The sequence below is a fragment of the Adiantum capillus-veneris genome, chromosome 7 (assembly GCF_014529385.1).
Source record: "Adiantum capillus-veneris isolate H3 chromosome 7, ASM1452938v2, whole genome shotgun sequence".
NCBI lineage: Eukaryota > Viridiplantae > Streptophyta > Polypodiopsida > Polypodiales > Pteridaceae > Adiantum > Adiantum capillus-veneris.
In genome coordinates this window covers 129,784,838-129,856,926 of record NC_140937.1, presented here as the reverse complement: position 1 = coordinate 129,856,926, position 72,089 = coordinate 129,784,838, and the positions used below count along the sequence as shown (strand labels likewise).

Here is a 72,089-nt window from a genome sequence, read left to right as displayed (position 1 = left end):
AATAGTTTTAGGGGGGTTTTCAGAAAATGAAATTTGAGTTTTGAAAAATTTGAAAATTTTCAAATTTTTGGGATTTTTTCAGAACCGGACCAAAAAGGAGAGAAGTTGGAGGTTCCATATGGCTCCCCCCCCCCCCACCCACAAATTTGTGCACAATCACACACTAATGCAAGCATTAGTGTGTGCATGCATTAGTTAGTTTTTACACACTATTTTGTGCACAAATTACACACTAATGCCACACTAGTTAGTTTTTACACACTAATGCTTGCACAAATTACACACTAATGCCCGTATTAGTGTGTGCATGCATTATACACACACTAATGCTTCACTAATTCCGCACTAGTTAGTGTCTACACACTAATTTGTGTCCAAGCACTAATGCCGCACTAGTTAGTTTCTACACACTAATTTGTATCCAAGCACACACTAATGCAAGCATTAGTGTGTGCATGCATTATACACACACTAATGCTTGCATCAGTGTGTGATTGTGCACAAATTAATGTGTTTTCACACACTATTTTGTGCACAATGCATGCATTATACACACACACACACACACACTAATGCAAGCATTAGTGTGTGCATGCATTAGTGTGTTTCCACACACTAATTTGTGCCCAAGCACACACTAACGCTTGCCAAGCACACACTAATGCAAGCGTTAGTGTGTGCATATCTCTCTAGCACACACTAATGCTTGCATTAGTGTGTGCTTGTGCACTAATTAGTGTGTTTTCACACACTATTTTAGGCACAATGCATGCATTATACACACACACACACACACACACTGATTCTTGCATTAGTGTGTGCATGCATTAGTGTGTTTCCACACACTAATTTGTGCCCAAGCACACACTAATGCAAGCGTTAGTGTGTGCATACCTCGCTAGCATGCATTAATGCTTGCATTAGTGTGTGCTTGTGCACTAATTAGTGTGTTTTCACACACTATTTTAGGCACAATGCATGCATTATACACACACACACACTAATGCAAGCATTAGTGTGTGCATGCATTAGTGTGTTTCCACACACTAATTTGTGCCCAAGCACACACTAATGCAAGCGTTAGTGTGTGCATACCTCTCTAGCACACACTAATGCTTGCATTAGTGTGTGCTTGTTGCACATACTAATTAGTGCACAAGCACACACTAATGCAAGCATTAGTGTGTGCTTGGGCATGCATTAGTATACCAAAACATATCTCCATTAGCATTAACATACCAAAACATACGTACCTCCATGTGGGTGTGCGATGAAGTTGATTGAGACCCCAATGGTCACCGAGAAGCCCAATGGTAATTAAGGTCCAACATACACACACTAGATTAATTTCTTTGCCACACACTAACACACACACACACAATAGATTAATTAAAAACACACACACACACACACACTCTAAATGGATGCAAAAAAAAAAGCACATAAACCATTTCTTAAATAGGAGATAAAAGGAATCCTATGTAGGGAGGAATCCTATGCAAGGAGGAATCCTATGCAATAAAGAATCTCACTTTGATTAGAATCCAATGTTAATTAGGGTCCCTTTTTTTGTGAAATTGTAGGATATGGCATCCTCTTCCACGCCCGACTATCGATCCATAGAGGAATTTCTCGCCGAGGGCCTCTCTTACGAGGACGCTTGTGATGCTTACTACTCGCAGTCATCCTCCCACCAGTCACAATCCACCTTCGGCTTTTGATGGTTCCGAGATGCAGTACACGACCCCGACCTCGAGAGGGCATACCGCGCCCAGGCAGAGTGGCTATCCTCGCAGCAGAGTCTTCGAGGGCGGTACACACCAGCACAGTTGGCTGCCTATGGGCTCTCACCGCTTGCGACACCGGGCGCCGGCACTCCGATCGTGCAGAGTGTGCCTCCCAGTGGTCCTCCCTCCACCTTACCCTCGACTTTCCCGTCACCCGCAGCTCCCTCCACCTTGCATTCGTAGCGATCCACGCCCGCACCGTCGAGTTATCCATCGCCTACACCACCCAACGGTTCGGGCTCGGGCCAACGCTCTTCGGGTGGCCAACGCTCTTCCCGTAGTGGTGGCTCACGCTCTCGTCGAGGTAGTGGCTCATGCTGCTTTGGTGGTGGAGGGGGCAGTGCTACAGATTCACCTCCTCTTACACCCCGACCTCCTCGCTCACCCCTTGGAGCTCCACATGAGGATGAGGACCGCGATGTGCCCTCCTCGGACGCTCGTGGCTACTACTATTATATACATCGAGGGGGGGAGGTGGATCTAGGTTCCTCTTTGGGGAGGACATTTCAAGGGCACCTTAACCAGCTGATCCACTCGACATACCAAGATTTCTTTAAATCTTTCAAAGATAAGGACCCAACCGACTTGACGTACATTCACACGACATTGCTCATGCGGTTTCCTAATCCGCAAGTGGAAGAGTTCTCCAGGCAGTGGCTCGAGGAATCATCAAGAATTTCTTGAAAAATAAGAATTCCAGTGTGCGGAGGGCGGAAAAGCGAACATTTGAATCTGAGGGTCACAACTATCACCCTGGAAATGTTCACGACGAGGAGTGGGAGAAAGCCCAGGGCGAGCTGGAGGACGAGAGAGCGGCAAGTGCTAGGGCGCACACTCGGCAGGTGGAGGCGAGGGCGCAACAAACACCCACGCATTATGGCTCGGGCGGAAAAGCAGCATGGAAAGATAAATTTGTGAGTGTGCATATTTTCATTTGAATTGATTTAATTTGTGGTAATAAGGTTAGGTTTGTGATATTTTTTAATTGATATACAACAAAATATTACTATGACCCATCCAAGCCAAGAGATCCAGAGATACAGAGAGAGCTACTCTGAATATCAGACATGGTGCTGGCTGTATGAAAACAACAAAATCAATCGCGAAGAATTTGAAAATGCATGTCGTACACTACAGCCTATAAGTGTGAACTTTTTTTTAAAATCATTGCATGCAGCTTTATGTATCCATTTGTATTAATTAAAGTTTTTGTTGTTTTTTTCTTTTCCAGAATCAAGGAGTTCCTCGAGAGGTCTCAGGATCCAAGTAGCTCAATCCTCCAAGTGTTTTTGGGCCCGTGCGTCTTCTTTTGGCCACAGTTGTATAGCCCCCATGTATCGCCTATTTGGGCAATTTTGTAATATCCAATATAATTAAACACTTGATTTTGGCCCAAAGTCTTCTTTTGGCCACAGTTGTATAGCCGCCATGCATCGCCTATTTGGACAATTTTGTAATAAACAGTTTCTCCAATATAATTAAACATTTGATTTTGGTCCAAAGTTTTGGTGCAATGAAATTGGAAATTGTTGTTTTTGAACAGTTTCTCCAATATAATTAAACATTTGATTTTGGTCCGAAGTTTGGTGCAATGAAATTGTTGTTTTTTTATTTATTAAATATATAGGAAAAAAAGGGCAAATGACCATTTGGATGGGTCCTTGGTAAATGACCATTTGGATGGGTCCTACCAAGGACCATCCAAATGGTCATCTGCTTTTTTAAAAAAAATACTCGCGTGTGCGGTAATGGTCGCGGTAAAACTAGCAATAAATTTGGCGGAAATAAACGAGGAAATGTAGCCGGGCCTATTACAGCATGCATTGTTGAAGGACCATTACCGCGAGGATTGACTCCAGCATTACCGCTCCCGAGATTTTTTGACTTGAACTTTTGCTTTGTTTTTGTGCGTCTATCTGAGCGGTAATGTGCTCCAAACGTCATAGTGCACTGTGGTCGCATGGAAAGCATTTCAGAACACAACAAATTGACAACAGAAGAAAAACGTTTGACAGTGGGGTAATGGTTAGTTTCATGCAAAAGAGTAGGGCCAGTGCCAGAGACATGAATGAGAGCACTAGCAACCTAGATTACTGTGGTCTGCTGGTGTCAGATATCCTGAAAGTAAGCTTCAGGCGGTTTGAGATGTTTTTGTTGGATGTGAAGTGGTTCAAGGTGATTACTTCTGGTCGCAATGCAACGGTACGTAGAGACGGAAACAAACTTGTGCAAATATATTCTACAAAGGTTTGGACAGATGCGAGCGACACATTTTCTCTCCCCGAACATTGCCAGCAAGTGGTCTTTGTACCGGACCCTCGAGAGCGACAATGGTGGTTTGTGGTTCAGGTTGCTCCAAGAAATAAACAAGTATTTGAAGGACAAGATCTCTTGGAGGAAAGTCAGTCAGACGATGTCTATACTACTGTGACATTAGATAAGATGGACGAAGGTATGGCAGAGGAAGTTGACAGATATACGAGGGATGACACAGACGAGCCAGGATTGACACTTGTAGATGAAGATGCAATGGATGAAGACAATCTTCCAGAACGAGTTGGGATAGAGTTATGTTTGCAATTAGAGATAGACGATGATACGGTGCAAGATCTTATCGATGATGCCTCACTCGTCGAGGCCTAGGCCTGTAAGTGTTTGTGTGAAGACGTTGATTTAAAATTAAGATTAAAGTTAAATTAAACAACTGTGTTCTGACGCTTTATTTTACTTTCTTTGTGCATGACTTCAGTATGGTAGACCAGTTTCCAGATCCTGCTTTTATGAGTGCAGATGCATTCATGGGCTTCGTTACACGGATGACGCCTGCTCAGATGGCAGAGGCTTCTCAGTACTGGGTAGCCAGAGGCACGGGTACTACGCCTCCGGGCTTCACACCCAAGGGTCCGACGCCTAGGGGGAGGACACCTATGGGGGGGGGGGGACGCCTATGGGTACGACACGTGCTTCTCCCATCACGGCCGCTTCGACACCTAGGGGTGGGGCAGAGGCGGGTACGTCCTCATCTCCACAGCACAGGCGCAGTCGCCGATCTCGGCGATCGTCAGGTGGAGGTGGTGGTTGCTGTGGAGGAGGGTACACAGATGCTTCGACCCCTTCTCGCTCACGACCCCCGTCCTATCCAAGCACACCTCTCAACACACCTCTTGGCACACCTCGGACACCTTGGGGGACACACGATCCTAGTGCCTCCAAGCTCTATACTGTACGGGCATATGGTTCTGTTGAGATGGATAGAGTCGGGACTGAGATGAGACAGCGGATTCGCCAGCTCGCGGAGCTACAGTTTTTGACCAGCATTCTGACGTCTTGGGGTGAGCAGGAAAAGGACAGTCACTTACATAGTGAAGACCATCCTGAGAGAGTACCAGCCTGCTCTGGGTTCTGATGTTGTTCCGAGGAGATGGATCAAGGGTGTTGCACGGGACACCATGAAACATCGGCGAGATGCAGCTCGGAAGGCTTTCAGGACCGGCTCGCTGAAGCCTTCGGGCATCCCACACGAGACGTGGCTGCAGATCAAGGAGGATGAGCGGACAACGGCTACGTGGTTCAGACAAGAGCGTGAGGCCGCGCAGATACGACAGATGACCAGGGGGACATCTCATCTTGGCAGCGGAGGCTTCGACACCTTTTGCTATGAGTTTGTGAGTTTCTAGTCCAATCTTAACTATGGCGTTTTTTAAAACGCGATAAATCATGTATTCTTATTACTTTGATTTTTGTATAAATGCAAAATCTTGCGATGCATCGAGCCCCGACACGTCAAGAGGAGTCAGATGGATATCACAGAAGTATCTATGAAGTATTGAATGATCTTGATGCTTCAGAAGAGCCTGTAGACTGGGAGGCCTTACAGTCTCGCTGATCGCTTGAGGTGAGACGTTAATATGTGTGAGTTGATTTAAATAAGTAAGTATATGTGAAGTAATATCAATACTAATTTTGTGAGTTGTCCTATGTGTAGGTTGTGCCACCCACTCAAATTTCTCCTTTTGAAAACAAAGTTTGGAAGTTTTGAACTACTAACATGTCACGATCTTGAAGGTGAAGGTAAATATTGTTACCTAAACTAGTGCTAGGTACACCCTTGTAGCAGGCATTGCATGTTGTCCTCTCTCTCTCTCTCTCTCTCACTCTCTCTCTCTCTCTCTCTCTCATTTTGTGTGTGTGTGTGTCTGTTCAAGACTCATTTGACAAATCTTTGAATCGTCTCTTGGAATTGTTTGTAGCAAGCATTGCATATTGTCCTCTCTCTCTCTCTCTCTCTCTCTCTCTCTCTCTCTCTCTCTCTCTCTCTCTCCCCCCCGCCAGGGTGATGCACACTATCATATCTAGTTGGCTCAACTCTCATTCTGTATGATGTAAGACAAAGCGTTGGGGCAACAATGATGAGTCTTATTGACATGTGTACTCTATGCCCTCAATAAATCTACAAGTTTGAGAATCACACCCCACTTGAGTACTCAAAGATTTAATCAAATTAGAGCATGCTTTCCCCGAATTTTTTGGATGATCTCTCCCTACACACATTCCTCTCCCAACGATGATGTGGACTCTCAATTGTGATGTTCATTCCACAACTCTTGAGAATCGAGTGTCAATTATCGGCCCAATACACACCCCACACAATGACATGTGTCTTTTGGTGCCAAAGGCCATATTTGAACTTTGAGGATGAAAATCAAATCTCTCTCTCTCTCTCTCTCTCTCTCTCTCTCTCTCTCTCCCCATGTTCTCATGGAGGAAAACCGGTTGAAAGTTAAAGGATTGTATCATTGCTTTGTGGACTTTAAGAAATATTTTGACATGGTTCCTTGAGAGAAACTTTGGAGATATGTGGAGAAACTCAAAGTGCTCACAGAGTATATGCATGCAATCTCTTTTATGTATGAGAAGATGATAGCCTATAGGTCGAGTGCTTATGGGAGAGAGAGTTTTAGAAATTGTCACCAACACTATTGGTGCCGCAAGGATGCCCACTTTGACCATGGGCTACTCATTGATGAATTGGCACACATGGTACTAGATTTTATGCAATAAGAAGGCATTGAAAGGCGATGATTGGAAATGTGGTGATCATGATTTTGTTTCATGTTCATATTGGAGTGTGTTTGGCCCATAGTTTGGAAGATTCATAAAAGCTTATGATCATCTCCAAAAACTTTTGCTTGCATAGTGCGTTGATTGTGAATGGCCAAAACAAAGAAAGAGAACTTCAAGTACATTGGACTTGAGGTTTCAGGCAATCATAAATGGAATGATAACTTAACGCTATGCAACACTTGGAAGCCGGAAGATAGCCTAGTATGCATTTGAGAACATGTGCAATGCGGGAGAGATTAAATGTTGGGCTCCCAAGAAATGCCTCCTTGACACCTTGGTGACATTGGTGCTTCTTTATGGAGCTAAAGGATGGGGTGAGTAGCACCTCTAAGTCTACTTGGAAAGGGTTTGAGAATGTCCAAAAGGATTTTATGACTAACTTTTGCCAAGTCAAGGGACAAACACCAATATACATGCTCTTTCTTCTTGAGTCGGGATCACTTTCCATTGAGGTTATGGGTTCTCTCTCTCTCTCTCTCTCTCTCTCACACACACACACACACACACACACACACACACACACACACACACACACACACAAGCAAAACATTCTCCTTAGTTGTGTGAAGGTGATTAATATTTAAGTCCCGAGCCTATAACACGTGGATATATAAGTGATTAAACTTTTCACTGTGCGTAGTTCACTCTCAATTTACCAATATGATCGGACTACCAAGGTTGACCCTCATCACTATATCACATGGGCATGCTCAAATGGGATCAACGGTGGAGGAGGAAAACGTGGAGCACGTCAATCATGGACCGTTAGATCTGACGTTGCCTTGAATTTACTAGTTTGTCCGAATTTGCAAATTTGCCCCGAATTTACTAATCGGCCCACATTTACAATATGACATACTCAAATCCCCTAATTTTCACAACGTACACATGAGGGCGTAGTGGTTAGTGCACATGGCTCATGGTGGGGACGGGGGTTCGAGACATGGAGTGCGGATTGACCCAAATTGACTTTTGTCCCAGAATTTACCAAATGCCCGGAATTTACAAATGTGCATCTGACGGCCCAAATAATCTCAACCGTCGATCCCGTTTGAAGTTGCCCGTGCAAGATAGTGTGGAGGAAGGTTGAGCCCAATCTGTGACGCCTAATTTTTAGACATCCCCCCACCCACCAATAGTGACAAGGTGACCGGTCATCCACTTATGTGACACAAAGGCTCTAAATGACTAGATAATCTCTCTCTCTCTCTCTCTCTCTCTCTCTCTCTCTCTCTCTCTCTCTCTAGTTCGCTTGTAATGGTCTTGAGTTCAAGGCTCGTAGGATAGATCTTTGACTTAAAACTCTTCTTCCTCTCCAATGACCAACAAACTAGAGTGCATCGTTAGCTACGTTCGTATCCAATTAAGATTAAGCAGAATATTGAAAACTGTATATGCGGTTTTAGCACTTCTCAAATGAATTTTTTTTTGGTTAATTTCATGCTATTAATTTATGTCTAAGATATTTTTTGACTAGATAGGTAATTGTATTTGAAGAAAGGCCTTTCCTTTACATCTGGTAAAAACATCTCAGTGCTTCCTTGCACATATCTGGTGAAAACATCTTAATGTTTCCTTGCCACAACCATGTTGGGCATGGACAGAAAGCTCATCAAGAACTTTATGCGCTTTCATAAGGACCCCATATTTGACATACATATCGACCAGAGCATTGCCAAGCATATGTTTTTTCAACAGCCCCTACGTAGGCTCATCGTGAATTCTCTTTCCCATGTGAAGATCTTGCAGAAGGTGAGAGGCCTTCAAGGTGCAAGCAAAGGAGATTGCATTTAGAGAGAGGCCTTCGCTACGAAGAACGAGACCTTTCAAAATAGCCCGTGACTAGCACTCTCATCATGAATTCTCTCACCCATGTCAACAGGAAGGGTGATGCTTTCAAAGTACTTGCCAGTATAAAGAGGTCTTTGCTTCGCATCTGGCCGTTGCCACAGCCATGCTGGGAAATCAACGCGTTCGAAAAGACATCATAGAAGGGTGAAAGCATGTTAACCTGTCGCGCTTTTTGTGCTAGTTAGCAGTTTCAAGTTAGCACATCTTCAAAAAGTTGGGCGTCTGGTAAATTTTTTTACAAATAATATCAAAATTTGTCGGAGGTTGTACATTTGGATTCCTTGTTTCAAGTGCTTTCTATTGATATATCATATGTCATAGATCTTGGAGATGTAGCTCAAGTTATTGTACTAGTTAGCATATGTCAAAATTGTGCTAGTTAGCATTGTCCGGGACATGAAAAAGCATGACATGTTAACATGCTTTCACCGAGAAAGGATTCCCATCAAGTGCGAAGGAAAGGCCTTTCTTCAGGGCTTGCTCAACAACCTACTTATTAAACCTTGCAATAATCAGCCATGCTGTCTTAACTCCTCGCGTTCATCTCTGTGAGATCTGCCACTGCTTGTTGCATCATCGCTTTTTCTAATATCACCAATATTGCTAAAGATGTGTGCCCTTCTTCAACGGATCTGAAGGTCATCCTTCTCGAAGCAGTCGGAGCATTGCTGCCAATGGAACCCTCCCTTGTTCTTTGTCTAGTCGCAAGCTTCCCAGAAGATCAGGATCTTCAGAAGAAGATGTAATTGACTAAGAAGAGAATGTAGTAAATGCGATGATGGGGAGGCTGATGATGACAAAGAAGACACAGAGAACATTTGTGGTGATGGTTCCAAATGCTGCAGAGTGCAGCTTCACCTCCATTGTTGTAGATTTGGAAGCCCATATCATATCAAACCCAGAAAGGAGAGAGTGCAGAAGAAGAAGCAAACGGATTTACAGAATGGCATGAATAAAAGCATAGGAGCTATATTAAACTGAAAAAAAAAGTGTCCACGTGGACTACTGAGAGGCCCCAGTTTTGCATTTGACTTCTACGCTCTTGAAGTAAACATGATTAATATTTAACCCGCGGGCCTGTGTGACGTGGATTATGAGCCCCCCCCTCTCTCTCTCTCTCTCTCTCTCTGGAGTCTGGACAGAACGTGGCTCCTGAGTTTGCGTGAACAAGTCTTGAGCCTGGGAACTCCAAATTCAAACAAACAATAATCTCGATTGGCGGTTTGATTTGGTCTTGAAACACGCTCTGCTGTGCAAAAAGCTGCGAGAGTATCCACAAAAACGATCCGCGGGCATCATGATCTGCGTTTATGCAACCGCGCCGAGCATCATGATCTGCGTTTATGCAACACGTACTACAACGTCTGACCTCAGGTTGCGTCAGGCTTTTTGGTCGATGCGGCCAACCAGACTTTTGCAGCAAGGTGAGGGGTGGGGAAAGGTTACGTGAAGCAGCAGCCAAGCTGCGGCTGCTATTTAAGGTGAGGCTAGTTGATGAGCATAAACAGCCAGCTAGCCAAGCTTATTATACAAACGCATAGTGCAAGAGCATATTATAGAGGAAGCTGCGACTAGGAAGAGATGGAGAAGCCCCGGCTCGTCGCTGCGTGTGTAGTGCTGCTCATGGCTATGCTGCTAGGGGACGGAGCTTTGTGGCTCCGTCCGGTTGCAGCATACACCGACAACTGTCAGGGGTCGTCGAAGTGTGGGTGCTGCGTCAGCCAGCAGGACTGCCGCAATGCCTTCGCCCGCTACACGGACGGAACCATCTACTCCGCCTACACGTCCAGGGTGTCTGGCCACTGCACTGCCATCTACCGATGCAACGGTGCCTACGCCAAGGTGAGCGGAGCCGTGCTGAAGAAGCAGTTCCGGCATGTGTACGAGAACCAGCCGTGCCAGAAGTGCGGCAGCCACGCCTTCGCCAGCAACTGCGAGGCTACCCTCAACTACTGTAGCAGCTGTCGCGACTCCGGCAACCCCAACTAGCTGCCGCGCCCGCCATCCGCCGGCCATACTTGCTCATCATCTTTGCAATATATGGCCTATATGCCCAAAACTGTTTTAACGTCCTTGTAATTGCGGGGTTCTAATAATTTATTTTGCTACGGTTGGGAATTTATTCAGAGTCCTTCTCCTGTGTTCAATAATAAAAGCTCTGTGGGGACTGCCCATTCCAAACATGAAGCTCATTCACCACTCTTTGTGTTGAGGTGAGTGGAGGACAATGGCAAGCACATGCACACAAGAAGTTTTGGACAAATTTTCACAATAATTCCCACATTGTGACTTACCTCAACATCATGAGCGTCTGTGAGGGAGGCACCGCATACTTAGCTAGGTACAGTTGGGGGCAGGGGACCGCCGGCCCCCCCACCGTTTTCCTACATGAGAAAATTTCTAAAACTTCTTTTGATGTCAAAATTCTTGCATAATGCACACATGCTTTCAAGATGCAACTACAAGTATAGGTGATCCCTTGTTACCTTCTTGCATATAATGACGCATGCCTTGATTATGTAAGCACACATGATTGCATTTGGACATGACTCCTCAATTCAAATTCACAAAAACCACTCGTGTTGGGCATATCTTGTACTCAATGTACTTCTAGAAACTATAATCAACATATGAAGTTCAACAAGCACTTGAAGAGTTGGCTTATAAAACATGAACCTTCCAACACTTTCCATGCTTTTGGTGAATAGACCCTAGTTGCAAGTGCATGTCAACTTCTTGCATAATGCAGACATGCCTTTCAAATGCAAGCATAGGTAATCACACTCGAGAGAGGTCCTTCCTTTGCATCATATGGATATAACTACAAAGACCAACCAAAGCTTTCTTGCCCTGTTTGTATTGGATGCATCCTCCAAAAAGTGCAAAGCAATGTCTTGATCAAAAACTCTCCTAAATTTGCCTTGCTTAGAAAAGCCCATTGCTTCTTGGCTATGCTCCTATTTGACAAATATCCTCTCTCTCTCTCTCTCACACACACACACACACACACACACACAATATATGTCCTCTTCAAGACTTTCTTTTATTGCTTATTAGTGCACTCACACTTATCAAGTCTATTTTCTCCAACATACCCCTACTCCATAAGCTCCTTGGAAAATTTTGGTTTTAGAACATGCCAACGTTCTTCATGTTTCGTTCACCTATCTTTGCATCCATCTTTGCACAAATTTGTTTCCTAGCTCGACTTGGGTCTTGTGCTGCCCAGTTCATGCCATCAAACTTAGGAGCTTCCAATGCATGAGATGGCTCTTCTTAGTTCTCGAACCCCTCACAGCTCACCCTCCGTAGAAAGGAGTTGAGGCTCACATTTTCCACTGTTATTGTATATACTATATAAGTGTAGCTACCAACTGGAAATTGTTGCAAAAACCTAGTTCTTATTGTTTGATCATAATGTCAACCAAGACATTTATTTGAGATTTAAAACCAATTTTCAAAGAAGTATTACATTAATATGCAATTGGAAACCTATACCTCTAAGGTTCTTGACTTTTTCCATTTGCACTACAAGAGGTTGTGTGCTCTTGTGACGCTTTTAGCGACGAAAATACATTGGGTCTTTATAACCCCCGACGTTGCTAAGAGCGTCGCTATGAGCGTCGATACGGGGACGCCGCTATAAGCATCGCTATGCCAGTCGCTATAAGCATCGCTATATAGCGACGGCTATAGCGACGTTGTAGAGCTTTATAAAGCGACGGTCACAGCGACGCCCGAGAGGAAAAAACTTTGGTGGCAGTGCATTCACCCATCAACCATATTGAATGTTTCATTTATCTATTTACCTTTGAAACAAAGTGCAAAGGTAAATATAGACCCAAAATAGTCACCCACAAGATAATATAATCATTAACTCCATCATCCATAGTACGTATTCTTTGCAAAATAAAGATACAAAATTGACAAGCGTGAATTGATGAAAGTAAATCAATGACAATTGTACACATAAATCACTTGATTGTTAATCTTTGCAAATGTAATAGTTACAAACCATTGTCATTATTTAAAAAATATACATGGTTTTCAAAAAGATGTATAAAAGTCGTCTCATGATACATAAGCTATGACAAAAAGAAACCAATGCTATCTAGCTATGGCTAAACTGACGTCGTCTAATCAGACGTCTCATCGCGTCCAAGCGGCGTATCTGTCAAATTTTGCAAAAAAAAAACAATAAGATAGTTTTTTGTAAGTATAAACATATAGCGACGTTTATAAAACAATACAATAAATAGAAAACAATAAACCCTAATACTACACTATAACATATACGCGGTATTATCGCCCACATTACCGCAAAAAAACAAACAAATTTGTAATATGAAATTTCCCGTATGTGGAAAAGACGGCGGCAAATATTGCGGTAATGGTCTAGCGGTAAAATACGCAGTAATGCCTGCGGCTATATTTTGGCGAGTATTACCGTGGGTTTTACTGCAAGGATACCTGCAACCTTTACCGCGTAGAGGTTATCGCGATCATTACCGCAGACGGGTTTATTATAAAAAAAAGATGACTGTTTGATTATCCTTTGCAGGACCATTCAAAAGGTCATCTATTTTTTTATTTATTTAAAATATTTTACAAAATTATTATTAACTACAACAAAATATCACAATTGGACAATACATTGAGCCAAAAAACGATTGATAATTTCATTCACATAAGTGGAATTACAATTGGAGGAGGTATTGAGCCAAAAAATGATAGGTATTGCATTTACATAAATGGCAAAAAAAGTCCGCCTGTACAAAATAGAGAATGGTCATGTGGGATAGGGCAAGCGGGGCCCTCGTATACAAAATAGAGGATGCTCATGGGGGAGATGGTGGCATTTCGCGTGGAACTCCTTGACTCTGCAAAATCAGAAAAAGTAACAATTAACACTTTTTTATTTAATATTTGATATAAAATCAACAATTTGATCATTTAAATAAGATTAAACTTACATGTTGCAGACTTCTGCACGCATTTTCAAACTCCTCTCGAGAGACCATTTGATTTTCAAACAACAACACCAAGTTTGATACTCAGTATGGTTCTCTCTTTATCTCTGCACATCTCTGGTCGGACGACTCATGGTAATGTTATACTGACAAAAAATATCAACCAATTAATTAAATGAAAAACATTAGATTTTTTACAATAAAACTAATATTTTTACTTACATATTTGTCTTTCCAAGCCGTTTTTCCTCCTGAACCATAATGCGTAGGAGTCTGATGGGATCTGGCCTCAACTTGATGCGTATACATCCTCGCACCCGTTGCCCATTTGTCCTCTTTCTCTTCCATAGCTGTCTCCCACTCCACATCATGGACATTTCCTGGCCGATAGCTGTGCTCTGGAGACTCCATTGTCTTCTTTGCAGCTCTCCTCACACTAGATTTTTTGTTCTTGAGAAATGTTTTGACATGCTCTTGCAACCATTGCCTTGAGAATTGTTGCCCCTCAGGGTTGGGGAAACGCATGTGCATGGTTGTCTCTATATATGTGAGGTTGTAGGGATCCTGCTGATCAAATTTGAGAATAACAATTGATATATGTGGAGTGGATTAATTGGTTGACGTGTGTGCGGAATCTCCTGCCTTGCGTTGTCCTGAGATCCATCATACCTCCTCTATGAACCTGGTAGTATAACCCGCGAGCATCTGGTGCAGGCATGTCATGGTCCTCATCTTCTGTTGGAGCAGGGAGCGATGACTGTGGAGGAGAATCTGTAGTACTCCCCCCCCCCAAAAAAAAAAACAAAAACTAGCTCCGCTCCCTCGTCGAGATCGACCGGTGCTAGCGCGTGAGCTGCCCTGGCGCTGAGTGCCAGATGAGCGCCGACGTGAATCTGGGGCAGAAGGTGGGATAGGTGATGGATAGGTGGACGCCCGTGGCGTCGGACCCTGTGAAGGAAAAGATGAACCTGGAGCTGTAGGTGGAAAACTCTGCAGGTATGGAGTGCCACCATTCGGAGTAGAGACCTCAGATAATCCAAAAGCTGCTAACTGCGCTGGTGAATAGTGTTGCATAAGGGTCTGCTGCGAACCTAACCACTCAGCCCGAAGACTCAATGCCCTCTCCACATCTGGATCGATCACAGGTACGGCAGCGGATCCACCAAGAGCGTCCCGAAACCAGCCAAACCCTGATGATGACTGGTGAGGCGCGGGCTATGAATGATAGGCAGAGAGAGCGTCGAGATATGACATCCCGTCCGCCATGAAATCCTCAATGCTGCGAAAGCGTGGTGTGGAAGAAGAAGACATGGTCCGCATTTATTACGACAAAGATTAAACTAGGTAATAAAAATTTGAATATATGATTAAAAATTTACACATTGATTTTTTTCAAACATTGGATTTTTTAACATTGGATTCTCTATAGTATCCAATGTTGCAAGAATCCAATGTGGAAAGAATCAAAGGTGTGTCTACAACCTATAAAAGAGTCTTGCAAAGCCTTGAGTGCTAATAAGATATTAGTGTGTGTATTGACTAATAAGAGATTATTGTGTTTATGATTAGTGTGACCGATTGCACGATCACTTGGACGGCCATTGGGTGATTAAGTCGTAGGTGATTGGCCAATGCGCACACTAATCATGGAGGTATGTTTACACACACTAATCATACTAATTAGTGTATGTTAACAATGCACACACTAACCAATGCACACACTAATTAGTGTATGTTAACACACACTAATCATTAGTGTGTAATGATCACCTATGATTAAGTCGTAGGTGATTGGCCAATGCGCACACTAATTAGTGTATGTTAACACACATTAACTAGTGTGTGCACAAGCCAATTACACAAGCCAATGCACACACTAATTAGTGTATGTTAACACACACTAATTAGTGTGTACACACGCCAATGCATACACTAATTAGTATGTGCACAAGCCAATGCACACACTAATTAGTATATGTTAACACACACTAATTAGTGTGTGCATTGGCTTGTGTAATTGGCTTGTGCACACACTAATTAGTGTGTGTTAACATACACTAATTAGTGTGTGCATTGGCTTGTGCACATACTAATTAGTGTATGCATTGGCTTGTGTACACACTAATTAGTGTGTGCATTGGCTTGTGCACACACTAGTTAATGTGTGTTAACATACACTAATTAGTGTGTGCATTGGCTTGTGTAATTGGCTTGTGCATACACTAATTAGTGTGTGTTAACATACACTAATTAGTTTGTGCATTGGCTTGTGTAATTGGACTAATTACACACTAATTAGTGTGCGCATTGGCCAATCACATTGGTCAATGCACACACTAATTAGTGTGTGCATTGACCAATCCCATTGACCAATGCACACACTAATCACAAACTAATTAGTGTGTGCATTGACCAATCCAATTGATCAATGCACACACTAATTACACACTAATTAGTGTGCGCATTGGCCAATCACATTGGTCAATGCACACACTAATCACACAGTAAATAGTGTGGTTAACACACACTAATTAGTGTGTGCATCGGCCAATCTCATTGACCAATGCAGACACTGATCACACACTAATTAGTGTGTGCATTGGTTAATGGGATTGACCAATTCACACACTAATCACACACTAATTAGTGTGTGCATTGGTCAATCACATTGGCCAATGCACACACTAATCACACAGTAATTAGTGTGTGTTAAAACACACTAATTAGTGTGTGCATTGGTCAATCCCATTGACCAATGCAAACAATAATCACAAACTAAATAGTGTGTGCATTGACCAATGCAAACAATAATCACAAACTAAATAATCACATTGGCCAATGCACACACTAATTAGTGTGTGCATTGGCCAATCACATTGATCAATACACACACTAATTAGTGTGTGTTAAGTTAGGTTTTGCAAGTAATAAATTTAACAAATTTAACAAGTTTAGATTTTGCAAGTAACTAATAATTAACAAATTTAGGTTTTGGTGTGTCTTTACTTACACTAATTAGTGTGTGCATTAGAATCATGCACTAATTAGTGTGTATAATCACACACTAATTAGTGTATGCACATACTAATGCATAACTTATACTAACATATGCATGTGTGTGAGTATGTGTATTTGCATGCGTGTTTATTTGTGCATCATGTGTATGTGTATTTGCATGCGTGTTAACTTGTGCGTGTGTATGCATGTGTGTGTATGCATGTGTATGAGTGTATGCATGTGTGTATGCGTGTGTATGTATGTGTGTATATGCATGTGTGTGTATGCGTGTGAAAAAATCAAAAAACATAACAACAAAACTTATATGGAATTGAAGAGCTTGTTAGGAGAGGGTAGGAGAGTGGAAGAGTATAGATGGTGGAGAGTAGAAGAGTAGAGATGGAGAAAGAGCTCAAGGTTGTGAGGTTCGCGCTCTCGGCTTCTGTGGAGAAGACGATGAAATTCAAAATTTAGGGTTTTGAACTTCGCGGGGCACGTAGATGTCCCCATTTATAAAAAAATTTGAAAATTGATTTTCCGCTCCTATTGCCGCGTGCATTACCGCCAGCTTTACCGCGCTCATTACCGCACTTATTACCGCGGTGCAATTTCGGCCCATCCACACAGATGTCCACGTTCTGAAATTATTACTATTGATTTCCAAAATCTATTGGTACTATGTTTTTTATAAAATGTATATAAAATGAAAGTATTCCTAGTACTTTGAAATGACATTTCTACCTAAAAGTTTTGATTACCATGCATGTTAAATTTATTTATTTTTACTTTTTACTGATATTTTATTAACCTTTTTTTGTAATTTGATTTTAATTAGTGTATGTAATTATTAATGTAGGTTGCTTGGGATGATTTTGGCCCGTCCACTGAACCGGATAGATCACGGTGGTTGGCCGAGCGATTACCATGCCCATGCGTGCGGTGCAAATGCGCCATTGCTCGACTTCGACGGATATGCTTGAGTCATGTAGAAGATTATGGATAATGGGACGATCTTCGCAAGCGTACATGGATGGAAACAAACGATCCACGAATTGTAGCAGCTATTGACGTCACCCCTCATTGGTGTGTGGTTGGTGGAGGAGGGGAAAGGAGGGTGGAAGAGCGCATGCGCCAGGAATCCATTAGAGAGGGAGGAAGCACATCAAATCAGCCAACTACTGCTCCCTCTATGAGTGACCACAGCCCATCTCCTTACGTGGATGCAGAAGACGACCATTTACATAGAATGGTTGAGGATCTCCTTGCACGAGAGGAGGAGCATGAACCAGAGTGTGCATGCGAAGAAGCTTCCGAAAGAACGAGGAGTGAGCTACTCGATTCGGCACACCCCGCACTATATGATAGATGCTCTTACTCCATTTTAAGGGCATCTCTCGAAGTCTTTAACCTTCAGGCAATGTTTGGATGGAGCAATGCTAGTGTTGACGCACTTTTGAGGTATGTATACAGATTGTGAAGGATGCTTGTGGAGTGCATAAATTAGCTTTGAATGTACATTTTTCTTCTTGTGATAGGTTGCTAGGAAAGATGCTGCCAGCTGGCAATCACATGCCAGAGAATAGACGAAAAGCACGCGAAGTGGTGACTGGATTAGGGATGGATTATGATCGCATTCATGCTTGCATGAACGATTGTGTGCTCTTTCGTAATGAGCATGCCGATTGTAACACATGTCCATCGTGCGGGGAGCCTAGGTTCAAAGAAGGAATGCAGAGCAACAGAATTCCACGTAAAGTTTTGAGGGATTTTCCACTCATCTCTCGCATCCAACACATGTTTAGATCGAAGGATACGAGTGAGCTTTTGAGTTGGCATGCAAAAAATCGCTCCACAGATGGTATTATGTGAGTGCCAGCTGACTCGCCAGCGTGGAAGCACATAGAGGACACATGGCCAGAGTTTAGGGATGAGCCTCGTTACCTGAGGATTGGGTTAGATAGTGATGGAGTGAATCCATTTGGGCACAACTCTACTTCATGGATCACTTGGCCGATGGTGGTTGTAAACTACAATATTCCTCCTTGGGAGGCAACAAAAAAGGGAAACATTTTACTATCACTTCTCATTTCAGGAAAGCACAAGGTAAAAAACATGGATGTATATATGCAGCCTCTTATTGAAGAGCTTCAAGAACTATGGAGAGGCATACATGTCATTGACATTTCATGGCCACCACGAGACCACAAAGCCGTCATCAAGTGCATCCTCATGTGGACCATGCATGATTACCCAAGATTTGGAGAGGTATTTGGTAAGTATGCACATGTTAATTGTACTCTTTGCTTTAGGTTTATCATCTCATGTGTAACGTTTGTTTACCTCTTGGCAGGATTGGCAACATCTGGATATAGTGCGTGTCCCACTTGTGGCCCTTCCCTTGTGACACAGAGACCTCCTCTTCTTGGGAAGGTGATCTATCCCAACAACCATCGCTTCCTGCCTCCTTCACATCGCAGATATGCTCCCCCTATCAATGGACTACAATCGTTCCATTGGAACATGGCTGATTGGGCGAAGCATTGGGAGGAGCATCATGGTATCTCACCGCCTCCCAATGGGCTGCCAAGGGGTATGTCGAGGTACTCAATCTTCTTGTCGCTCCCCTATTGGGCTTTGTTGAAAATTCAGCACTTATTGGACCCTATGCATGTGTTCAAAAATGTTGGGCAAGCTATATGGGATCACATAATTGGCAAGAAGGATTCATTGGGTGCTAGGGAAGATTTAAGAGCCATGAGACGTCTCCCCCCTTCAGCCACGCCCCGCATGGGGGAGCGGGGAAAGATGATTCTCCCAAAAGCACCGTGGATACTGTCAAAGGCAGACCAAGAGCGAGCAAAGCAAGTTATGGCATCCATCCGAACTCCAACATGATATATGCGGTCACTCAACGGTGCTTTCACAAAAACCAAAAAGGGTGGCTTTACTCAATTGTATGGATTGAAATCCCATGATTGGCATAAAATCCTTCAGGTAAGAGTAGAACAATTTGTGGTGTCTATGTGTCCTTATATATAGGTTGACATTCACTAAGATGTTTTATTGTTTGTAATTTGTACTTCCCATAACTATTAGTGGTTATGGAGACACTAAGGTGAAGGCTACAATATTCAAAGTGGGCATTAGGCAAATATTGGACTCACAAAGGGGCCCTTTAAGGAGTTTGACTTTACCTCTCTCTACCAAAATGGGCGCATGGATAAATTTTTGCAAACAGACTCTAAAGTTGGCGAAGGTTTGACAATTAGAATGAACTCTTCAAGCTCTATCTACTGATATATAGCACGCCATGAGATTCGTCATATTTTAGAAGATTCTTTTTTTGATTCACCTATGATGTGACAACTCTGTTGGAATCGAAGTGAATCAAAAAAAGAATCTTTTAAAATATGAGGAATCTCATGGCGTGCTATATATCAGTAGATAGAGCTTGAAGAGGACATTCTAACTGTCAAACCTCCGTCAACTTTGGAGTTTGTTTGCAAAAACTTATCCATGCGCCCATTTTGGTAGAGAGAGGTAAAGAAAAACTCCTTAAAGGGCCCTTTTGTGAGTCCAAATTCTGCCTAATGTGAGATTGTGAGGTAATAACACCATACTAGTGAATTTGGGAATTTTCCAATTCTCACTTTCAAAGTGAGCTTGAGATTTGACCACATGGCCAAATCTTAGCCAAAGTTTTGAGAGCATGACTTGAAAGACCTTTTCAAGTGCTACCTTGTGGAAGTCTTTAGTCCTAAAAAACCATTTCAGATTTGTACATATGGAAAAATCTTCAAGACATTGATGATTCCCAAATTGGATCTAAAGTCTCAAACTCTCTAATAAGGTGTTTAATGGGTTTTTTTCAAGTACTATATCATGTTGTGCCTGCATGAACAATGGAATTTTTTTTCATCTACTATATTATTTGTGCCCTGTAGATTTGTGAGCTCCAAGTAGAAGCCATACCAGTAGCCCATCAGCTAGCAGTAGAGGCAGTGTGTGCTATTGAGGATGCATTCCCAGGTAAAATCCTTGTTAGCCAAGTACACCTATTGCTTCACCTTGTTGAGGAGATTACCATTTGTGGGGTGGTTCACTCTAGATGGATGTTCTTCTTGGAGAGATTCTTGAAGACTTTAAAGGATTTTGTTAGATTGAGGTCACAACCGGAGGTATGCAAAATCAATACAATATAGATAGCATTTATACGCTATGGAGTTACTAATAAAAATATATGGTTTTAATGTTTTCAAGCGAGCATGGCAAAAGGTTGGGTGGTGCAAGAGGCATTTGTGTATGTCTTGTTAGGAAATAAGACGTAGCTAAATAGATAATTGAGTAGATTACTTAATGGAAAGAGACAGATTTACATACACGAGATTATAGAGTAGAGAGAGAGAGAGAGAGAGTACACACGATATACGTGGTTCACCCAATGTGGGCTACGTCCACGGGAAAGCAGCCACTCAATGGCTTTAGTACTTCAAAACAAGAAGTAGTTTACAAAGGGATTATACCCTTAATGGAGCTCCCGCCTTGCTTCACTCTCACCACCTCACACTCACCTTGTTGCATCAACTTCACACTATGAAATGTGTGTAGAAATGGCCTTCTTTTATAGGCCAAAAGGGCTGCCCTCTCTTATGAGAGACAGCCATGTGTAGCCGCCCTTGTGCGAATAAGTCTAAATCGGACCCTCCAATCCGCCCATGTGTGGCCGCCCTTGAGAAGACAAGTCCGCTTTTGAATTCGGCCACCGGCCACCGGCCATTGACTTCCGACCACCGGCCATCGGTCAACTGACCAGTTGTTTTTCAACCACTTTCCGGCCGCCGTCCCACCATAATATTCCGGCGAAAAAGAATATTCCGGAAAAAAAAAAGTCTCGGGGGCCTCCGCCCCCGAGGCCTTTAAAATTGCCCCTGATTCTTGTCCGTGAAAATTTTGGTTTCCGGTGAGTGATTTTCCTTCACGCACGATGGCTTCTCCTCATAATGGGGGCCTTACAAATGTGCGCTTTTACCATAGAAAATTACAAGGGTAAATCAGGCTCCATACTTAACAATCTCCCACTTGGAGACTGATCTCCAAACCAAACCTGTGACTGCTTTCCATTCTGGCTTCTTATCCTTGAATGCCGATTGAAGATGAGCAAAAGCTCAACTTCTCCTTGTTGACCACCTTTGTAAACATGTCTGCAGGATTTTCACTTGTATGCACCTTTCCTAGCTTTAGTTGTCCCTCTTCCAAAAGAGTGCGTATGAAGTGATATCTCACCTCAATGTGCTTTGTCCTTGAATGAAAGGCTGAGTTCTTCGCAAGATGGATAGCGCTTTGGCTATCACTGTACAAGACACAATTGTCTTGTTTGAATCCAAGCTCTTCTAAGAATCTGTGAAGCCACAGAATTTCTTTGCTTGCCTCCGTCATTGCTACATACTCTGCTTCCGTGGTAGAAAGTGAAACCACTTTTTGCAGCTTTGAAGCCCAGCTTATTGCTGTGCCTCCAATCGTGAACACATAGCCAGTAGTGCTCCTTCGAGTATCTTTGTCACCTGCCATATCTGCATCAGCATACCCTTCTAGAAAAATATCAGTTCCTCCAAAATACAAAGCATTTGTTGTTGTCCCTTTTAGATACCTAAGTATCCACTTCACAGCTTGCCAATGCTCTTTACCTGGGTTGTCCATGAACCTACTCACAACTCTCACTGCATATGCAATGTCTGGCCTTGTCCAGACCATAGCATACATTAGAGAACCTACCGCTGCAGCATATGGAACTTTAGACATATAGGCTATCTCCTCTTGTGTCTTTGGACACATATCCTTCGTTAGTTTAAAATGACTAGCCAAAGGTGTAGAAACTGGTTTTGCATTTTGCATTGCAAACCTTTCTAGTACCTTCTTGATGTAATCTTCTTGAGATAGCTTTATTGTCTTCTTCGTCCTGTCCCTTGATATTTTCATACCAAGTATCTCTTTGAAGCACCTAAATCTTTCATTGAAAAAGATTTGGACAACTCCTCTTTTAGGTCTTTGATGTCCTGCATGTTAGCACTTGCAATCAACATGTCATCAACATACAACATTAGGATGATGAATTTCCCATCTCCCACATTCTCCGTGTAGACGCAGTGATCCGAGTTGCATCTTGTGAATCCGTGATCCAACATCCATCGATCAAACTTCAAGTACCGTTGTCTTGGTGCTTGCTTTAAACCATACAAGCTCTTCTTTAATCTGCAAACCATTTTCTCCTTACCTTTTACTTCGTACCCCTTTGGTTGAAGCATGTAGATTTCTTCCTCTAAGTCACCGTGAGGGAATGCCATATTTACATCCATTTGCTCGAGATTTAGATCATGAGCAGCCACAAGGCTTAAGACAAGCCTAATTGAGTTCATTTTTACAACAGGAGAAAATATTTCATTGAAGTCAATACCTTTCTTTTGAGAAAAACCTTTTACCACAAGCCTAGACTTGTACCTTTTCTTCCCACCTTCTTCTTCCTTTAGCTTGTACACCCATTTGTTTTGAAGTGCCCGCTTACCTTTAGGAAACTCAACCAACTCCCATGTTTAGTTGCGATGTAGTGAGTTCATCTCCACTTGCATGCTCTTCGTCCATTCTTCTTTGGATTCATGTTGTATAGCTTCTTCATATGATTCCGGCTCTCCAAAATCTGAGATCAAGAGATGGTTGAAGGAAGGAACAAACCTTTCTGGAGGTCTACTTGCTCTTGTAGATCTTCGGGGAATAGGTTTAGGCTCCTCATTTGGTTGACATTGTTGCACATTGTCACCGTTTGCAGTCCTTGAGTCTTCACCGTCCTCAAGCTCCATGTACTCATCACCTGTTTCTTTTGTTTGTTTTCTTTCCAAGTAATCTTTGTACATATTTTGTTCGTTAAAAATTATATCCCTACTCCATAAGATTTTACCATCTTCAGGATTCCATAGGCGATACCCAAAGTCTCCTTCTCCATAGCCAATGAAGAAACACTTTTTGGACTTTGCATCTAACTTTGATCTTAGGATTCTATCTATGTGCATGAAAGCCTCACACCCAAACACTTTGAGAAATGCATAATTCACCGGTTTACCTGTCCATGCCTCTTTTGGAACTCCCCCATCCAATGCCGTTGAGGGTGACCGATTGATTAAGTACACAGACGTACTTACAGCTTCCGCCCAAAGCTCAAGCGGTAGGCCTGCATGTAGCCGCATGCTTCGTGCTCGTTCCATGATTGTCCTCTTCATCCTTTCCGAAATCCCATTTTGTTGAGGTGTCCTTGGGGTTGTCCTTTGCCTCCGAATGCCATTGCTAGCACAAAATCTTTCAAAAGCTTGGCTGCAATATTCGCCTCCATTGTCGGATCTGAGGTATTTAACCTTGGTACCTGTTTCATTCTCCACAAAGGCTTTCCACCTTTGAAATATGGAAAATACATCGGATTTATTCTTCATGACATAAACCCATGTTTTTCTAGTCGCATCGTCTATGAATGTTACATAGTACAATGAGCCACCAAGTGATGGTGTACTTGCAGGACCCGAAACATCAGAATGAACCAACTCAAGTTTTTTATTTTTTCTTTCATTTCCTGATTTTTGAAATTTTACCCTCTTTTGTTTACCATAAACACAATCTTCACAGAACTCTAAGTCCACTTCTTTCAAACCTGGTAGAAGCTTCTTTGTTTGAAGGATTTGCATTCCTTTGGCACTCATATGCCCAAGTCGGTAGTGCCACACCGCACTCTCAACTTCTGTAGTTGCTGCACAAGCTGAAGGTTGCATGCTAACAATACACAAGTAAAGTGTACCGACTTTTTCACCCTTGGCAACCACCAAAGATCCCTTTGAGATCTTCCACCGTTTGTTTCCGAATGCAATGTTGTGACCTTCATCGTCCAATTGTCCTGTAGAGATCAAATTTTTGCGAAGAGAAGGAACATGCCTAACATCTTTAAGCTTCCATTCATTTCCGTTAGCAGTTTTGACAGAAACTGTACCTTTGCCGACAATCTCACAAGCTTCATCATCTCCCAAGTATACATACCCAAAATTACCTTTGGTGTAGTCTTGGAAATGTTGCTTGTGTGGTGTCGCATGGAATGAAGCCCCGGAATCTACTATCCAGGAATTAGACACATTGTCTAATGAGAGAATTAGAGCATCTTTCTCTACTTTACCTGCCACATTGGCCTCCGATGTTGGCTTGTTGTCTTGAGACTCTGTCTTCTTCTTCTTCTTGGACCAGCAATCCTTCTTGACGTGGACCTTCTTGCCGTAGTTCCAACATTCAAGAACTGACTTTGTTCGTGACTTGCTCCGTCTTGAGCGATCACGACCCTTTTGGCTTTTGAACCTCTCCTTAAGCCTTCCTCTTGTTTCCACTGATAGTGCAACACTTGATGATTCTCCTGTGCTTCTCCTTCGCATTTCCTCGCTTAGGAGAACACCCACAACATCATCAAACTTAAGAGTATTTGTGCCAGAGATAGAATTACTTACAGCCATCACAAGGCAGTCCCAACTATCCGGTAGAGATGATAGTATAAGGAGAGCTCGCACTTCGTCATCGAAATTGATTTTCACTGATCAAAGTTGACTTATGTTTGTGTTAAAGTCATTTAGGTGTTCTGCAACTGAACCATTCTCTGCCATCTTTAGATTGAACAAGCGCTTCATAAGAAATACCTTATTGGATGCCGATGGTTTCTCGTAGAAGTCGTCAAGTGACTTCATCAAGTCCTCCGTGGTCTTCATCTCCGAAACATTGAAGGCCACCGTTGACGCCAAGCTTAACCGGATTGTTCCCAGTGCCTTTTGATCAAGGACAATCCATGCTTCATCTGCCATTGTTGCGGGCTTCTTCGCAAGACCGCCTAGTGGCAAATAGAGGTCCTTCTGGTAGAGATAGTCTTCAATCTGCATCTTCCAATGTTGGTAGTTTTTGCCGTTGAACTTCTCAATCTTGAGCTTCCCTTCCTCCGGCATAACTCCCACTCAATTCAAGGAATCCTTTCCTTGAGATAATTTAGCTACGAGCAAACCTTGCTATGATACCAGTTGTTAGGAAATAAGACGTAGCTAAATAGATAATTGAGTAGATTACTTAATGGAGAGAGACAGATTTACATACACGAGATTATAGAGTAGAGAGAGAGAGAGAGAGAGAGAGAGAGAAAGTACACACGATATACGTGGTTCACCCAATGTGAGCTACGTCCACGGGAAAGCAGCCACTTAATGGCTTTAGTACTTCAAAACAAGAAGTAGTTTACAAAGGGATTATACCCTTAATGGAGCTCGTGCCTTGCTTCACTCTCACCACCTCACACTCACCTTGTTGCATCAACTTCACACTATGAAATGTGTGTAGAAATGGCCTCCTTTTATAGGCCAAAAGGGCTACCCTCTCTTATGAGAGACAGCCATGTGTAGCCGCCCTTGTGCGAATAAGTCCAAATCGGACCCTCCAATCCGCCCATGTGTGGCCGCCCTTGAGAAGACAAGTCCGCTTTTGAATTTGGCCACCGGCCATTGAATTCGGCCAGCGGCCACCAGCCATTGACTTCCGACCACCGAACACCGGCCATTGACTTCGGACCACCGGCCATCGGCCATTGACTACCGGCCACCGACCAACCGACCGGTTGTTTTCCGACCACTTTCTGGCCGCCGTCCGGCCATAATATTCCGGCGAAAAAGAATTTTCCGGCGAAATGCCCCTGATTCTTGTCCTTGAAAATTTTGGTTTCCGGTGAGTGATTTTCCTTCACGCACGATGGCTTCTCCTCATAATGGGGGCCTTACAAATGTGCGCTTTTACCACAGAAAATTACAAGGGTAAATTAGGCTCCATACTTAACATGTCTCACAGTATCTCATCACAGTGGATCCATCATTGCCTCATCTGTGGAGTGAGGAAGAGGATCCTACTCAACCATTCCCAGTGGAAAAGGCTCACTCTTGGTCATGGATAGAGAGTTTCATGCCATAGTCAACAACTACAGTTTACTCAATGCCATTACCATGACCAAATGGGTCAATATGTACTTGGAAGCCCGCGCAGCTAGAGAAAGGGATAGAGATGCATGGAAGAGGTCCCATGGAGGTAGACGTGCACCTCCTTTTCCTAAAGAGCTTGCAAAATATCCTAATTTGATTCAAGTAGAGTGGATCCATAATTCCATGACCAATGCCCTAAAGAATGGGAGTATGCGCGAGGATGCTTGCGCAAGGTGAGTGTGTATATGTTATGTATGCATGTATGCAAATCACCTAATGAAATGCGATGTAAACTCTTATGCATTGTGATTGTAGGGTCTCATTTTCAACTCCATTTGGTCCGAAAGCCGACATTTCCGCACCCGCAAGATAGATGAGCGTCGGACCACTAATGATTGTGGCGTGATGGGAAACTTTGACACAACAACAGATGAGGTCAGATATTGTGGTACTATAGAGAGAATAATCAAAGTGGATTTCAGATCTTTTCACAAATTCCTCTTTGAGTGCCGATGGTTTGCGGGTGAGGTCAAAAGACATAAAAATGGGATCATTATGGTGGATTCCACCCAATTCCATTGGGGAAAAACTGACAACTTGGTGTATCCTAGTAGTTGCGAGCAGGTAATTTAGGCTATGTGCAATCAACTTAAATTAAAAATTTAATATATGTATATCAGCTTATTCTTTGTGTGTGACGTACAGGTCTTTTATGTGCCATGTATATATCAAAGAAGACTTTGGTATGTCATTCCAGTCACGCCGCGGGGTAGATCTATCTTTGCAGGGACGGACATTGAGCCAGTAATTGATCCCATCATACCATCACCACAAGATGCAGAGGAAGATGTAGTTGAAGTTGAAGAAGGTCAGCCAAGCCTTGCAAATAGTCATCTTGAGGAGGAGGAAGAAGGAGAAAGCGATGATGATTCTACAGGAGGTGATGGAGAGGAGGAAGAATCTCTAAACTTGTTTATTGATTTGAATACTATGCGTCTAAATATGGATCCTAGTGCTTGTAGAGATCTTATACAATATGAGAATTAATAAAACTCTCCATTCTTTCACTTGGTGTAGTATATGATTAATTCGCAAATGTTTCGTTATGTGCTTATGAATAGTATTTGTAATGGTTTTGTTGTGAGTTCAATGATTTATGTATAGAATTTTTAGAGTGAAAGAGAGATTAAGTGAAGTGAGCATTTTGGAGAGTGTAGGAGTTGTAGTGTGTAAATACATTTTGAGTTGTATTGGATTTAAATGGTAACCTGCGGGAGAGGGAGGGGGAAGGGGGTCTATGGCCTTAGCGGTAATGGGCGCTGCAATAATCGCAGAAATATTCGCGGTAATACGGGCGGTAAAATGCCGCATGAACAACGAAAGGGTTTCTCTCTCCTCATTTTGAATTCCTCTCTCTTGTTTTGCGGTAATGGTCCGCGGTAAACACCACCATCTCTCATAGTGCTAACCATGCTGCCGCGAGAACTCAGGATGTCTATAAGGTCGTTTAAGCCCTTCCTACCTGCGTACTCACGCTCGTACGGTGTGGGATCGCGTCCTGTAAACGACCACTGTCAAAACATACAAAGAATCCATTATGTTAGAATTTAAAATCCCATAAACCCTAAACTATGAAACATAGAGAGCAATGCGAAAACACTTACAAAATCGGCCTCAAATGATGCCCACCCGTCGCTCCCCAAGTGGTGCGAGCTCCCTACCTCTACTCGCGCTCTGGTTGCCTCCTTTTGTTGCTTCCACTTGTCGGGATTCTTGCACGCTGCTTTCTTCGCATTCTTCCAATCTTCTTTGTCCAGCCAATCTGGTCTGCTCCACCCATGCTTGATTGCTTTTTGCACTTAAAAACGCTTATGCTTGCAGTATTCGCGCATTCGAACCTTCATCACATCTTCATAGCGGTCATCCCATGTGGGAACGAGAAACTCTTCATGAAGCATGCTGATGACTCTGTCTTTTAATTCATTCGGTACTTCACTCCAAGTGTTTAGTATGTAGTGTCTAAACACCTAAGAGCAAAGATCGCGCATGCACGAAATCACCTTCTTGCCTTCATCATCCAAGATGATGCCGCCACTGAAGTCGACGGAGTAAGGCAAGCCCTCTCGCCGCTGACACGTGAACCTGGGTGTCCCGACAGGGGTTTCTAGCGGCGTGTCAACGGGGGTACGGACACCAGGTGTCTCCACTAGAGTCTGAGCCCCGAAGCGAGGAGTGTCCACTGTAGTGACTCCTGGAGGAGTAGCTAGTGGTGTGTAGCTGCGGGGAATTGCAGTCAGCCTCGCAAAACCTGATGTCGATGGCGATGCCGTGGCTGGTGTCGGGACAGGCAAAGAAGGGGAGGGTAAAGAGCCTCGTCAAACACGAGGCGGTGTCAAAGCATTGGTGGCGGCACCCCCACAACAACCGTCACCGCCACCACTAGATCGCCAGCGCCTAGAAGAGTGAAGATCGTCTCGTCGACACTGAAGCTTTGGAGCGCGCTGAGGACTCCGAAACAGAGGGATATGTGGATGGAGTAGGAACGCGCGATGGTGCGCCAGAGCGATGACGCTCTACGTACCACTATCTCTGCTGGGGTGACAAAGAAGAAAGAAACTCCTCATCATCCATACCTGCATTAAACACACGAACATTTAAACTTAATATTGAATGAATGGAGTAGAAAACATGGACAAGTAGATAGATAGATAGATAGAGAGAGAGAGAGAGAGAGAGAGAGAGAGAGAGAGAGAGAGAGAGAGAGAGAGAGAGAGAGAGAGATGGACCATTAAAATACAATGACACAATGACGCATATAAATACAATGACTCAATGACGCAAATACTTAGAGATCCATAGTTTTTACAAAACGGAGCAAAATTGTTCAAAACGGAGAATCGTACAAGAACTTGAAGGTGCTTGTGGCTTTGGAATGTTCAAAGGCTAGCAGCAACAGAAAGCATTCTTCTTCTATTCAACTTGAGTGATGGAAGAGGCAAGTGCATAACTGTGAATTTTCAATCGAAAGAGAGAGAGAGAGAGAGAGAGAGAGAGAGAGAGAGAGAGAGAGAGAGCACACAATCAAATCTTGCAGTCGAAAAACTAGGTGGTGGAGCTGCATGTGGCCATGGATTGCCCAAGATGTGAGCGCAAAATCAAAAGAGCGTTATACAACATGGAAGGTACTTAGAGAGCCAGAGTTTTTACAAAACGGAGCAAAATTGTTCAAAACGGAGAATCGTACAAGAACTTGAAGGTGCTTGTAGCTTTGGAATGTTCAAAGGCTAGCAGCAACAGAAAGCGTTCTTCTTCTATTCTACTTGAGTGATGGAAAAGGCAAGTGCATAACTCTGAATTTTCAATCGAAAGAGAGAGAGAGAGAGAGAGAGAGAGAGAGAGAGAGAGAGAGAGAGAGAGAGAGAGAGAGAGTTTTTACAAAACGGAGCAAAATTGTTCAAATACAATATTTATGGCTTTAAGAGATCTCTCTCTCATCCTCGCATAGATCAGCATAACTTCCTATATCTATATAGAGCTCTCCGTTTAAACAGATGTCCTCTGTTTCATTTTGTAGATCCTCTGCATGCACCCCATAGAGAGTAGCAGCTTGATGTTCGTCTGGCACCACCTCCACGGCTTCTGACTGAGCATCTTTTTCGATCTCCTCCATTGATGCCACTGTGATTGGCACATGGTAGACTTCATACTTCCATGCACTACGAGAGGCTACCTCTATGACGTACCACCAGTTTGATGCAGACTTTGTAGGATGAAATATCACCTGCCAGAGCCACATAACTTACATGAGAGCTTCCAAGCACATAAATTCTAAAATGGGATGTTAACTATTTACATACTTACTTGTTCACAATGCTCGGGTAGTATGAAAGTGTCTCTTAGGTCAGTCCATTTCTTAGTTGAATCCACCTTAAGAAAACCAGACTCTCCTCTACTCACAGTAGCGTTGTGACCCTCCATGATTATCTTGAACCATTGCACGTCGAACAAGTCGACAAAAAATACTCTATAATCGATCCTCAAAATCTCTTGTAGCATGCCGAAGTAAGTGAGTTCTGCCACCACAGGATCTGCATCAGAGGACCGTCGTCGACTAGACTGTTCAAATTTTGCCATGATTCCACAATCTTGAGTAAAACGCTTTTTGTCGATTCGTTCCACCCTAAAATGTTGACCTTTACACCATGCTGCTGTGTATGACTTATACTACAACCAACAAAGATTATGAGTGGTTGTTCAAACATCTAGAAAGTTACTAGTCGTATATTGCAAACTTACCTTGGTCGCGCAACGCCGAGAGTGCTCCCACTCTTCCTCAGTCACTTCCTCACCGCACTGTTGTGTGCTTTTCAATTGGTTGTGCAAACATCTTAAGCTCATCAATGTTGATAGGCTCTCCAGACCCGTCGGATAGTGCATCGATGGTCGTCTCACTACAACATAACATGAAGATATCAACGCATCATATATCGACGGCCATGCCTTTCCACGCGTATATCGACGTAATTAGCGCTCGTCGATATAGGCGTCGATATATGTGTCGCAATGCGCGTCGATACATGCGTGGAAAGGCATTTGTTGCCACGTCTATATCGATGCAAATTCCCACGGGTATATCGACGCGCATTGCGACGCAAAAAAATTTGGGGGAAAAAAGAGAAAGCCGCGCGTGCAAGGGCCATTTTCGCCTGCTCAAATCTTGGCCGAAACGTGTTGCGCAAGTATTATGTCACTCTCCCCCCCCCCAATCCCTCCCTCTCTCTCTCTCTCTCTACATCGTGTGTGTGTGTGTAGGAAAAAGAGAGAGAGAGAGAGAGAGAGAGAGAGAGAGAGAGAGAGAGAGAGAGAGAGAGAGAATTAATGTATGCGTAGGAAATTAAAATTAAAGAAAGAAAATTTAGAAAGAGAAATGAAATGAAGTGTTATATTAACGTCTTCGAAAGGCCAAAGTGACCTATGAGACAAGAAAGTTACAATGTGGTGGATCTGATACAAAGTCAGAGTAAAAAGATGACAAAATGACAAAATAAAATATTATGGAATCCTAAACTGTTGGGTATGGACTAAACGGCTAAAACAGCTAGCTGGGATAGGTAGATCATAGGAGATCCAGCATCTGTCGTTGGCGGATCTCATCAATCTCCTCCATGGTCAGTAGTCTGACCGAGCGTTGTGCATGTCGAGCCAAAGTGACCTGGATCGTCTGATGCGGCCTATGACTTCATTTGACCAGCTCAAAATACATTCGAAGCTCAACTCTCACCTTTACACATGAAAGTCCTCTATGGAGCAACAACAGCGCCGTCGTTGCTCTTAGAGACTAGCTTCCTCCTCAAAAAAAGGTTGGGCGGGGGCATATAACAATCCGTAGGTCAAACGGATAGAAGAAACGTCCAAAATACAAGCCGTTTTTGAAGTCCGGTCGGGTTTTTCTACGAAAAAACGTAAACGGACTTCATAAACGGCTTCTACGCCATCGGTCAAATCCGGTTGCGTTTTTCTATGGAAAAACGCAAACGGACTTCGGAAATGGCTTCTATACCTACCGAAACCATCCGTAGTCCATTAGGTAGTCTTAAGGAAATGTCAAGAGCGTGTATGGAAAGCCGTAGGTCAAACGGACAGAAGAAACGTCAAATACACAAGCCGTAGGTCAAATCCGGTTGCGTTTTTCTACGGAAAAACGCAGACGGTCTTTGGAAACTGATTCTATGCCTACCGAAACCATACATAGTCCATTAGGTAGTCTTTAGACAATGTCAAGAGCGCGTATGGCAAGCCGTAGGTCAAACGGATAGAAGAAACGCCAAATACACAAGCAGTAGGTCAAATCCGATTGCGTTTTTCTACGAAAAAACGCAAACGGACTTAGGAAACGGATTCTACGTCTATCGACACCATCCGTAGTCCATTAAGTAGTCTTAATGCAATATCAAGACCGTGTATGGCAAGCCGTAGGTTAAACGGACAGAAGAAACATCAAATACATAAGCCGTATGTCAAATCCGGTTGCATTTTTTTACGAAAAAATGCAAACGGACTTCGAAAATGGCTTCTATGCCTACTGAAACCATCCATAGACGATTAGATAGTCTTTAGGCAATGTCAAGAGTGTGTATGGCAAGCCATAGGTCAAACCGATAGAAGAAACGCCAAATACACAAGCCGTAGGTCAAATCCGGTTGCGTTTTTCTATGGAAAAACGCAAACGGACTTCGAAAATGGCTTATATGCCTACCGAAATCATCCGTAGTTCATTAAGTAGTCTTAAAGCAATGTCAAGAGCGTGTATGGCAAGCCGTAGGTCAATGGATTTTAATTAACGCCAAATACGCAAGCCGTAGGTCAAATTCGATTGCGTTTTTCTAGGAGAAACGTAAACGGATTTCGGAAATGACTTCTATGCCTACTGAAACCATTCGTAGTCCATTAGGTAGTTTTAAAGCAATATCAAGAGCACGTATGGCAAGCCATAGGTCAAACGGATAGAAGAAACACCAAATACACAAGCCGTAGGTCAAATCCGGCTGCGTTTTTCTATGGAAAAACGCAAACGGACTTCGGAAATGGCTTCTATACCTACGAAAACCATCCGTAGTCCATTAGGTAGTCTTAAGGCAATGTCAAGAGCGTGTATGAAAAGCCGTAGGTCAAACGGACAAAAGAAACGTCAAATACACAAGCCGTAGGTCAAATCTGGTTGCGTTTTTCTAAGAAAAAACGCAGACGGTCTTCGAAAACTGATTCTATACCTACCGAAACCATCCATAGTCCATTAGGTAGTCTTTAGGCAATGTCAAGAGCGTGTATGGCAAGCCATAGGTCAAACGGATAGAAGAAACGCCAAATACACAGGCCGTAGGTCAAATCCGATTGCGTTTTTCTACGGAAAAACGCAAACGAACTTCGAAAACTGATTCTACGCCTACCGAAACCATCCGTAGTCCATTAAGTAGTCTTAAGGCAATGTCAAGACAGTGTATGGCAAGCCATAGGTTAAACGGACAGAAGAAACGTCAAATACACAATCCGTAGGTCAAATTGGGTTGCGTTTTTCTACGAAAAAACACAAACGGACTTCAAAAATGGCTTATATGTCTACTGAAACCATCCGTAGTCCATTAGGTAGTCTTAAAGCAATGTCAAGAGCACGTATGGCAAGCCGTAGGTCAAACGGATAGAAGAAACGCCAAATACACAAGCCGTAGATCAAATCCAATTGCGTTTTTCTATTGAAAAACGCAAACGGACTTCGGAAATGGCTTCTATGCCTATCGAAACCATCCGTAGTCCATTAAGTAGTTTTAAGTCAATGTCAAGAGCGTGTATGGCAAGCCATAGGTCAAATCCGGTTGCGTTTTTCTACGAAAAAACGTAGACGGTCTTCGAAAACTGATTCTATACCTACCGAAACCATCCTTAGTCCATTAGCTAGTCTTTAGGAAATGTCAAGAGCGCGTATGGCAAGCCGTAGGTCAAACGGATAGAAGAAACGCCAAATACACAAGCCGCGGACTTTGGAAATTGATTCTACGTCTACTGAAACCATCCGTAGTCCATTAAGTAGTCTTAAGGCAATGTCAAAACTGTGTATGGCAAGCCGTAGATTAAACAGATAGAAGAAACGTCAAATACACAAGCCGTAGGTCAAATCCGATTGCGTTTTTCTACGAAAAAACCCAAACGGACTTCGGAAATGGCTTCTATGTCTACTTAAACCATCCGTAGACGATTAGGTAGTCTTTAGGTAATGTCAAGAACGCGTATGGCAAGCCGTAGGTCAAACGGATAGAAGAAACGCCAAATACACAAGCCATAGGTCAAATCTGGTCGTGTTTTTCTATGGAAAAACACAAACGGACTTCGGAAATGGCTTCTATGCCTACCGAAACTATCCGTAGTCCATTAGGTAGTCTTAAGGCAATGTCAAGAGCGTGTATGGCAAGCCGTAGGTCAAACGGACAGAAGAAACGTCAAATACACAAGCCGTAGGTCAAATCCGGTTGCGTTTTTCTACGAAAAAATGCAGATGGTCTTCGAAAACTAATTCTATGCCTACCGAAACCGTAGTCCATTAGGTAGTCTTTAGGCAATGTCAAGAGCGCGTATGGTAAGCCGTAGGTCAAACGGATAGAAGAAATGCCAAATACACAAGCCATAGGTCAAATCTGGTTGCGTTTTTCTACGAAAAAACGCAAACGGACTTCGACGGAAATTGATTCTATGCCTACCGAAACCATCCGTAGTCCATTAAGTAGTCTTAAGGCAATGTCAAGACCATGTATGGCAAGCCGTATGTCAAACAGACAGAAGAAACGTCAAATACACAAGCCGTAGGTCAAATCCGGTTGTATTTTTCTACGGAAAAACGCAAACTGATTTTCGGAAATGACTTCTATGCCTATTGAAACCATCCGTAGTCCATTAGGTAGTCTTAAAGCAATGTCAAGAGTGCGTATGGCAAGCCGTAGGTCAATGGGTTTGAATTAACGCCAAATACACAAGACGTAGGTCAAATCCGGTTACGTTTTTCTACGGAAAAACGCAAACGGATTTCGGAAATGACTTCTATGCCTACTGAAACCATCCGTAGTCCATTAGGTAGTCTTAAAGCAATGTCAAGAGCGCGTATGGCAAGCCGTAGGTTAAACGGATAGAAGAAACGTCAAATACACAAGCCGTAGGTCAAATAGGGAAATAGAAAGAGAGAGAGATAGAGAAGTGGAGAGCGAGACAGAGAAAGAGATAGGGAAATAGGAAAATAGAGAGAGAAAGAGAGATAGCGAGAGCGAGATCGAGAGAGAGATAAAGGGAGATAGCTGTTGGATGTTGAAGAAACTATGGAACTAAAAGAGGCAAAGGGGTTTTGCCCGCTACATGCATTGCCATGTACACCTGGGAGTGCACATATGTGTCTACCCATATAGGATTTGACCAATAAAGACAAGATTTTGACCCGGTGGTCCTGATCGCCGTACACCTCTAGACCAAGGTGTACGGATATTGGGCAAGACTAGAGAAGGAGAGGTAGTTTACATTATGATTAGTATATATATTAAAACAACATTCATAATCATTGTAGACGGCAACGTCATCAACTAACATGGAGGAAAAGATTGCATGCTCATGCACGCTCTGCAAGTATCAAATCCTGCGCAAGCGTAGGATATGTAATGAGCATGTACACAAGTACGGAGAGTTTGCTAAAGAAACCGTACAGAATCTACGATACGACTCCTACGGAACGGGCATTGATTTTCAGGACATAGCACCTACATCTGAGAGATAGAGAAAAAGGATTATGCGTGAAGGTCCGACCAATATAGAGCCATGGATGGAAGCAGAAAAGGACTTACAGACAGAAGAAGACGGCATGAAGGAGATGCTAGATGTCTTATTCCAGACAAGTGAGGAGAACGCTAACGAAGCAGCACCAGAAGCCGTGCGCTTATCTCCTAAAGACATGTTGAGGAAGTTGGCACATCAACCAACTTATGAAGGGGCCAAAATATCGACGCTTCGTACTTGTCTAGTGTTTTTGAATCTTCATTCATTGTATGGGTGGTCAGATGCAAGCATCACTGCTTTGTTTAGGTACGTAATTTATAAAAGAGATTTTCCGATTGCAACGGTGACGTGCTTGGAGAGATTTTTAATTTAATGTGGCTTAAACAGGTTGTTGCGGGAGCAACTTCTCCCGGCTGGCAATGAAATGCCCCCCTCCAAGCCAGACGCAAAGCAACTATTGACCTCAGTTGGCTTGGACTACAACAAGATTCATGCATGTCCAAATGATTGCATTGTTTTTCGCAATGAATTCGCAGATTGTCTGTCATGTCCTAAGTGCAGAGCAATGCACTACAAACAAGATGCAGTTGGCGAGATAGTGCCAGCTAAAGTGTTGCAGCATTTCTCTATTATTCTTAGGATAAAAATCATGTTTCGTTGTGGTTCCATTGCAAAGTTGATGAGGTGGCATTCTACGAATAGATCCACTGACGCAACATTTAAGGTGCCTGCTGATTCAAAGGCCTGGAGGCACATTGAAGATACCTGGCCACATTTTAAGAGTGAACCACGCAATTTGTGTTTGGGCATGGCTATGGATGGAGTCAATCCATTTTGCTTGAGAAGCTCGTCATGGAGCACTTGGCCTGTGTGCCTTATCAATTACAACCTCCCGCCATGGCTTGCCATCAAGAAGGGTCATTTGATATTAAGCTTGATTGTACGTGGTAAGTTCAAGGCAAAAAACATGGATGTTTATCTAGCTCCACTAGTGGACGAGCTCCAGGAGTTATGGCATGGGATCGACATAGCAGATGCGGTTGAACCAGTAGGACAACAATATGCAAGGATCCATGGACCTCTTATGTGGACTATGCATGATTGGTACGAAGAAGAGAAAGAGAGACGCAATAGGGAGCGACAGGATTTCAGGCGAAGCCGAACGACTAGAGGTTTATCCTTGCCAAACTATCTTGCTCCTCTACCTGAACTCCCTACAATGGCATGGTTGGACAAGACAGTGAGAGCAGCTCGACAGATCGGAGAACCCATATCTCTAGAAGAGGAAGAGCTGGCTATTGGATGTGACTGGAAGTATCATACATACATGGCACTTTGGTCGCATGGAAAGCATTTCAAAACACAACAAATTGACAGCAGAAGAAACACGTTTGACAGTGGGGTAATGGTTAGTTTCATGCAAAAGAGCACGGCTAGTGCCAAAGACACGAACGAGAGCACTAGCAACCTAGATTACTGTGGTCTGGTGTCAGATATCCTGAAAGTAAGCTTCAGGCAGTTTGATATATTTTTGTTGGATGTGAAGTGGTTCAAGGTGTTTACTTCTGGTCGCAATGCAACGGTACGCAGAGATGGAAACAAACTTGTGCAAATAGATTCTACAAAGGTTTGGACAAATGCGAGCGACACATTTGCTCTCCCCGAACATTGCGAGCAAGTGGTCTCTGTACCGGACCCTCGAGAGCGACAGTGGTGGTTTGTGGTTCAGGTTGCTCCAAGAAATAAACAAGTATTTGAAGGGCAAGATCTCCTGGAGGAAAGTCAGTCAGACGATGTCCATACTACTGTGACATTAGATGAGATGGACGAAGGTATGGCAGAGAAAGCTGACAGATATACGAGGGATGACGCAGACGAGCCAGAATTGACACTTGTAGATGAAGATGCAATGGATGAAGACAATCTGCCAGAATGACTTGGGACAGAGTTATATTTGCAATTAGAGATAGACGATGAAACGGTGCAAGATCTTATCGATGATGCCTCACTCGTTGAGGCCTAGGCATGTAAGTGTTTGTGTGAAGACGTTGATTTAAAATTAATCTTAAAGTTAATTTAAACAACTGTGTTCTGACGCTTTATTTTACTTTCTTTGTGCAGGACTTTAGTATGGCAGACCAGTTTCCAGATCCCGCTTCTATGAGTGCAGATGCTTCATGGGCTTTGTTACACGGATGACGCCTGCTCAAATGGAAGAGGCTTCTCAGTACTGGGTAGCCAGAGGCACGGGTACTACGCCTCCAGGCTTCACACCCGAGGGTCCGACACCTAGGGGAGGGACACCTATGGGGGGGGGGGGGCGGGGGGGACGCCTATGGGTACGACGCCTGCTTCTTCCATCACGGCCGCTTCGACACCTAAGGGTGGGGCAGAGGCGGATACGTCCTTATCTCCACAGCACAGACGCACTCGCCGATCTCGACGATCTTCAGGTGGAGGTGGTGGTTGCTGTTGAGGATGGTCCACAGATGCTTCGACCCCTCCTCGCTCACGACCCCCGTCCTACCCAGGCACACCTCTCGACACACCCTTGGCACACCTCAGACACCTTGGGGGGCACACGATCCTAGTGCCTCCAAGATCTATACTGTACGGCCAGATGGTTCTGTTGACATGGGTAGAGTCGGGACTAAGATGAGACAGCGAATTTGCCAGCTCGCGGAGCTACAGTTTTCGACCAGCATTCTGATGTCTTGGGATGAGCAGGAAAACAACAAAGTCACTTACATAGTGAAGACCATCCTGAGAGAGTACCAGCCTGCTCCGGGTTCTGACGTTGTTCCGAAGAGGTGGATCAAAGGTGTTGCACGGGACACCGTGAAACATCGACGAGATGCAGCTCGGAAGGCTTTCAGGACCGGCTCACCGAAGCCTTCAGGCATCCCACACGAGACGTGGCTGCAGATCAGGGAGGATGAGCGGACAGCGGCCATGCAGTTCAGACAACAGTGTGAGGCCGCGCAGATACAACACCTTTCGCTATGAGTTTGTGAGTTTCTAATCCAATCTTAACTATGGCATTTTTTTAAACGCGATGAATCATTTATTCTTATTACTTTGATTTTTGTATAAACGCAAAATCTTGCAATGCATCGAGCCTCGACACGTCAGGAGGAGTCAGATGGATATCGCAGAGGTATCTATGAAGTATTGAATGATCTTGATGCTTCAAGAGAGCCTGTAGACTGGGCGGCTTACAGTTTCGGTGATCGCTTGAGGTGAGACGTTAATATGTGTGAGTTGATTTAATGAAGTAAGTATATATGAAGTAATATCAATACTAATTTTGTGAGTTGTCATATGCACAGGTTGTGATACCTAGTCATCAGTGGACAGGATTTCATATATATGCTTTGTGAGACATAGACACGCTTCAGTGTCTCCTTTTGTATAGACATATATATATGGTTATGATTATTGTTCAAAGAGTTATTGTTTTCCTTATGGTTATGGTTATTGTCATTGTCATTGTATAGACATGGTTATTTCTTCTATTCTTGTATAGACATAGTTATGGTTCAGGTTTTGTTTATGGTTATGTTTAACTTTCTGGTTATGTTTATGGTTATTGTTAATTTTGTTTCTGGTTTTGATCAAAGTGGTTATATTGGTCGGTTATGGTTTTAAGTTATGGTTATGCTTTTAAGTTATGGTTATGGTTCGTTATGCTCATTGGCCTTAAATCTCATGTGAGATCCTACATGGATAGCATGTAGGAGGCGTATACATGATATATTTTTTTTGAAAAGTTTATGTAAAAACGAAGGGAACTCTGCTGAAATTTCTGCGGGAGCACGGTTGATTTTGGTGCTGCTCGCTTTCTTGGGCAGAGGGCAGGAAGTCTGGCTGTGGTGGCTGTGTCCATCTTTTCACTGGGCACAGGCCAGGCTACCTGCCCGCTGCCCAAGAAAAAAAATTTCTGTTATGGTCGTCGATATATGCGTCTATATATCCGTCTATATCTACATCGCTATCTGGCGTCTATACCTGCGTCCATATCTGCGTCGCTATCTGCGTCTATAATTGCGTCCATATCAACGTCACAAAAAAGCCTTTCCACGCATATACCGATGCAAATAGCGACAGTTTCACAAGGACGCAGATATCGACGCAGGGCGTCGATATCTGCGTCGATGACACCTTTTTTTGTTGTAGTGTCTTCCCCGTCTCCACTCAGTTCGTGCCCTTTGTCACTCTTGCTTTGCATCCTCATATTGTTAAATCCACTTCTACATTACTGGATTGTGAAGCATGCAAAATCGGTTGATTTTAGCCTCTAGATCTTCCGTCATCTTCTTCTCAACACCGAGATTGCACATGACAATCTCAGATATGCACTCATCATCTATGGTTCGCCATAGCGTGTCCCGGGCTTTATCAAATCCATCTAGCCACTCTCCAATGTACACTAGGGACTCTGATCCCAGCCAACCTTCTGCCATGCTACCCTCCGGACGTGCCTTCTGACGCACATATCCCTTGAGCGTTTTCATGAAACGTTCTAAAAAGAACACCCATCTGGAATGTATTGTGCCAGCTATTTCCACCTCATCAACTATGTGAACAAGAAGATGCACCTGAATGGTTAGCATGGTAGTAGGAAAATGTTTCTCAAACATGCACACAACCTCCGCAGCATTTAGTTTGGCGAATGGTATGGAGTCTACGTTGATCTCATTTTGTGAGATCCATTGCACCAACTTCGCAAGTTTGTAGATTGTGTTACGGGCGTCAAGAGACAAAACATCCCTCAATGGCAACCGGTAAAATAAACTGCAAAACACGTCCAGCAATGATATTAAAGTCCACACACGAATTTGTTATACAATTCCCACTATGATATACTCCACTATGAACATACCTGACACATGTTATGCCAGTCATGTGACTTCAAACCGGTAAGCTTTCCTTCTTTAGTAAAACACGTTCGGAGCGAGTGCATTACGCCAGTGGGGGTCCGCAAAGATCGATTGAATGGTCTCTTTTACTTGGCGTTCTTGGACTCATGTGAAAATCCATGGTGCTTTAGGGATTTTTATCGATCCATCGGATGCTGTTTGCGGCTAATATTGCTCCATACGATCCACATTTCTAAGGTCAACTCTGGCTCCCAAAGTATCTTTCTTGCCGGTCAGATGGTCCCATAGTAGATTACCCACATTCTTGAATATGTGCATTGGATCGAGCAAGTGATTGATCATGAGTCGGGGCCAGTATGGTAACTTGTACCATAGATATAGTCTCTTCATCCCTGGGGGCAATCCGTCATCACACATCTCCTTCTGCTCTAACCATGCTTGTGCAGACATCCTCGGTGGCTCTCTTCCCAAAAATCCATTGCGTAACACATGATTCTCTGGAAGATACGCTTGATGACCTTCGTAGATTTGCTTCTTCAATGAGGGCGCCCTACGTGCATTCAGTCTAGGTCCACATGTGACACATGCTCTGTATCCGCTTGTTTGAAGCCCTGCATGTATACACATAATAATAGATCAGCTTGAGAAAAACCAAGATTTACAGTGTCTGAGTGAGGAGTGTAAATAGATAATCACCTGAGAATTCTGTTATTCCGGGATAGTCATGCATGGTCCACATTAGAATGCCTCTGATCAAAGCATTCCGTCGACCTGTGTGTCGGCTCATATCCACCACTTCTATGCCAATCCACAATTGTTGTAGCTCTTCCAATAGTGGACGAAGATACACATCCATATTCTTCACTTTATATCGCCCCGGCACAATCAAGCTTCGCCATAGGTGCCCCTTCTTCATAGTCAACCACGGGGGAATGTTGTAGTTGACGATGACAATGGGCCATACATTGTAAGATGTTGATCTTTGACCAAATGGATTTACGCCATCCATAGCCAGGCCTAAGCACAAATTTTGAGCTTCCCTAGAAAAATCCGACCATGTTCCATCTATATGTTTCCAGGCTACACAATCTGCAGGAATCCGTAGCACACCATCCGAAGATTTATTCTCCTATGCCATGATACTAGGGCAGCCATGGAATTACATTCGAAGAAATGATTGATGCGAGGAAGCAGAGGAAAATGCCGCAAAACCTTTTGTGGAATTTTTGTTCCGTGGAGATCTAATCGATATCTTTCGGAATCACATTTCGGACACTTCTCCATGTCTATGTATTCCCCTCTGAAAAGAATGCAGTCATTAGGACAAGCGTGGATCGAATTGTAATCCATCCCCAAGTTTCTTTCTTGCTTCCTCTCGAGAATCTGGTATCACATTATTTGCTGGTAGTATGTGCTCTTTGAGCAATCTACACAACATAAAAATACGATACAATTGTGTAAAAATCTATCAGATCATTATACATTTAGAGTTTTATTAAAGTAAACTTATTGTAATAGATCACATGAAAAGCGATGTGACTCTAGTGTCACTCCATCCAAACTTTACCTGCATGTTGAGAAGAACCAGGAGCGCTTTCAATCTAAACACACGTGCTCCATTATACAATGGCGTATCGGCTTCACTTTTCATATCATCATAGATAAGCCTTTCTAAATCCATGATCGTCTCGATCATTTCATTAATCTCGGGCTCAAACATTGCCTCGTTGGGAATGTGGTCTGCATGATCATCCCCCGAGCTATCAGAGGCTACATCTTGTGGCCTCACATATGGTGCTTGACCAAAGCGGCTGCGAACACGTCTATTGGGTTGCAAGATTGCTGCATGTTGACCAACGTCAGAGTCCGACGAGTTATAATTGGCAACAACTCGATCTATAATAGATGGATTGAACTCACCAAATTCACGAACGTGCTGCAAAGAAACGCGTCTTGTCCGTCGCACAACATGCTTGCAATGATTACAAGGACATAAGATCCTCTTTGAGAGATAGGTGTTTCGGTTGGACGGCCCCACATCCTCGTCACTACTCATAATGAGGGTAAAAATCTTATAACCTAGACAAAAAATTTAATCTTGTATTGGCATTCTTCGTCTTTTCTCTCTCTCTCTCTCTCTCTCTCTCTCTCTCTCTCTCTCTCTCTCTCTCTCTCTCTCTCTCTCTCTCTCTCTCTCTCTCTCTCTTTGTTCACACTGTAAACTACCTCACATTCTCTAGTCATGTCCAATCCCCGCACACCTCGGTCTAGAGGTGCACGGAGATCAGAACCACCGGGTTATAATCTCGTCTTTATTGGTCAATGCCTATATTTGTGGGTACAAGAAATCTACACACCCATGTCTACAATGATACTGCATGTAGTGGACAAAACCCCTTTGCCTCTTCTCTAGCTGTAGCATTTCACAGCATCTTAACATCTTTTCACAATAGATCTTTGTTTGTAGCATGTCGGTACGCCATTCTTGCAATGTAGCTGATGTCTGCTCAAGGCACTTAATTCTTACTCTAGATTTGACGGGATGTGGTGTGTGTGTGTGTGTGTGTGTGTGTGTGTGTGTGTGTGTGTGACCCTTGGAATCGTCATCTTGCATCACTAATTTCTGTGTAGGCTCAATTTTCTCTTCCATTAGCTGATCATGACGGCTTATTGTATGGTAGTAGCAGTCGAACATGCAGGTGAAATTGTTGGTCCGCATGGACTGTCGAGGCTATGAGCGTAGAAAATTTTCTCGCCATTTTTGACAAGTGTCGGCGGCTCTCTGAGTTGCACCTACACGAAAGTCTAAATCTAACCTTATCTTAAACGATAAAAAGAAGAAAATTTTATAACCTTTCTATCACCCAAGTGTGAGATTGGTTATGCCAATTCCCTCTTCAATAACAGGTAAATAACGTAAATAAACCTAAATCTAATCTAATATAATGTAAATAAACCTCAATTAATAAACCTAAATCTAATCAAACGTAAATCTAACTAAAAATAAACATAAATCTCATCTAATTTAACTTAAATAAACCTAAATCTAATTTAACGTAAGTCTACATCTAACCTAATCTTTAACGTCTTTTGGGATAGTTTCCTACGACGTTAAAACTCTCTTCTTCTTGTGTGTGTGTGTGTGTGTGTGGGGGGGGGGGGGGGGGGGGGGGGGAGGGGTGTGTGCCAATAAAAAGAGAAAAATGGTATAACCTCTCTATCACCTAAGTGTGGTAGATTGGTTATGCCATTTTCCTCTTGAATAACAGGTCTTGAGTTCAACTCCTCATCGGCTAGATCTTGAGGTCTCTTTAATTAGTTTCCTACGACGTTAAATTAAACTCTCTTCTTCTCGGGGGTGTGTGTGGGTGTGTGCGGCATGCCAATAAAAAAAGGAGAAAAATGGTATAACTTTTCTATCACCGAAGTGTGATAGTTTGGTTATGCCATGCATTTCCCTCATGATAAACAGGTCTTGAGTTCAATTCCTGTCGACTAGATCTTTAAGGTCTCTTGGGATAGTTTCCTACGATGTTAAGACTCTCTTCTTCTTCTTCTTTTCTCTATCTCTCTCTCTCTCTCTCTCTCTCTCTCTCTCTCTCTCTCTCTCTCTTTTCTTCTCTCAATGTGTGTGTGCATTCTTTGTTTATGCATGTGTGTGTGCGCTTTTTTTGTTTATGCTTGTGCGCTCTCTCTCTCTCTCTCTAAAACACAATGTGTGTGTGTGTGTGTGTGTGAGAGAGAGAGAGAGAGAGAGAGAGAGAAAGAGGGGAAGGGAACATGAGAGTGAGGAGAGGGAAGGAGCATACTTAGCTCTCCTTCCTCTCCTCGTGCGTGTGCGTGTGTGTGTGTGTGTGTGTGTGTGTGTGGAGAAGAAAGAGAGAGAGAGAGAGAAAGAGTGCGCGTTACCTTGCTTGCTTGAGCGCGCGCTGAAAACTCAGATCTGAGATCTAAGTTTTCGGACGCTCTTGGTTATTTTTTTAAAGCCCTGGCGGCGTCGCTATAGGCGTTGCTATGAGCGTCGCTATGTTACTTGTAACATACAACACGTATAGCGATGCCATGGTTTTTCATGTTTGAGCATCACACTACGAGCGTCGCTACTATTAAGTACCTCTTGTAGTGTTGGCCTCCTCTGATCTATCACATGAATAATAGGGCTTGAGATTTCCACTTGAATAATAGGAAGTGGGTAGGACTCATTGGAAGATTTTTTTCATCTCTCCCAACTCGTTAAAACATCTCCCCTATCTTCTCTCTCTCTCTCTCTCTCTCTCTCTCTCTCTCTCTCTCTCTCCACCTCTCCACATCAAATTGTCATGCATGTCTTAATTACACCCTTTGGAATGCTTGTGCCCATCCACCCAACAAGCGGTAGGACATGCCCTCCAATGGCCTTCTTGGAATAGCATAGCGCTTCAACTTGGAATCGCATGGAGCCTATCAACAGTAGCAAGAATCAATTGTTGTCTCAAGCAACCTAGTTGGTGATTGCCTTAATGTAATGGAGGACACATATTTTGGAAGATCATTACTCTAATGTGTGTGTGTGTGTGTGTGTGTGTGTGTGTGAGAGAGAGAGAGAGAGAGAGAGAGAGAGAGAGAGAGAGATATCAAATAAAAAAGTGACCAAGGATATGATTAAAACAATATGGCCATGGGAGGACGTGGAGATAAAGAAAGGACGATGGAAAGTATCGAAGTGTCTTCACAAAGTGATCAAAGATAACGATGAGAGGATCTGCTTGGAAGTTTTTGGCCATCCATTGCACAATGCATATGCGTTATATTTTGCAAAAATATTGTATGTATATTTTGTGCAGCAACGACCAATAGAATTTTCCTTGAAGGAGACAACTATAGCCACCCATGATATCATGGAGAGTCGTGTCATATTCACACGGGATGAGTTGGCATTGATAGTTGAGGATACCGACATACAATTAAAAAAGGAGAAAGATATTTTAACGACACAAGTGGTAGAGAAAGATGCAAAAATAACACGGCTATCTATAACAACCCAAACACCCCAAGCATCTCAGGTCTGAATGGAGAAAAGCATTCATTGCTTAAGCCAGGATGTTCAAAATTTGACACAATGAGTGAATCCTCTTCTTGTACAAGGGACACACAATAGTCACCTCGTCCTGCATCTAGAGTTGGTTCCGCGTCACAATCGGATACATCTTCATCTTCTCAGTGTCCAGTTTGCTACAAGAGTTTTGACGGATGGAGTGGATTCTATACATTGGTATGTGGCCATTATTATCACCTCATGCGTTTAATTTGTTTAATGCAAGATAGTAACCGATGCACAATCTATTCTCCACAAGGAGTAATATATTATATGTTTGGCATGGCAAATGAGTATAAATTTAAGCAAGCCCGTCAAGACACCCCTAGCACAATTAGAAATCTATCTGGTAACGAAGATGTCGTTTCTGAGCATAACAATTGAGATTGACAAATTATGTCTAATTGCTACTATGAAGCATTGTATATGATCAAAACATGTTAAATGCAAGCTCTTTCATAATGGTTTTTGACACAATCTTCATTCTACTCTCAAGCTATATTGAGTCTATGAAGTTGTTATCTTGTTCTGAGTCCGAGTGTTGTGGGTCTTCTTGTAATTCAACTTCCACATCTATTATCAGATTCTCTTCTATTTTGTCTATAGTGCATTGAGATACACCGACATTGAACTCTTCTTCGTTTTTGTTTTGACAATCATACACCCAGACTGGCATTTAATTTCCTCCTCGTAGCCATCACTTTTGATGTGATGCAATATCTTTTTGTTTCAAAATATATACACTATTTTTTTTCATATGTTTGTTAATAATCTATTGTGAATAATGCTATGAAAATACTTGTACATACTCTAGTTTCTCTCGGAACTTGAGTTTGTTGCACATTGTTTTAGTACTTGCATTGCAAGGGGACATAAGGTCGAGTAATGCTCTCCACCATTCATCATCCACCACTTCCATGCAGGTTGCTCTTTTTCCATTGATTGTACAAAATTATGTACAAAAGGACCTTCTTTTAGTCTAAATGAACTCATTTCTTTTATACAATCAATTCGGTCTCAAACATTGGAATAGAACGTGTTGACCACGTGATAGAAAATCGATGACCACCTCTGTATTGGATTCATATTAGATCTAAATTCCAATACTCCCGATCGAGCATGTAAGCTACACTATGGAGTGGACTATGAGCACGTTTCCATCTTGCATGAAAATACATGGCCAAAATTCTTTGTTGTTTGACAGAGAATGGTAGTTTCCACTCCTTCTCTACTACAGACTCTTTTAGCTCCTAAGGATTTTCAAGACTTTGTTGGACTGACCACCATGTCATCCACACTTTGCCCATATTTGGCACCTTCTGATCAAGGTTTCGATTTGCAGACATAACGGCATCATTACATGGTATGCATCCATTACACTCCTCCACCAAGCTGCTTTGTTTATGGACCCATGTAGACATGTAATTTTCTCTTTCACTTTTTCTTTCTACTCAAGCTGTCATTCATCAAAGGTTGTGCAATTAAAAGTGTTAATCACAACGCACTTACTACGGAGAAGTGATTACAATGCATAAAAGTGCATGCAAAATCAAATTTTAACAGGAAGTTTCAACATCACTGACATGCACATTCTATACAAATCGAGCACTCTTTGTCATTTCAAGATAAATTTCATGAGGACTACTTGTACCCAATCAAGGATTGTAGCCCCTTCTGTATCCAATTCAATATATAAAAGCTTTTCACCCAATTAAGGATTATAGCTCTTATATTATGTAGTGATAATTTATATCAACTCAAATATATGATGGTGAAAAATGCAAGAATTCAAGGATCTTTATATACCCAGTACACTAGTGCAGGGCATCTGACCCTTGACTATCAACTCGTCATTTACATATGCTCATCTTCTAAAACCAACTTCATCCATTTCATGGACCAATGGCTTCGTCGCAATGAGCATGAATCTCCAAATCCTCAATTTTTTGGTTTCGTACCTTTATGTTTGGTGAAGGATTTAAATTTTTTTAGAAGTGGTTACCAAATTAAAAATCATGTTCGTCCCAAAAAGGACCTGTGACTCTGTAACCTTAGGGCAGTTCACAAGGAGATGACTGTACCCAATGCTCGGATACACTCCCTAGGGATTTGCTTAGTCAAAGCACCACAATTAGAAGGGGATTTACTTTGTATAATTACGCCCACCAAGATTTTTTATTTTCTCGGTGGGCCTGCCGGTGGGCAACGTCCTTTACCCGACGGGCCCGCCAGGAAAATATAAAAGACCGGTGGCCCCAGAGGGAAAGTGTTTAAACCCGACGGGCTAACCAGCGCTATTCATTTTTGCATTCATCATCAGGATCACGTTAACAATTAACATGATCACATCTTTTTCTTGTGTAATTACTGGTCTTATTAACGTAATCACTCTCGATCGTGATCACATCAGTGAAATCCCCTAGTAGATGGGAGTCAACCTTCACATAACAATCCAAATCAAACCCATGGAAAAAAGAAAATTAAAGAGAGAAAAAGAAGAGGTGAATAGGAATAATCAGGCCCCATCCCATCCTATCCTATCCACAAGGATGCCACTAATGACTCTTATTATCTTAAGAGCATTAGTTATTCATAATGTCTTACCAGTCTGTGGTCAACAACTATTCCCTAGTCTGTGGTCAACAACTATTCCCTTGTTTTCTTAGCATCTATTATGAGAACTTTATGGGACACCTAAGATTAAAACCAACCTCTATTTATGTGGGTGAAATCACGTATTGGTGGTACAAAAAAAAGACCAATTTTGAATTCACCTGGTTAGTGCTGCTTTGTTATGGCCATAAAACAAAAGATGTCATATTCTTATTTTTTGGCGGTAAAACTCCCAATTTTATATTATGAGCTACTTTTGACAAAAAAACGTGTGTGTGTGTGTGTGTGTGTGTGTGTGTGTGTGTGTGTGTGTGTGTGTGTGTGTGTGTGTGTGTGTTGTAATAATTGCAAGGATAACCACTTCAAATTATTCTCTCCCGCATCTGAGACGAGCTATCATATGCGCTTGGAACTAACAAGCCAATTGGCCTTCCTATTATCACATCACAAGCTTCCTCTGCTTTGAGTTGTGATGTGCGGCCATCCTCTTTGTTGTGCTCATCCCAATCTCTTCTTGGTGTCCTCTTTGCTGGTTGTTATGAGGTCCCCGCGAAGGGTTGCTACTACTAAGTCCACTCCTCAGAGAGCAGCCAGGCCTACCAAGGGCAACTCCAAGCTCATGTCTCCTCGTGGCACCAAGACCACACCATATGTGCCATCCAAGGAAGTGAGAACACCAAATACTCATGCAAGCAAGCTGAGTTTCTCAGTCGTGCAATCTGAACATGGAGGGTCTTCTGTCCTTGCTGACGACGACATATCTACATCAAAGAGCAGAGGTGAGTTGTGCATGTTGTGTTGAAAATTGTAGATTGAACATTTTGCATGCAGTGCTATTAATGCAGATTAGTTGAGCATTGTTTGATATGTGTGTCAATACATAAATAAATGATGTAGTTTTTTAGGATCTAGGGTAGATGAGTTTCAAAACAAGATCTTGCATGTGGCCTAGTGTAAGCTGCATGTTTGAGATTTGCACTACACTTGCCAATTTGCATGTTACAAGATTTGATACTATATCTATGTTGTAAAAACAGCATTCTAACTGTTGAAATCTGTGAATTGACTTTATCTTTGGAGGGAAAAATATAATGGGAGATTACCCCATGCTCACAAAATTCTGTCATACAGCAGAGGAGCTACACAAGGAGTATGGGCTAAGCTACTAGGGGTGCTTCCAAAGGATCTAAATGAAGTTATGCTCCCAGAAGATTAGTGGTTAATAGTGTTCAAGTTTAAGCACAACAAAGGTGCGAAGATTTATCTTAATCACATGCACCCTCACTTCATAGACGACTGCAGGCTGCTCTTTCACAAGGTGTATCAAGCACCACCATCTTGTGGAGAGATTACATCAAATTTTGCTCGAGGGTACTATTTTGAGAGCTTCCATGCTGTGACAAAAGACCATGCAAGCCACACTGTGGCATGGGCCAAGTTTGGTGAGAACGTTATTCAGATGTGCAAAGTAAGAGGAGGGGGTTTGGAGCGGAAGATTGAGGGTTGGAGAAAGGCAAATGGTGCCACTGAGGCTGCCCACCACATTGGGAAAAGGCTTTCATTACACATCTGGCAGAAACTTGTGCATGAAGACCAGGTTTGTTGCTGCTTATCGGCATAATATGCTGGTTTGTGACTATGTCGCTGATTTGGAGTTATTGGTGGAGAGGATGCCGACCAAGAGCAAGCACTCTATGGATAGGCTCTTTGATATGAGGACCTTGATCCAGCTAAAAAAGGAGCCACCACTTAGGTGTGAGGGGTCCAACAATGTGGCCAAGCAGATAAAGGCAGACATTGAATTGTATACAGCGTGACTCCAAGAGCTCCAAAACCAAATTCCAATTAATGATGAAGAGGTGAAGGAGTTGGAAGTTGATCTTGTAGCAAACCAACACATGCTACAACGCCTACGGGTCACTGAGGACATAAAAGGCTCCAAATGGAGCTTGAGCAGGAGCAAATATGGTAAATGCTCACTTGGTCCTAGTTTGTCTATCTGACTAGGGACTCCTATGTTTTACATTATGTATTTTAGGTACATTTGATACTTCATTGGTAGTTGTGTAATGCATTTTGGTAATACATCTTGCAATTTTGGATTGTGCATATAGTCAAAGGTTTCCCATGTATATACATCAACATCCTTGGTCTTTGGTGCATAGAATACTCACTATAGAATTGGCTTTGGTACCTTTCCATGGTCTCCTTGGTATTTATAAACACTACCCCAACTAGTTTTGGTACGATTTCTACCTAACTTTGTTAGTTTAATTTGTCCTCGTACTGCCTTGAGGCTTTCTTGATATACCACCAATCATAGCTTTCTCTGGACTGCATTGGCATCTCCCTAGTCTTTGGTGCATACAATACGTTTGGTACTTTTAACAATTGTAGGGATGTCTCGGGTACTTTTCCATGGTCTCTTTGGGATTTATAGGTACTGCCTCCAACTATATTTGGTATTGCTCCTAGCTAAATTTGGCATGTTTACTTTGTCTTGGAAGTGCCTAGGTACTTAGACATCTAGGATGGTACTACCTTGGTGCTTCCTTGTTATAGTACCAAATCTAGCTTTGACTACAACATGCCTTTGTTAGGAAATAAGACGTAGCTAAATAGATAATTGAGTAGATTACTTAATGGAGAGAGACAGATTTACATACATGAGATTATAGAGTAGAGAGAGAGAGAGAGTACACACGATATACGTGGTTCACCCAATGTGGGCTACGTCCACGGGAAAGCAGCCACTCAATGGCTTTAGTACTTCAAAACAAGAAGTGGTTTACAAAGGGATTATACCCTTAATGAAGCTCCCGCGTTGCTTAACTCTCACCACCTCACACTCACCTTGTTGCATCAACTTCACACTATGAAATGTGTGTAGAAATGGCCTCCTTTTATAGGCCAAAAGGGCTGCCCTCTCTTATGAGAGGCAGCCATGTGTAGCCGCCCTTGTGTGAATAAGTCCAAATCGGACCCTTCAATCCGCCCATGTGTGGCCGCCCTTGAGAAGACAAGTCCACTTTTGAATTTGGCCACCGGCCATTGACTTCCGACCACCGGCCACCGGCTATTGACTTCCGACCACCGGCCACCGACCATTGACTACTGGCCACCGGCCAACCAACCGGTTGTTTTTCGACCACTTTCCGGCTGCCGTCTGGCCATAATATTCCGGCCCCTAAAGTTGCCCCTGATTTTTGGCCATGAAAATTTTGGTTTCTGGCGAGTGATTTTCCTTTACGCACGATGGCTTCTCCTCATAATGGGGGCCTTACAAATGTGTGCTTTTACCACAGAAAATTACAAGGGTAAATCAGGCTCCATACTTAACAGACTTGGTATGGTCTTGATCTCTTTCGTGCATAAGTACCCTTGGACTCTTTGGTACTCTTTTTGATGGTTTTGGTCCTTTGCATTGTTTTGGTCGTGCCTTGGACCTTATCATTGTAGGATGGGACCACTTTGGTACCTCCTTGGCATAGTGCCAATCATTTAGTCTTGGTAAAATTCCATGGTTTCTTTCTTAGTTTTTAATTCCTGTCTTCTAGTATTTTTGGTACTGTCTCTAGCTGCCTTGGTGCTCCCTTGATATACCACCAATCATAGCTTTCTCTAGGACTACCTTGGCATCTCCTTGGTCTTTGGTGCATACAATACTATTTGGTACTTTTAACTTTTAATGATTGTAGGGCTATATCGGGTACTTTTCCATGGTCTCTTTGGGATTTATAGGTACTGTCTCCAACTGTATTTGGTATTGCTTCTAGCTAGCTTTGGTATGTCTACTTTGTCTTGGAAGTGTCTAGGTACTTACACATCTAGGATGGTATTGCCTTGCTGCTTCCTTGCTATAGTACCAAATCTAGCTTTGACTAGAAGATGCCTTGGTATGTTCTTGATCTCTTTGGTGCATAAGTAACCTTGGACTCTTTGGTACTCTTTTTGGTAGTTTTTTAGGTAGTTTTGGTCCTTTGCATTGTTTTGGTAGTGCCTTGCACCTTATCATCATAGGATGGAACCGCTTTGGTACCTCCTTGGCACAATGCCAATTGTATAGTCTTGGTACCTTTCCATAGTCTCTTTGGTGGTTTTTAATTCCTACCTTCTAGTAGTTTTGGTATTGCCTCTAGCTTGGTGCTCCCTTGATATACCACCAATCATAGCTTTCTCTAGGACTGCCTTTGTATCTCCTTGGTCTTTGGTGCATACAATATTGTTTACCATTTTTAATGATTTTAGGGCTGTCTTGGGTACTTTTCCATGGTCTCATTAGGATTTATAGGTACTGCCTCCAACTATATTTGGTATTGCTTCTAGCTAGCCTTGGTATGTTTACTTTTCCTGGGTACTTAGACATCTAGGATGGTACTGCCTTGGTGCTTCCCTGCTATAGTACCAAATCTAGGTTTGACTAGAAAATACCTTTGTATGTTCTTGATCTCTTTGGTGCATACAGTACCCTTGAACTCTTAGGTACAGTGTTTGGTATTTCTTGTAGGTAGCTTTGGTCCTCTGCTTTGTTTTGGTAGTGCCTTGGACCTTATCATTGTAGGATTGGACTGCCTTGCTACTTCCTTGGCATAGTGCCAATCGTTTAGTCTTGGTACCTTTCCATAGTCTCTTGGGTGGTTTTTAACTCCTACCTTCTACTATTTTTGGTATTGTCTCTAGCTACTTTTTGTACTAGTGCCTAGTTACTACCTTGGTACTTTGCTTGGTAGTCTTAGTGGTTCTGAATCTAAGTAGCAAGTCCAAATCTGCATGGGCACTGCTGGTGCAATGATTGATATTTTTGTGCAATGTCTAGCACATGGCGTGTTCTATGAGATTGATTATTTTTCTTTTATTGTGTAGCAGACACAGCATGACAAGCTAGAGGCCTCCTACAAGGAGGGATAGGTCCATTGCCAATTTGTGAATGGGATGCTCAAGGAAGTGAAGCAGGGAAAGTGGTTCACCCTCTTCCCCAGGCCATCCCTTGTAGATATTGACAAAACAATCCATGGGTTTGGCACGTGTGTTGCATGCGGGGAGTATCAAGAGGTGGCGTATGTTGTGGGCAGCTTCATGGTAGAGTGCATGCGTCAATACCACCCTCTCTGCTTTAGTGCACTTTTGCACACTAGTGGCACATGTGTGAAAGAGGGGTGTGGAATGGTAATTCATGCAGTGGCAAAAGACTATATCATTGCCCATTATATTGTAAAGGGTCAATTGGCAATGTTTTCAATACGTTGAAGATTTCTACTTTTGGATTACAGTGTTCATTGAGTGAGTCATTTCTGATTTTCCAGATAAGGAAGATGTGAGGTCTTCAAGCCAATATGTGCAAGGAACAGACATGATGGGTGCGAAGAATGGTGGGCCTGGACCGACAAAGTTTTATGCTAAGGATGTGGAGGACCTTGCTAGTATGGAATGGGTTCAAGACGTCCTTGTAGACTTGGAATCTGGTTGGAGGAAGGAGAAAGTAGAGGGGCAAGATGTGTACACAACAGGTGACAGCCAAGGGGTGGATATTGCTATGGACACGAGGGAGGTTGTTGAAGGCCAGGATAGTGTTGGAATGAATACTATTGAAGCCTTTGCAATGGACGTCAACAAGCCACGGGACAAGCAAACCAAGTTTGATGAACCCTCTGTAATTGATGAGGTGCTGCTAACTACAACTGAGGCCATGGCAGGGCAGGGTGTTGTTGAAAAGAATGGCGCGGGAGCAGCCGATGGTGTTAAGAAAGTAGATAGTAGTGAGGATGGTGCTAAAGGTGGGACTACTAAGAAAGATGTAAACAAGGGAAAAGTTTAGGATAAGGAGACTGATCCGATTGATGTGAACATGGAAGCTACTAATCCAAAGAAGGTGATTGGTGTGATGTCGACATCTTCAGGTGATTTCACCTTGTCTGACTTATTGTCTGCAGTAGGAAGAAAGCGCGTCCGTGGACGTTCCAACAAGTCCCGTGCTTGCAAACTTTTAGCTTATGCCTACCCTTGTAATTGAGAGTTTGTGTCTTGATGTAACGTGTTGAGATTATATTTTGGTCTCCATCTATTACCATATGTTTTAAGTACAGGTTACATTTTCCTTCTTATATTTTGCTCTCTTGTGCTAGACTATGACCCTTTGATCTTTGAATTGACCATGTAAGTAAGTTGTTGTAGGATCTCCATTGTATGCTAATCAACTCAAGATATTATTGGCATTGTAGAAATTGATCCGTGGTGGCTAAAGGAAAAATTATTTTTTAAATAAACATGTCGCTAAGAGTTGGACCCTGCGTTCACGTTTAGTGACTCGCGCAGTATCCACTTTGATCTTTGTCGCACTCTGCATCGCCGCCATGCAACATGCTTGGTTGGACCTTGCGACATGTGCCACTTGTTGCTATGCTCTTGACGACTCCATTTGCGCACTTCAATAGCAATCTTGGATTGTCGCGCACGCTCCATTGTGAGCTTACGAGAAAATGTTGTGCAAAAAAACCAGTTGAACATCTCCTCCAAATAATTGGATTGCACCATTCCACCACCATGTCGAGTATTTTTGAAGTACACTCCCCTTGCTTGATAATGGGACTTCTCCATGCCTTGAGTGCTAAAAATTTCAAGCGATCCATACTTGTGCATAAAAAATGCACCATGCGCAAACAAGATATGCTGTTCACATGAGTAAACGATCCACATTATTAAATAAAAAAAATCCCTTGTAATGAATACACCATGAATGACTTACCATGTATTGTGTGATGTTATTTTCACCCCAAGAAAGGGTGAAGACCTTGGTAAAATCCGCCAAAGCTTCTTGAAATGATTGGCGTTGTTCTTCTGTTGTGCTGTTAAGGCCCATAAGCTTGACCATTTTATCAAAATGTGCCCAAACTTGCTTGCACTTGTTTGCAAGCTTGCCATTTGAATCATTGTCAGTAGTAGCTTTGCATAACTCCTTCCAAGCTCCCAAAGGTTACCTGCCTGCTGGTTGGAGCTGTTTTGAGCATCATATCGACTTGGCTTTCCTTGGGAAACTTTCTTCAAAAAGTGTCTAGCTTTTTGTCCACTCATTGACACTTGTTGAGCAATTTCATGGGCCTCCCCTGTGTTCTTTACAGCAATGATAGACACATTTCCACCAAGACAGCCAATGGAATTCAAGAGTACCTCCACTCTTTCGATCGCTTCCTAGGACTTTTCCAATGGTTTCATTGTGAAAGCATAGTCAATGTGGAACTTCAATAGCCTATCGAAAATGTGCATGAATGCGTGTTATGTACAAAAATGTACATTCGATAGAGGAAATCGAAAGATTGGATTCCAAGTGTGGTCCTTTTGATCACGGTCTGGGGCATTGAGCATGGGACATCTCAGAATAGACGCTTCCCATTCTCTACCTTCATCTCTGACATCACGACAATCTAACCCTTGTTCTCCATGCCCTTGCCATGGGAGCATGTAACCAGCCTTTGCAGTGCTCTTATGTGATTTTTGTCCATTAGGTTTGTACCCTCGAGTGCAAAATGGACAAGGCATGAGAGAAGAAGCCCCTTGTTTGCAGCCAAGCAAATAATTTATGGTCTTCAAATCCCCACCTAAGTGCAACTCCACATCATAACTACCAAAGCTCTCAATCTCCAACTTTTGACCTGCAATTTGGGAGTGTATTACTTATGTGATCCATGGAGTTCTCTCAAAAATCCATGAAAGTACTCCATTGGTCTCTTTGGGCACCTCAATAGCACCCAACCACCAAATGTCTTTCTCTGATTGCACGCTAAAAGATGGGGTGGGAGATGGCTCGACTGAATCCCTTCACTTGGTTTGCAGAAGGGCCTCGTTCATTAGAGTGACACTTAGCCTCTCTAACCTTCGGCCTTTCACTATTTGACACTCATCGAGTTTCAGCACAAAAGCGACTTTTGTGCCAGGCACTACAAAATAAATAGTGCTAAGACCTTAAACTTCAGTGTCTATGATAAGAATAATACCAAAGAAAAAATTAAAGTGTGTCACCTTCTTCAAGTAACTCGTAAAATCTAAGCATGGCTTCTTGAAGCCTTCTAAGATCCACGAAAATATTGTTCCACATTGTGTAAGGAAAGCCCTTCTCCGAAGGTCTTATGGATTGTTTCTTACCTTTTCCCCTTGTCTTTGTTGCGCACGAAGCATAAAGGGAAGTTGGCATTGTGTCCTCAATGTGTAGGTATGTCCCAATGCGAGAGAACACATCTTCGTTTGTGGCGTTCTTTGCGAGCTTGACCTTGTGAGGAACGGGAAATAGGTTTTCCACAATGCCATGTTCTTTGAGGGCATCCTTTAGGAGTTGAAAAATAGCATGATAGGCTTTGGTGCTGATTCCAGCCTCATCACAAGCTTGTTGAACGTCATCATCACTAACCACATTTCTTAATTTACGCATAAGGTCCTTGGTGTCAATCCCTCCTACTACACTCTACCCAATGCTTGGTTCCACATAAGTTGCCCCCCCCGATAGTGACCTCTCAGTGCCAATTTATAGGTGTTGTCTGCTTGGATTATAGTAATCCCAGTGTGGTTAGGGTAATCTTAATCGGGGAGACAAAGCAGCGGTGGGCCCGGTGTGGTTGACCCTTGCTTTGTTTTGGGGAAGGTTATTAAAAGATGGGAATCTCTAGGTGGGCCTTTGTGACCATCACCTAGAGAGAGGATATTTACAAAATGGAAATTTTACAATGACTCGGGTGAAAAACTGAAGATAATGGTAAAATAACCTAAAAATTAATGGGATGGCATCGTGGTTGCGTGTTGCCGGCGAATGGTGTGCTGCAGGTGCGTCGGTGTCGAGCGTACTTCTTTTCGGAGTCGGCCGGGGCATGCCTTCGGCGCATTTTTTGTTTTTGTTGTTGGCGGCGCGTGCTTTGGATCGTCTTCTTCTTTTGTTGATGTCGATGGCTTTTTGCTTGTTCTTCTTCTTTTGTATTTTGTCGGTGCGTGCGTATATGCGCGTCATGTGTATGTGTGTGAGTGTGGGAGCATATATGTATATATGTGTATTTGCGGGTGAGTGCGTATATGTATATGTGTGTGCGCATGCGTGCGTGGGAACAAGGGAAGAGGGGGTACTATATAAATATATAATGTATATATATATATATATATTTATTTTTTCTTCTCTGATGCCGGCGGCTTGTTCTACTGCGTATGGCGGAAGGAGGGGGGGGGGGGGGTAGGATAGGGGGGTGTGTATGTATGGTGTGTGTGAGTGTGTGTGTGTGTGTATGTGTGTGTTTTTTTTTTCATGCTGCTGCCGCGAGGGCGTGTGTGTGTGTGTGTCGGCTGCGGACTGCGCGCTAGGAGAGAGGGCATGTGTGTGTGTGTGTGTGTGTGTGTGTGGGATGCAACGCGGTGCACAACGCATGGAAGAGAGAGGAAGAGGGGGAGGGTGTGTTGTGGGGTGTGTGTGTGAGAGGGAGTGTGTGTGTGTGTGTGTGTGTGTGTGTGTGTGTGTGTGTGTGTGTGTGTGTGTTGTGTGTGGTGCAGCGCTACTCGCATGGGAGAGAGAGCAAGCTTTGGCGTGCTGTGGCGTCATCCGGATGAGAGAGAGAGAGAGAGAGAGAGAGAGAGAGAGAGAGCCCTTGGCGCTGCCGTGAGAGGGAGAGTGAGGGAGAGGGGGGAGGGGAGAGGGTAAGGGGATAAGAGATAGAGAGAGTGTGTGAGGGAGAGTGAGGGGAGAGGGGGTATGGCAGGGCATGGGTTGTGTGGGTGAGAGGGGGGGGGGGGGGGGGGGGGGGGGGGGGGTGTTTTTTTTGCATGGGGCTTAAGGACGAAGGGGGGGGATTAGTCAATCGGTGGGGTGTAAGGGAATATATCCGCGGGCCAAGAGGGGGGGGGGGGGGGGGGGGGGGGGATGAGGCCGAGGGGGGTGTGAATGAGCCGAAGGAGGGTGAGGCAAGCGGGTGGGGAAGAGGGAAGAGGGAATATTGGCGGGCCAAAGAGGGGGGGGGGGGGGGGGGGGGAAATGAGGGTAGAGGGTAATGGGTGAGTGTGATTCGGGTAAGTGTAAGAGTGAGGGGGGGCGTTCTCACGCGGCTCGCACCGAGGGAGCACGAGAGAGGGGTTGGGGTTTTCTTCTCTAAGTTTCTGCCTGGCTGGGGAGGGTAAATCGGGGGGAAGAGAGTGCGAGGGTTTTATCCGATGCCCGTGGGGCGGGAGGGGAAAAAATAGGTTACGATGGGGGGGGTACCGAGAGTGGGGGGGGGGTGAAATGAGTTTTTTTTTTTTTTCTTTGATTTCCGAAAGTTGGCTATCATTAGCCCTCTCTCTTTTGGCTAGAGGCATTCATGCTTCTAGCCCTTCTTCAGTTTCTTCAGCTGTAGAGTTAGAGGGTTCTCCCTCTTCTGGAATTTTTAGCATGAATTCTGGGTCAAACCTAAAGAAATACCTCTTCAGTCTCCATCCATTGACTCTAGTCTTGTGAATTCTCCCATCTGCTTCCATCAGCTTATAGTTGCCGTTGTCGTAGCGCTTCTTGATGATGAATGGCCCTTCCCATCTGGGTTGAAATTTCTTATCCTTCCTGGTATCAAATCTGTTGTCATATCGCAGTACTAACATGCCTTTTTCCAGTCCTTTCTCTTTAAGCCCTTGATTGAAAGTGAGTCGGCGTTGTTCTGCCTGTGCTACATAGTGATTGATTGCTTCTTCCCTATCCAGTTGGAGTCTCTCTAGATACAAGATGTGGTTTCTAAGGTTTATGATTGGACGGTGGGTCTAGCTGGCCAAGACTCGTAAGCTGGCTATTTGTACCTCAATGGGTAGAATTGCCTCCTTCCCATAAACTAGATGGAAAGGGGTGAAACCTAGTGATGTTCGGAACGTTGTTCTGTAGGCCCAAAGAGCTGCCATGAGATGTTTATCCCAATCTCCTGTATGGTCGTTCACCTGTTTTGTGATGATCTGGCAAATCATTCCATTTACCTTCTCTACCAGACCATTGCATTGTGGATAGTATGGTGTGGAATGCCGACGTGTGATGCCTAACTTCTTCATCAGTTCCCCTACCACATCACCTCTGAATCCTGGTCCTCTATCTGATATTATCTCAAGAGGAGTGCCAAAACGGCAAACGATATGCTCAAAAATGAACTTTGCCACCTCTTGGGTTGTAATGCGGGTGGTGGCCGTTGCTTCTGCCCATCGTGTCATGTAGTCTACACCCACTATGATGTACAGTTTACCTGATTGAGCCCTCGGTAACGGACCAATTGCATCTATTCCCCATTTCTCAAACGGACCATATGAAATGATAGGGGTTTGTGGCTTGTAGGTTAGCGTACGATCACTGGCCACTTGAAAAGCCCTACATGTTTTACACCAATGGTGCACATCTCTGTTCAAACTAGGCCAAAAGTATCCTGCTTGTAGAATCTTCCTCATTGGTGATATCTAGAGCAAAAGACAACCACAAACGCCATCATGGCAGCTTGAAATGTACTCTGTGATTTCACTGGAGGTTTGGATCCTGAGAATTGGATCCTTGCCCTTACATAAAATGGTCGTTGTATAGTCGGTACTAGTAGCCCGTCTTACCAGCCATTGTTTTTGCCTTAGGTGCTGTTGGACATTCCCCTTATTTAGAAAGCTGATGATATAGGCATCGCGATGTGAAGGATGGAAACACACAGGAACGCACTCTATAATGGACCCGACACACACTCTTGGTAAGATCCACAACACACACACTAGGGGCACCACTGGCTTACACAACCAGCTTGGCCGAGACAGGAAACACATAGACAAGTGAGAAGAGAGAGATTTCCCACTTGCCACTCAACACTCACACACTAAAACTCTCAATTCAGCCAAAGGAGGAAAATTTCTGTTGTTTAGTCTCAATGAAGTCAGCCCAACACCAATGGGGCAAATAGGTTTACACAGTATTGAGGAAATAACCAATACAACCGAGTTAAGATTAACAAAGCAGAGGCTTACTCACCGGAGAAGATTACACAAAAAAAAAGCAGAAAAGATGTGAGGAATTTGGCAAAATGGACAGTGCATTGCGTCCGGAACGCCAAAAACCACCCTACAAGTCATAGTGCTCAAATCGACCTCGGATGAGCAGTTTACGGCCAAAAACATGCTCCAAAAACAGCAAAAAACACACTTGCGGCTGTTCTCCTCTCTTCTCCATTTTTTTTCTGGTCTTCTCTCTGTTTTTTCAGTTCCCACACTTAGCTTTATTAGTTGGGCACCCTTGGCCTTTTAGATGACCTCAAACGGACCCCGAACAGGCCAAAAACTGACCTCGCAGTGCATAGTTGTCACCTTTTTGCATCATCCCACACCTGGCACTCAGTTTTTCCAATAATGAATCGCAACACGTGAAGTGGCCCCAAAAGTGGTCCTCATGATGACCTTTCTGCATAAGTCTCACAAGAAAACACCCACGTTGTGTCATAATCGCGTGCAAGTATTGACCCCGTTCGACCTCCTGACGCCACTAGATGCCATCTGACGCACCTGCTTACCTCATGTCGTCGGCCGCGGATAGCTTCCTCGAGAAGTTTTACGCGCTACCAACTCCTCCTTATTGTAGAAAAAACACACTAGTACTGATAATAGGGAAATCGTTGCACTATGTACACCCTGTCTACCTGTACACATGTGGGCCCCACGTAACCACCTGGCTATGGAAAATGGGCAATCCTTTATTCGATGCACCATGCATGTGTATGTACATATGCGCAATCCCTTGCTCCAAAAACTCCTGACATAATTTTCCCATCCCCTAGCCTGCTAGATCATTCATGATCAGCAGCAGCAAAGAGAGATATGAGACTCGCCGCATCACAGGTCTCCTCATCCTTTCACCAACATTGCTTGCTCCACAGACAGCTCATCTTGCTCCACCATCATAATCTGGCATGATACAATTTAAGACGCAATCCATTTACCTTGACTTATGTAGAATCCATCCAGGTTAGCCAGCTGATATGTACCATTTGGAAAACACTCCACTACCTTGAAAGGGCCTTCCCACTTAATTTGAAACTTCTTTTGGAAGGTGTTGTCCAGCTTACTGTTGTAGCGCAAAACCAAGTCATGCTTCTTGATACCCTTACTTTTGACCTTTTCATTTATCTTTGCCAAAGCCTTATCCTGCATCTGCCCATAATGCTCCAATGCGCTCATCCTATCCAACTGAACCTCTTGTAACTGTAAGAGCCTCTCTTTGAATGCATCACTAGGCGGCCCAAGCAAAACTTCTCTAACATCTTGACCGCAGGCAACTCTACTTCCACAGGCAATAGTGCTTCCTTCCATAACCAAATGAAATGGAGTAAACCCTGTACCTGTCTTCACCGAAGTACGGTAAGCCCATAATGCACTAGGCAATTCCAAATCCCAATTCTTTCCTTGGTGCTCTGTCACTTTCGAAAGAATCTGTACCAACTCACCATTGAATCTTTCATTTAAGCCATTACACTGTGGGTAATAAGGAGTGGTATGCTGGTGCCTAATCTTCATCTTTGTGCATAAGAAGTCTAGCAGTTTAGCTCTAAATCCTGGCCCCTTATCTGAAAGTAGCTCCATGGCACCCCAAACTTGCAACATATTTCATCATACACAAATTTTGCCACATCCTTTGCAGTGATCTGTTTTACTGCTATAGCCTCTGCCCATCTAGAGAGATAGTCCACTGCCGTCAAAATATAGCTTTTGCCCCTGCTTGTGATAGGTAACGGGGCCTATTGCATCAATCCCCCACTTTTCAAACACATCAAACGCCATAATGGTTTTTTCTCGTAGCTCTAGCTTCAACACTCTCTTCCCAAATGCTTGACACCTATTGCAAGACCTACACCAATGGTGAACATCCTTGTGCAAACTAGGCCATACATACCCCTCTTGCAAATCTTATGCAAGGTGATCTTTAGAGCAAAATGGCCACCACATGCGCCTTCATGATTCTCTTCCAACACTCTGTAAAGCTCCTCCCGCCAAGGTACACGTCTCAACACGAGATCAGCCCCTTTCATGTATAAGACATCACCAATCAATTTGTACCTGTATGCTCTACGCACAAAGCCATACTTCTTAGACTTCTGAATCTCCTTTGGAATGATTCCTGTTAGCAAAAACTCCTCTTCTTGAGCCAAACTTTCCCGGCCATGATAAAGAGGTAAAGTGGTCCTCAACACAAATAGCTCCCCAATCATGCCTTGAGCTGCTTCATGTGCCTCTCCATTTAGAGCACGTTCAATGTGTCTGATGCTCCATGCTTCGAACTTTTTTAACAGGCCTTTAATTCTGAAGCACATTTCCTTCAATGAGGTGTTCTTGCTCTTCCACACACCCAGCACTTGCTTCACCACTAACAAGGCATCACCTTTTATGCTCAACCTTCGAACCCATGCTTCAAACAAATGTGTAATCCGGCTTCCAAGTAGCATATTCAGCCTCATTGTTACTATGAGCATCCAATTTGAACCCTCTCTTGCATACTAGCTTCCCCTCTGGATCATAAAGTGCTATACCCCCTGAAGCTGCATCATGGCTCTTTCTGTATGAACCATCAAAGAACAACACATGTGCATTGCTGATCTGTGGCACTTCTTCAACTACCTTTCTCACCACCTCTTCCTTAACAATAAGGGGATTCTCCTTGTAGGTCAACAAATCAGCTAGGGTAGCCCTTGTACTATCTTCCACTAGAAAAGAGAACTCAAACTCTTGCAGCTCAATTACCCATTTCTTCACCACATTTGACATGTTAGTACCATTAATTAACTGTGGCAAAAAGGCATAACTCGTCAAGAAAACAAAAGGCCGTGGTAGCAAGTAATGACGAAATCGTCGACAAGCAAATATTACACTGGCCATCACTAGCTCTACTTCCGATAACTTTCTCTCCGCTACCAACTTCACTCGGCTTGCACAATACACTGGCCTCATATAATGGCTGCCCTTCCCCTTTTGCAATAGCATGGCTCCAATGGCATCATCCCCTACTGATGGATTTACATAAAACACTTTCTCCCAATCAAGAGCCTGCATGGCTGACAACCCCCTAACACCTCTTTCACCTCTTGAAACACTTCTTCACACTTGTCATCCCATTGCAATGGATCATGCTTTGCCACTTGCTGTAATGGATAAAGAAGCTGCGAAGACAATGGAATAAACCGTGCCATGTACTTCACTTTGTGTATAAAGGTTGCCAATTGCTTCGTACTCGTAGGTGATGGAAGAAGAATAATAGACTTAACCTTATCTGGATCAGCCTCAATGCCATTTTCTGACACCATATGGCCCAATAACTTCACCCTTGGCTGTGCTAGATGACATTTCTTTGGATTTAGTTGTCCTCCACATTCATCATATCGAGCCAATACCATCTGCAGCTTCTCATGGTGTTCAGCCCTACTGCTATAGACACAGAAGTCATCCATAAAAGCTTTAACACAACTACCAATGAATGGTTCCAACACCCAATTTGCTCTCTCTTGATAGAAGGATGGTCCATTTGACAACCCAAATGGCAATACTGTGTAGCAATAGCAGCCCCATGGCGTAATAAAAGTTGTCTTTGTGCGGTCTTTAAGAGCAATCTTCAATTGAAAATAGCCTGAAAAACCATCACACACACTGTACCTCTCATAACCTGCCACTGAATCCAAGATCTGATCGATGAATGGAAGAGGATATGGGTTCTTCTTAGTGGCTGCCATTTAAGGGTTTTAAAATCTACACAAATTCTCCACTTCCCATCCTTCTTTGGACTGACTACAACTGGACTCACCCATTCTGTGGTCTCCACTGGACTATGAACCCTGCCTTCAATAACTTGTCCACCTCTTCCCGCAAGGCTTCCATTTGCTCTTGACCCATCCTTCTTAGCCTTTGCCGCACTGGCTTAGCACCTTCTTTCAGCTCTATATGCATCTCTTCACCCTTGAACCCTCTGATCTCTTCATATGAAGTAATGAACAAATCAGGAAAACTAGCCAGCATGTGCAAATATATATCCTTCTCCATAGCTGAGAGGTCTCCACTGATCATTTGTGTCATCAATTCCTGCTTCTTTGACAACTCAACCTTGGTTTGCATCAGCCTTCAATCACTTCATAAGGCCTTCACTTTCATCTTCAACCTCATTCGCAAATGCAACTAAACCAAACTCCTGGATTTCTTTGTCCATCAAAAGAAATGCAACATCAGCATCCTCATCACTGCTGGTAGTGCTATCACTGTCCTCATCTGTCACCGTGGAAGAGTCTTCATCACTAGACTCATCCTCATCTTCATAAAGCTCCTCTAATCGTTTCCTTGTGTCCATATTATAAAAGCTCTTGGTACCTGTCTTTCCATAGAGGCTAATCGTACCATGTCGCCAATCTTGAACAGCTCCCACTGCACGTAACCATGGTCTGCCCAGTATAATAGGATATGCTCCCAACCCTGCTGGCATCACATGAAAATCAACCACTGCCTTTGCATCATATGCCTCCACTTCTAAGCTCTTTACAACACCCAAGCATTTTACTTTTTGATGGTTTGCCAATCTGATCGAAAACCTGACACCCCAGCCACTGTGAGACCCATCTTCTCAACGCATGAGTGTGTTATGACGCATATTTGGGCTCCACCATCCACATAACCTTGTCCCAAATTTTTCCTTTTATGCCACACATCTACTATTGGACAAATGTCTGGTAGCTCATCCATTGCCAACACCTTCACTAACCTCTCTCTGGCTCTTTCTCCATTGGGTTAACCATCCTCTTCCACTGTCGCTTTAGCTTAGGCACCATCTCTATAAGCTGCCAAAAGTAACATCTGCCTTCCTGCTCGTCAGATCCTCCTTCAAGTCATAGCTTAATTGCCCATCCCCTAGTGGAAAATCTGAACATGAAACTTTCGACGAGCTCTCCTTTTCCTCTTGGCCTTGACATCCTCGCCTTCATGGCTCTTTCCTTTCTTCTTACTAGGACCTGGGGCACTTCTTCCTTCTTTATCCTCTGTGGTCCTCTTCCCAATAGGCATCACTAATGTATCCTCTAGCTTTGATGCCTTCTCCAAGGTGACTACACTTAGCACTTTTGTCTTTCCCTTTTCCTCCTGGGTTAATCCACTGGTTCCTTCATCTCCCTTAATTTCGATGCCATAATCATTTGACCTAGTTAGCACCTGTCTTGGCAATGGATACATGTCTCCCCCCATCCTTGGTGGCTTATCACATTGCGGGCTGATGTGACCCAACTCTCCACAATTATAACATGTGGGCGTCTGCCTCCAAAACCTACCATTGCTTTGTCCAACACCATTCCTAGGTCTTTCTTCACCTCCTGGCTGATTTGCAAACCTCCCTCGACCTCGATTATTTCCCACTTGACCTAGCATGTTTAGGCTGAGATTCTTCATCAAATCTACCACTTGCCTCATGTCTTGCCTTAGCCCATCATCTTGCACTGCTGTAGTGACCACTGCTGGCATAACCTGAGGAGTAACAAAAACCACTGGTTCATGATGAACCCCTGACATGCGACCTTGTAAAGAATCCATAGGCTGAAATTCAGACCTCATGGGCAAAGACTCCCCACCCTAACTGGCTCATTTCCTCAGCTTCCACTCTTTGTTCCTTGCTACCTCTAGTGCATCTTCATATGTCCTAGGCTTCTTTAGCTCACTCTCCAACGTATATTCTCCCAAAGACCAGCCAAGAACCTGTCCTTCTTCATCATGTCAGGCGGGGGTACCTGTGGTGCTAAGGCTTGCACATCCTCCCATGCCAATGAAAACTTACGTATGTACGCATCTACTGGCTCACCTTCCTTTTGCACTAAACCCTGTACTTCTTGCCACACTTTGTCAGGATCTTATATCTTTACAAACTCCACTTCCAATCCATGCCTTAGATTGTCCCAACTCAATCTTACGGGTGGATCCGCTGCACGCAACTCCTCTTCAAATGTTTTGGACCAGACTAATGCATCACTCTTCAAACAAATTTGGAGAAGACGTAACATCTGCACAGGGTCATGAATCTGGTTGCTAATGCAAACAACCTCCATCTTTTCCAAAAAATATTCCACATCTTCATCACTTCTTCCATGAAACTCCGGATAAGAGAAAGCCATGGCTACCCAAGTTACAATGCTTTGAGAACCCCTTTGAACACACGTGCAAGAACCCAAAACTTTTGACTGACTCAATTCCAAGAAACTTCAATGGAGCTCAACTTTAGATAAGGACAAACACATGCACATCAAATGAGTTTTCATAGTTAATCATCGAAATTACAACAGGCAAAGGACATTCCACGATCTCTCTTAATCTTCTTGGCCCGAACATAAAGACTATGTGCTGTTGGAAAAAAATCTTCCTCGATGACCAAAAAACCAGTCATCACAACTCGGAAAAATTTTGGCAGAGTTTCCCCATAAGTAGAGCAGTAGGAACCCAAAATATAGACTGTATATGTATGCATAAACTGTCAACAATAGAACCCGAGCATCAAATAGGACTCACTAGTACATAGCCTATGGCGAGGTCACGAAAAGGGTGCTCCAGCTACATGTATCACCGAAAGGATCTCCACATTTGAGAATCCCCCAGCTCAGTAAAACCTCACGCTATCGACCCTCACACGAAGGCTAATGCAAATCGCGTATAGTCAAGTCTCAGAAATGACTATTTTCCAGACCAAGTCTCAGAAATGGCTCGGACTGCCAAATAAAACCATATATGGCTCCACAAAGGCATACCATGACAGTTTCCACAAGTAACGTACAATCCAACAGAAAATGCGCTCAAACAGGCGCCAAGTGATGCATACCCACAACAACTGCAAGTGACACCAATGCTAGTATATCACTGTACTCCAGCTACCTGTACCTGTGTGAATCACCTATACCTGTACATGTACCTGTCTCTATAACCTGTAACCTGTAATCTGCAACCTGCAACCTGTAATCCCGAATCACGAAGCTTGAAGCTCAAAGCAGAAGGTACTCGAAGAAGATCCTCCATGGGGGCGCCAAAAGAATGTCAGCGGGATGGAAACACACAGAACGCCTCTATAATGACCCGACACACACTCTTGGGAAGATACACACACACACTAGGGGGCACCACTCGGCTTACACAACCAGCCTGGCCGAGACAGGAAACACACAGACAAAGTGAGAAGAGAGAGATTTCCCACTTGCCCACTCAACACTCACACATACACACTCACACACACACACTCTCAATTCAGCTCAAAGGAGGAAAATTGCTATTTTTTAGACTCAATGAAGCTCAGCCCAACACCAATGGGGCAAATAGTTTACACAATATTGAGGAAATACACCAGATACAACCACAAAGTTAAGCAGAGGCTTCACTCACCGGAGAAGATTACACAGAAAAACAGCAGAAAATATGTGAGGAATTTGGCAAAATGGACAGTGCCATTGCGTCCGGAACGCCCAAAATCCCACCCTACAATGTCACAGTGCTCAAATCCGACCTCGGATGAGCAGTTTAGGGCCAAACAATGCTCCAAAAACAGCAAAAACACACTTGCGGCTGTTCCTCCTCTCTTCTCCACATTTTTTCTGGTCTTATCTCTATTTTTTCAGTTCCCACACTTAGCTTTATTAGTTGGGCACCCATGGCCTTTTAGATGACCTCAAACGGACCCCGAGCAGGCCAAAAACTGACCTCGCAGTGCACAATTGTCACCTTTTTGCATCATCGGCACACCTGGCACTCAGTTTTTCCCAATAATGCATCCCGCAACCACGTGAAGTGGCCCCAAAAAGTGGTCCTCATGATGACCTTTCTGCATAAGTATCACAAGAAAACACCCACGTCGTGTCCATACTTCTCCGCGTGCAAGTATTGACCCCGTTCGACCTCCTGACGCCACTCGATGCCATTTGACGCACCTGCTTACCTCATGTCGTCGGCCCGCGGATAGCTTCCTCGAGAAGTTTTACGCGCTACCAACTTCTCCTTATTGTAGAAAAAACACACTGGTACTGATAATAGTGAAAATCGCTGCACTATGTACACCCTGTCCTACCTGTACACACGTGGGCCCCACGTAACCACCTGGCTATGGAAATTGGGTAATCCTTTATTCGATGCACCATGCATGTGTATGTACATATGCGCAATCCCTTGCTCAAAAAAACTCCTGACAGCGTCACTGCCTTGGAAGAGAGGTAGCTTTAATTTGATTGCTCCTATGGGAACATCTTGTATTCTTTCTTTAGCTAGTGCATCTGCCTCTTGATTTTCTGCTTTGGGAATATGGAAGAGCTTTACTGCTTCAAACTTCTTCAGAAGGTCCTTAACTTGGCGAAGTTGACCAAGTAAAACTTGATTTTTGCACTCCCAGGTGCCATTTATCTGCCCAATCAAAAGCAAAGCGTCGCCGAACACATTTAAGCGCTGAATTTTTTTTGTGAAATACATTGTTCCAGCCCAAGGATTAGGGCTGCATATTCTGCCTCATTGTTAGAGTGGGAGTGTAATAACTGCCCCATGGAGAATACTCTTTCCTGCTGTTCATTGAAAATGACCATGCCTACTGCAGACTGATCCATTGTTCTCTTGTATGCTCCGTCAAAGAAGAGAGAGTGAGCTCTCTCTAGCTTAGGGCTCTCTTTATCTGGTATTCCTTCCTTTGCTTCCGTGTTCAGCTTCTTCTCGTAGTGGCGATGAGTGAGAATTCTTGCTAGACTAGCCCTGGTGGAATTTTCTACTTGCATGGTGTAATCAAACTCTTGTAGTCTAATTAACCACTTGGAGATCCTAGAGGACACATCCATGTGTCGCATTACATAAGGGAAAACTTCTTCCATTGTCAGGATTACAAATGGTCTAGGCAAGAGATAGGAGCGGAATTTCGTGGTAGCAAACATTAGTGCAAGAACCATGTGTTCTACTTCGGTGAATCCCTTTTCTGATGGGGTCATGACTCGACTAGAGAAGTAAATAGGGCGCATGAAAGAAGTTTTGGGATCCTTTTGCATTAGCACTCCTCCCAGAGTATCATTTCCCACACTAGGGTTTACATAGAATGGCTCGTTCCACTTAGGAGGTGAAATAGTGGGAAGCTTAGATAAGACTTGCTTTACCTCAGTGAACCGCTTCTCATTCTCTTCACTCCATGAGAAAACATCCCTTTGGGTGAGTTGTTGTAGGGGAAGGACTACTTGAGATAGCAGGTGAATGAATATCTTACCTTTTGAAGGAAAGAAACCAACTGCTTGGCGGTGGTGGGAGATGATAAAGATATCAGAGCCTGAACTTTGCTAGGGTCAGCCTCAATTCCTTTTGCTAAAATTACATGACCAAGGAGAGTGACCTTGCTCTCACCAATGTGACACTTGTCCACGTTGAGTTGGCCAACTAGGGTTTGTAGCCTGGTTAAGCCATCATAGACTTTGCTTAGATGAAGGGCTCGTGAGCTATAGATGCAAAAATCATCTATGAAAACCCGTATTGATGTTCCAAAGTAGGATTGGAAAACAAATGTCACATAGCGTTGAAATGTGGCTGGGGCGTTGGTGAGGCCAAATGGCATCACTCTGTAGGCAAAACATCCCCAAGGTGTGATAAAGGTTGTTTTCTTCTGATCCTCCTCCGCAATGCTAATCTAGAAGTATCCTGAGTAGCCATCGCATATTGTGTAGCGTTCGTGACCTGCCACTTCATTGAGTATTTCATCCTGGAATGGGAGGGGAAAATGGTCCCTCTTTGTGGCTGCATTGAGTGGTTTATAATCCACATAGACTCTCCATTTACCTTTTTTTTTTGGTGTAACTACTACTGGGGAGACCCATTATGACAGGGTAGATGAAACCTGCTTGTAGCAAACTCCTTACTTCTTTAAGCAATGCCTCTTGTTGAATTACTCCAAGTCTTCTAAGCTTCTGTACTACGGGTTTACTTCCTTCCTTGAGCTTTATGTGGTGTTGCACTACTGTAATTCCTGTGATCTTATGATAGCCATCAATGAACAAAGTAGTGAAGTTGTCTAACATGGAGACATACTCCTTCCTTTCTTCATTGGTTAACTCATTTGAGAGCATTTTTTGTAGCTTACTTGCATCCTCCAATGATTGCTTACCTGATGGTCCCTCTTGGTTTGTTGGGGTTGCTTCAGATTGTGTTAAGTTGTTTGGGTCTTTAAGAATGACTCCCATTACTTCGATGCTACTGTCACTCCCATCAGTGGTGGTTGTGTCTTCTCCTGAGGTAGATGAGGAGTCGCTGGTGGACTCATCTTCCGAAGCCTCCAAGATCATATTGCGCTGCTTTCCAATCCTCATGTCGTAGAATATGGACTTCCCTTTATCATCCTTCATCTGGATCATCCCAGTGCTCCAGTCTTGTTTGGCTTCCATGGCCATAAGCCAAGGCCTTCCAAGAATGATGGGGTAGCCCTCCCCTTTGTGTGGCATGACGAAGATGTCTACCTCCACTTCCGTATTGAATGCTTTTACTTTGACTGCATTTATAATTCCTACGCATTTTACTCTTACATTGTTTGCCATCTTGGCTCGGCAGGGTGCCGGCCTACTTACCTCTATGTAGACGTTTGAAATCCGCTGCCCTTTGATGTGAGCGTCCATGGTTGGCAAGATGTCATCGAGATCCCTCCCAGAGATAGCCCTAGCTATTCGTGGTTTTGATTTCCTGGTACTTACCATTTTCGTCCATTGCCTCCTCATTCTGGGTGCAAGGTGGAGTAATTGGGGCCAAGTTATCTTCGGGCCCTGCATTAACACATCCTGAACTAAGTCATCGGGTTGTGCTTCCTCACCTAGTGAGAAGTCCACGATGTCTATCTTCCGCCGCGGTTTAGCTGCTTGCTTGCTAGACTCGGCTTTCCCTTTCATCTTCTCTTCCTTTTGAGATGCCTCCTCGTGCCTCGCACGTTTCACTCCCATAGCATCCACTTCTTCTACCTTCGCTTTTCCTTTGTGCTTCTCTCGAGCTGACTCTTCTACCTTTGCCTTCCCTTTAGCCTCTAAGCTAATGACACTCACCGCTTGGTTCACCGCAGGTGGTGGGGGTAGTGGCGGAATGAGAGGTTGGGGTGGTGGTTGTTGTTGTATATGTGGTTGCAGGATTTGGATTGCAGGGATTGGTCCTGGCTGCCTTGGTGGTGGTCTTACTCTTGGCGGAGAGATCTGATTCTGTCTCCCTCCTCTATTGAAATTCTACCTTCTTGGGTGTGGGTAGTAGTACATTCCATGGCCGTCTTCCCCGCAGTTGTAACAGTGGTATTCTGGGTTATGCCTTCGTTGTCCTCTTCCTTGTTCTGGATTTCTGCCAGATGCATGCCCTTGCTGGACCAGATGCACAGATAAACTCTCTAGTTGGGTGGTGATGCGACTCAGCAGATCTTGTTGTTCCTCTGTTGTCTCTTGTGGTTGGACTCTATGATTGGTTGTTGCAGCCACTGGGGTTGGTCGGGC

General features: G+C 43.5%; 1 protein-coding gene and 1 pseudogene across 1 annotated transcript; both read left to right on the top strand.

The window, feature by feature from the left end:
• Positions 1-36,106: 36,106 nt before the first annotated feature.
• Positions 36,107-53,535, top strand: LOC147454618 (uncharacterized). Its single transcript, XM_086517060.1, has 5 exons — positions 36,107-36,366; positions 36,448-36,592; positions 37,061-37,164; positions 49,930-50,224; positions 53,494-53,535. Exons 1-5 carry the CDS (start codon positions 36,107-36,109, stop codon positions 53,533-53,535), a joined length of 846 nt encoding a protein of 281 aa, XP_086373186.1.
• A 255-nt stretch (positions 53,536-53,790) lies between these two features.
• LOC147454617 (uncharacterized) lies at positions 53,791-54,637 on the top strand (annotated as a pseudogene).
• Positions 54,638-72,089: the final 17,452 nt, after the last annotated feature.

Excerpts from the sequence above, each read along its gene's own strand:
- LOC147454618 (XM_086517060.1), top strand. The coding sequence starts at position 36,107 with ATGGAAGCAGAAAAGGACTTACAGACAGAAGAAGACGGCATGAAGGAG. Across the intron at positions 36,593-37,060 it reads TTGTTTTTCGCAATGAATTC|CTCCAGGAGTTATGGCATGG; the intron begins GCAGATTGTCTG and ends CTAGTGGACGAG. Across the intron at positions 50,225-53,493 it reads AACTTGTGCATGAAGACCAG|ACACAGCATGACAAGCTAGA; the intron begins GTTTGTTGCTGC and ends ATTGTGTAGCAG.